A 71,607-nucleotide genomic window follows, 5' to 3' on the forward strand; every position below is an offset into this window, starting at 1 on the left:
CTCCAGACCTTTCCTGACCCATCCTCCACCCCTGTAGGGATTCTCTGGCTTCCCAAGGTACTCACCCCACAGGAATGCATTCAAGACAACTGTCCTTCTTCCCTAAGCAGGGCTTTCTGGAGACATGTCACTATGACAAAGATGAGAATTTCAGTGGTGAATTTAGTAGGGCCTGTATCATCTTCTCCAAAGCCGACTTAAACCTTCTGATTAGAGCTCCTTCCTCCAGGACTCCTAATGCTCCTGTGCTGGTCTCCCTGTCCTCTTGCCATCTCTCCTCCTGGAGCCGTGTAAGCTCAGGAGGCTGCCTCAGCCACAGCTTAAGGGCTCAGCACTCTGCTCCCTGCCAGGCGGAGGGGAGCAGCCTGTGTGAGCAGATTGCACCTTGGGATCAGCTCCTGCTGCTTCATGCATCAGGCCTCTAGGGACTACAGGACAGAGCTTAAGCTCTTCATTCTTCAAAACTGGGAGATTTCTGGCAACCTCGGGGAAGGATTTTATATTTTGTCTCCTGTTTTTCTTGAATAGCCAAGGGATGGAAAATGCAGAAAACCCTGTGCTCAGCAAAAACCTCCTTCTATAAGGAAATAGCAGGAAACTGCGTTCCAGGATGAACACGAGGCCAGCTTAGGTGTTTCTTGGAGCCTCTGGCTTGGTTCCATAATGCCTGATGGCCCAGCCCAGGCGAGCCGGCACCCCTGGAGCTTGGCAAGCCCACTTTGCTTTGTGAGCCCCCTGCCCTGGGCTGGTCAGGCCCTGGGGAAGGCACAGGCTTTCTCTGTGTTTAACAGTTTTCTATTTAATACTGACTCCTCTTGTGCCCCTTCTTCCCTGCCCCCTGGCTCATGTTTCATGGAAAAAACAACAGTTTCCATGATGAGCTCAGTGTACAGGCAGGAACTAAACCTGTCTGGGACTTTTTCTTCCCCATTGGAGGGGTGCGGATTAAGTGACCTGTGGTTTTTGCTTGGAGCCAACATTCCATGATTCTATGGTTTTTCTCGCGGAGGAAAGCTTCTCTCTGTTCTTGAGTCTGCAGACTGTGACTGAGGGGGAAGACTTCCAGGCAGAGCCATCAAGTTCCCTCCTAGTTCAGTGTGACTAATCCTGTCCTCTCCCCCACCTAGCAACGACACACACATACACACAGTGTATTAAGCAAGCATGCCTCTCATGGGTTGTTCTTTCTTTCATTCATCCACCCATCCATTCATCCATCCATCCATCCATCCATCCATCCATCCATTTATTCGCTTATTCATTCATTTGTTCCATGACTGTTGCTTAAGTGCCCACTGTGTCCTGAAGACACAGAGGTGGTTGGATTCCCTCCCTGCCTTTGAACTCACAGACTGGTTGGGGAAGGGCACCATGTAGATCAGACAGGCAATGCTGAGTGAAAGATCTAGTGCAGCAGTCTGGCAAGGGGTTGTGAGGAGAAGAAGTGGCCACAGCATACTGGTCATTACCACCTCCTCAATTTATGCTTGCTCACACTGGACCCAGAGTGTAGGCATATGCCTGTGAGGTGCCCTAAATGCTTTGGGGACCCAACCAACCCAGGAGGGTTGGCCAAGGTTCAGGAAGGGCATGCAAGTGGGGAAGTTGGGACCAAACCCAGGACCCCTGAATGTTGTCAAGTTGGTGATTCTTATCTTGATGACAGCTAGCAAGACTCAGGACTCTGAAATAAGACAGGGTGAAAAAAAAGCACTCAGGCTACATTGTAGAATTCCAGAGCCAGCATTGTCATCTACTTCCACTTCCTCTTGGCAGGCAAGGAAACTGAGGCATAGCTTGGACAAGTCATGTGCCTAATGTCTCCAGCTAGGCAGGGGCTGAGCTGGGAGAATGCCCAGGTCTCCTGACTCCAGGCTGTTCTCCAACAGACTCTGGTTCAGCCACACTGCTGTAATTGCTTACACCCCACTTCCTAGAACTTTCCCTGGGAGGTCCCGAATCAGACTGGCGGGCCACAGCAAATGTTGCTGTGCTAGCAGAAGGGGTGAGCTCATCCCGTGGGGTGACGTGGCAGGATCGTGGGCTTCTGCTGCCATCTGAAATCATGGATGAAAATAGCTTGCCTGCGGTCTATTGATACCCAATACTCTATCATCAGATTGGGGAAGTCAATTAAAAGTGTCTGGTTTCCCCCCGGGGGCCTGGGAATTGCACGGAAGCCAGAGACCAGTGGCCAAAAGGAACAGGGCCATAACTCCCCTTTTACAACACCAAAGTCAGAGGCTGCAGGCTGCACCTAGCTGGTCTGCAGGAAGCAACAGGCAGCTTCCAGGGACTGGCAAAACCAGCTCTCCAGTCTGAAGAAAGGCTCAGACTCAGGTTGCAGGAACATCTGGCCCTCCTGGAATATGCACAGGAAATAGCTCAGGATGGGAGGACCCTGGGATTGCCCTGGAACTTCCTGTGGCCACTGGAGCAGAGGCCAGGAGACCAGGCTGGTATGACTTGGGAGCCACTGTGGCTGGTTCCAAATGGGACCTCAGGGATACTGGTTCATGTTCAGACCAGGGCCGAGCTATGAGTGCCCAGGGGAATGCAAACTCCTCTCCTGTCACTTGTGAAACACAAGAATGTGGACCTCCTTCTCCTCTCCAGCTCGATGGTGACCTGGGCCAGCCAACAGGAGGCAGAACCAGGCTCTGCAAGCCCTACTCTGGCTGAAGTCAAACCGTGCCTCTTCCCCAAGACAGCCTGACTCTCTGTGGGCTGTAGGTCTGATGTAGCTCCACCTCATTACTCAGCCAGCTCCCCTTCCACCTTTTCCCCCATTGTCCTTCCTCTTGTCAGGCCCCCAGGTTCCAACTTGCCTTGGCCGGATGGTAAAAACTGTGAGAACACAGGGGTAACATGCTGGGCCAGCGGTTTTCCGACTTGAGAATCCAACATCCGAATCATCTTTGAGGGCTTGTTAAAACAGAATGCTGGGTCCCATCCCAGAGTTTCTTGGGTCCTAAGAACATGCATTTTGAGCAAATTCCCGAGTGATGCTGTTGCTGTGGTTCCAGGGACCACACTTTAAGAAACCCTGTGCTGGACAATGACCAGATGAGGAAGGGAGCAGCCTTAGCTGACATAACCAGGGAAGGCCTCCCTGAGGAGGTGACATTGAGCTGGAACTTGAAGGGCAAGGAAGAGCCAGACTTGCAAAGGTCTAGGGGTTCCTAAACTCTTCTGTGCCACAGGCACTGGGACAGTCTGGTGAAGCCTATGGACCCCTTCCCCAAATGATGTTTTTAAACACATAAAATGTATTACACAGAGTTACATAGGAAAACAATTAAATTAAAATCCACCTCAATCCATGGACCACCCCCCCACCCCCCCCGGTTAAGAACCCCGAGAGAAGGAGTGCTTGGCGGGGAGGGAAGAGCAAGTGCAAAGACCCTGGGGTGGAAATAACTCAGCAGGTTGGAGCTCAGGTCAGGTGGCTGAGCATAATAGGTGGAGGGGAGTAAAAGCAGGGGCCTGGGGCTGTGGCGTTGGCTTTTGCCTGTATTCCCAGTGTACTGGGAGACATTGGAGCTTTCAAACAGGGGAGAGTGGTGATCAGATTCCTGTTCTAAAAGGTCACTTTGGCTGCTGGACAGAGAATGGGATGTTAGGGGGACAAGAGGGAAGGCAGGAGACCCATGCGGGGTGTTGCCAGCCCCTAGGTGATACACAGGACCTGGCTTTGACTCAGAGGACGAAGAGAGAGAGGAGCCTGGGGAATCAGGAGGGATCTGGGAGGCATACCTGAGTGAAATGCCTGTGTGTTGGCCACAGGGCAGAGGCAAGGGAGGACAGGGAATGGGGGTTAGAGCCTAGTGCTGACTGTTCCTAATTCACCAAGCGACCTTGGACCAATTGCTTCGCCTCCCCGGTCCTCAGGCCCTAGTGGGTAAAGGGAGGGGTGGACTAAACTCTAATTGCGAGTCTATAAGGGTTCAGTGCGGGATTGGCGAACTCTCTGGCTAAGAAATTCTGTTTGCCCCCGGGGAGGGTGATGCCCGCGGTGGCGGCGCCCCTGTGGCTGCCCAGGCTGGCCTGCGGGCGGCTCTGCAGGCGGAGGGGGCGGCGGCCGCCGCGGCAGCCAGGTGGCGAAGCGACGAGTTGGCGACGCGGCGAGGCGCCTCGGTCCGGCTGCCAGCGGCGGCTCGGCGTGGTTCAGCAGCGCCAGCCCAGGACAGTGATAACCCGAGGGAGCTCGGGCGGCCGCGCGGGGGCCAGGCTAGCGGCCTCCTCCTCCGCCTTTGCCGCCGCCGCCTCTTTCCTCCTTCTACTCTTCCTCTGGGCAGAGGCTTTGGAAAAAAGGGAGCGGCAGAGGGGCAGAAGGCAGCTGGCCCGCTCCGCGCCGCGCACCCGGGCCGCGAGTGCTCAAGAGGAAAAACTGCCACCTCTCAGCCCCGGCTCCCACCTGCCCCCATCCCTCCTCGCTAAGTCCACTGGGCCCGACCCCTGGAGGAGGGGGCTCTCCCCACCCACTGGATGCCTGAAAGGGAAATGCTTCTTCCAACTTCACTGCCACAGGCCCCTCGTTCCTTCCCTCAGATCCTTGAATTGCAGTCTGGAGATTGTTTCTGGGAGGCTCGCTCACTTAATCTACAAACTTTATTGAAAAGCCGCTCCTTGCTGGCCCGGAGCTGGAGCCCTGGTTGCTACACAAATTAACATCCAGTCCCTGCCCTGGAAGAACACCCGTTGAACGGTGGAGACAGAAATGTGTAGTAAGATGAATTGAGCACCCATTGTTTGCCAGGTTTTGAAGGTAGGTGGTATTATCCCCATTTACAGATGAGGAGACAAATACCATACATGGTGGACTAAGATAACAGATGGGTGAAATTACATTTTCAAGACAGTATATAAAACCCGAAAGAAGTGAATCTCTTAAGATATATAGATCTCTCTTACAAAACCCACCAGAATGGCTACAATTAAAAAGACTGAAAGTATCAAGTATTGTCAGGGATGAGGAGCCACTGGAATTTTCAAACACCACTGGTAGGAGTGTAAATTGGTACAAACATTTTGGAAAATGTTTGGCAGTTGTCCATTATAGCTAAACCTGCAAAAATCCCAATGATGCAACAATTCCACTCCCAACTGCACTGAGTGCTTATATCCATCAAAAGGCACGTTCAAGAACTTTTATAGATGCTTTATTCATGTGTAATAGCCCCAAACTGGAAACAACCCAAATGTCCAGCAACAAGAAAAAGGGTGAATAAATTGTGGTATAGGCACATGGTGGAATATTATGCAGCAATGAAAAAGAATGACCTAATGCTGCAGACAACAACACAGATGGGTCTCACGGATAACATTCAGTGCAAAAATTATGTACCGTTTAATTCCATTTTCATGAAGTTTCGGGACAGGAAAACTAATCTAAGGTGATAGAGGTCAGAATAGTGACTACCTTAAGAGGTTACTGACTTAGGGGGACACAGGAGATCTTTGTGAGGGCTGGAAATGTTCCAAATCTTGATCTGGGAAATGGTTACACCAGTGTAAACATGTGTAAAAACGAATCAAGTTCCACACTAAAGATCTGTGCAGTTTACTTTTTGAAAGTTACATCTCAATTCAAACAAAGCAAAACAAAGAGCTCCTGCCTATCAATAAGGAAAAGCTAGGAAACACAAAGTTTGACAGGCAAAGAATACAAATTGGTAATTCACAGAAAGAGAAGTCCTAAGAGCTAACAAGTATTTCAAAAGATGCTCAATCTCATTAGTAATAAGATGAATATGCACTGAAACATGATATCACTCGACACCCATCAGAAGGGAAAAGATTAGCAAAGTGGACGGGTACTCAGCGTTGCCAGGATGTGGGGAGGGCGGGGCTGGAGCACTGCTGGAGGGCAGGCAGGTAACTAGTTGGCTCAGGCAGTGTGGAAGCAGTGAAGCCAGCAGCCCTGGGTGATAAGAAGTAAGTGCATACCTTGGGACCCAGAGATCCAACTCAGTGCTTGTGCAGATTGGCAAGGAGACTGGAAGGATGACATGTTCACCGTGACATTATTTATGGGAGTGCTGCGTTGGGCGCAACCTTGGTGTTCATCAAAGGGAGGGATAAGTAAGGTGGTGAGGACACACTATGAATGCTGCGCAGTAGTTAGAAGCAACAAGCTTCTAACTGCAGAGTAGGCATAATGGAGCTCAAATATTAAGATCAAGTGAAACAAGTAAGAAAGAACTAGATTTACAGTATAGTACTATGTACATACGTTAACTCCCCCCGACCGCACACATGACAGCTCTGAGCATTTTATGAGGATATGTTCATAGTTAAAGGAATACGTTGAATATCAGAGTGGGTGCTTAAGGGAGAGTGAGAGGAAAGATTGGGAATGAAGGAGAAAAATAAAATAAAATATGACCCAGCCATTCTACTTCGAGAGAGAAATGAAAGTATATGTCCACACAAAGTTTTCTATATACATGTTCACAGAAGCTTTATTTGTAATAGCCAAAAACTGGGAACAACTCCAATGTCCATCAACAGATAAATGGATGAACAAATTGTACTATAACCATACAGTAGAATGCTACTCAACAATTAAAGAGGAAAAACCATTGATACACACCACAATATGGATGGCGTGCAAAATAATTATGCTGAATGACAAAATCCAGACAGTATGATTCCATTTATATACATTTCTAGAAAGCACAAGCTAATCTATAATGACAGAAAGCAGATGAGTGGTTGCCCCCAGAGTTGGGGATAGGAGGAGGGGAGAGGAGGGAGGGAGAGATTACCAAAGGGCACAAAGAAACTTGTGGCTTGTGGGGGTGATGAATTTGTTCATTACCTGGATCACGGTGATAGTTCTTCGGGTGCATGAACATGCCAAAACTCATCAAACTGCACACTTTGAATATTATTCTATGTCAATTAAAGCTATAAAAAAGAAATAAAATAAGAAGGGGCTTTGCATTAACTAATGGTGATCATATACCTTGAGCTAAAGGATAGAATTAACCCAACTCTCTGTGCTTGAAATTAAAAACTAAAAACAACAAAAACAACAACAACAAATACAAATAAAGCAAAAAATAGAGCTTAGATGGTTAAATTATTTGCCCAGGTCTCACAGCTGGAAAGCTGACTCCTAGACTATAACCATTATACTCTGTGGCTCAGGGCTTGTACTAGTATGAGGTGCTGTACTGGCACCACACTCACCCAACCTTTATGGGTCACCTCTGGGAAAGGAACCGGGCACTCAGAGATGGGGTGCAAAGCCCTGACATCTAGGCCCTCCCCATCCAGTTGGGGAGAGAGACTCTTAGACAGATGGTCACAATGCTGGGTAAAGTCAGGGAAGGCTTCCTGTAGGAGGTGATGCTTGAGTTCCAATAAGTGCTTGGCCCAGAGTAAACACTCACTGAATGTTATCTATTTAATTTTAGTATTCCCCATGATTTTAGAGAGAGGAGAGTGGAAAGGAAGATGGCATTCCAGACAGAGGGGAGTGCACCATCCAAGGCAGGTGAGCATGTTGGAGAGTCACAGATGATTTGGTTTAGCTGTGACTGGGGAGTGGGGCAAAGTACCAGAGAAGTCTTTTCAGGGCTGGCTGACATCCCCCTGAAAGTGAGCCTCCCATAGGACATGCGGGCATGGGATAGTTCAGGGCCAGGTGTGATGGAGGGGTCAGAGAACACTGGGTGGCTCCCCCAACTATGTAGTTTGGCCTGGAGCTTTGCATGGTTGACCAGGAATCTCAAGAGTAACCTTTGTAGCTGTCCCCCTCCTCAGCCCTGTGCAATCTAATCTGCGGGCGGCTTTAATCCATCAAGAAGGGGTGTCCTCACTGAGTCTCTTGCCTGCCTGACACATAGTAAGAAATCAACAAATGTTAGGTCCCACTCCTGCCTCCTTCCTTTCCCTGGATGCTTGCAGACTGTGCCCAATACCTACCCTTGGGGCCACTGTCCATACAAGGCCTTGACAGAAAGTGGGCAGGCAGGCCTGGGCTGGGCCAGGTGAACCCTGAGTCTAGAAAGGGTCAGGCAAAGGCTATAGGGACCAGTAGGCTGTCGGCCGGGTGGAGAGAGGGGGCTGTTCCTGATTCTCTGCCATGAAAAAGCCCCATTGTGGGGTCTTTGGGGGAGAATATATTTATTTTGTTTCCTGAGCTGTGTGAACAGTGCACTGTGCTGCCTGGGTTGAGAGGGCTCTGTGTGGCTAGGGAGGGATTACATCCCCCTCCTGGGTGGTGTGTTATGAAAAGACCTCATTCAGCCAGGCCCGGCTGCCCACCGGCAGCCCAGGCTCCTGTGCTGCCCCTGGGGGCAGGCTGGTGTCCCTCCCTCTCTCCCTGAGGTGCAGGCTTGGGGCTGCGTGTGGATGTGAGTGTGACAGGCAGCCAGTATAGGCTCAGTCCCTGAGGGGCTGCGGCTCACCTTCAGGTAGAGTCTGTCAACTGCACACCTCAGGGTGGAGCTGGTTGAGGGACTGGGGCTCAGACACAAGAGCCGTTTGGTCCCTGTCTCGACCTGAGATGTTACTTACCTTTGAGGGAGGTTTCACATCCAGTTAGAGATTTTCTGAAGGAGACCTTCACCATACAACTTTAAATCCATGTTCATTGCTGGGCCATGTTACCAAGGGGGCCTCTGAATGTTTGTATAATTTCTATGATTATTTTGTGAATAGCACGATTATGTTGCATTATGTTTGGGGTGTGTGTGTGTGTGTAAAGAGTGTTAATTTGTTCACAGGAAATGTTTTTAACACAACTCAATTTTTGTAACCCTGTTTGGCATTTCTTTATTTTTCAATACCCTGGGAGCCTCAGTCCCTGGAAGTGGATGTGGATAGTCTGGACCTCTGAGGGCCCTTGGCAAAGACAGCTTGCATCCTGAGCACGTCTGGACATGAGGGGTGAGGTGAGCAGGCAGGGTGCCTGAGTCCCCGGCAGCCATGGGAGCCGTGGGTGGAAGGGCTGCCTCTTGGCCAGCCAGCCCCGCGAGTAGGCAGAGAGGGCAGGAAGGGAGTCCTTCTGTGAAATTGGCTGGCTCTCCAGGTGATCAGGCCCCTGGTGGGGAACATGAAGTTCAAGTCCTTGTGGGGCCATTCCCTGCCTATCCTGCTGTGCTGGGCTCCCAGGCCGAGCATGGGTCACCCCTCACTGGACGTGCTCCCCAGCCCGCTCAGACCCCCACCCCACTTCTCTACTGCCTTTCTGGGCTCACACCATCCACCTGGCTCCACTAACAAACAGAACCTTTCTTACTCAAAGTTTAAGGGGCAGAACTCAGAACCCCCAGCTGCCGTGGGGTCTTATCTCAGTGACAGAGTAGCTCGCTGTTACTATACTGCCTATTGGACTGGCCCTCTGCCTTCTGGCTCCAGCTCAGTCTGTGCCTCACTGAGTGACCTTGGAAAGTCACTGAGCCTTGGTCTTCCCATCTGCACAAGGGGGAATTGCATTGGTTGGTCTCTGAGGGCCCTTGAAGCTCCAGTTTCCTGTGAGTCTAGAAATCTGGGTGCAGGTATCTGTGGTCAGACTGAAAATATCTTTACATGGGTACCTGGGATGTCATGCCTGGATCCTAGCCACTCTGTGTGCCCCAACACTGCCCCAAAGTGGGTTTCTCCTGGACATTTGCATCTATGCTCTTGGGGAGGTTAAAGATGTTTGACTAAATACAGCCCCTTTCATCCCTCCCCCTCTTTGCAAACAATCATAGAGAAGGGCTTGATACTGGCATTTGGAGCAGAAGTGGGTGGTGGGGAAATGAGGCTAAGGAGGGAAGGAGTTGGGAGTGGGCTGCACTAGAGGGGTCACTGCTCAACTCTGGGGAGCCCTGAGCTCCCAGCTGCCTATTCTAAAATAAGGTCTGATTTCAGGTTATGGCCCACTGTGCCACTGGAGAGGCTCCCCTCCCAGAGGAGTAAGAGGGCCATTTGCTCTCCAGCAAGACTTCCTGATGGAGAGGCATCTCTGTGTGCCAGGGTGGCCCTGCACGTGCTCTTGGCCTTGGTCTTGGACTCAAGGGTGAAAAGAAGGTGAGTGGAGCATCTGGCTGGGCATAGCTTAAACGCCTGGGGGATGCATATACCAGCAACTCTGGCTGAGATGTGACATTACCCCGAGCTTGTAGGACAGGGATCTGGCTTCCCTGAAACATGACCTAGTCATCCCAGAGTAAGCTGGGATATTCTCAAAAGATGAAGGATGGCTTCATGGATAGATGAATGGATAAAATTAAACTGATTTGAGAGAAGAATATCTAATGACTTTCTGTAGATGATTCTCTTATTTAACAGGAGAGGAAAACTAAATTTTATCTCAATGTTTTGAGCCTGATGAGCTAAGAGAATGAGTCTGGAAGGGAGGGCTGCTGGTTAGGGTGGTGGAAAGGAGATGGATGTTTGGCATGGAGTATAGTGGGGATCAGGCAAGGATGGCTTGATTTGAGACCTGTTGAGTTTGAAGCAACAGAAGGAGAGCCAAGTGGAACAAGGGATACTTGTCAAGGTGGGGATGTGGATTTGGAAGCTTCATACATAGAGATGATAGCAGAGGTTCTATGAATGAGTCAGTCCTCAAAGGAGAGACATTACAGCAAAATATGAAGAATGAGAAAACTTAGGAAGCTTGAATTAATATTGCTTGGTTTATAAATGGGCAAACTAGGCTCCAGAATTTGTCATTCATTCACCTGGCCATCCATCCATCCATCCCACTCAACAAATGTATTTATTCAGAAGCTATAATGTACAAGGTAATATTCCTGAAAATGTTCATGGGTAAGGGACTGACAAGGGATAGTCAGCAAGGCGAGAGTGGAGAGAGAAGCATCTGGCAACCAAGGGAGGAGGATCTTTCAGGAAAGCCAATAACATCCAATCTTGTGGAGCTCAAAGAGCAGGAAAGCTAAGGAAAACAATTTGGATTTGCTCTCTGGTGGATCCTGGGAGAGAATTTTGGTAAACTGTTGGCAAGGGGGAGTCAGGAATGAAGGGGCTAAGGAGGGATTGTCTATGCTTCTGGAAGGTGGACAGAAATAGTTTTTGTCTCTAGCTTCTGCATCGTGCTTTTCAGTGGTGAAGCATTCTGTGCAACCAGCACATTCACCAATTACAGACATATTTCCTGAAATGTCTAAATAGGATTCCATCAGGACGGAGTCCCCTGAACTAGAGCAGATGCTCTATCACCTACCATCTAGTCATTTACTAGTGATAGCATGTGCTTTGGGAAAAGCCCTGTGCCAGATGTCAGAAGACCTGGTTTCTATTCCTGGCTCTGACGCCAACCAACTGGATTACCTTGGCCAGATCATTCAATAAGAGCTCTTTATCCATACACCAATGAGGTTACTTCCCCCTCCTTATCTGGTATTGTTGTTCACTTTGGACTCCCCCCCAAATATATTACCTTGCAAATTGTGGCGGCTAAATAAATACATTTGTTGTGTGGATGGATGGAAGGATAGATGGGTAGGTGGATGAGCTACAAATTCTGGAGCTCAGTTTGCACATCTATAAACCAAGGGACATCAATTCAAGCTTCCTGAGATTCCTTCCATCTTTAATCATCTATGACTATGCTTTTTTTTTTAATCACAAGCAGAATTCTTTCAAAGTTGCTTAGAGCTAGCACACCTGGGCCAATTAAGCTTTGGTAGACCATTCCATTTAATCCCCTTGAGGTTAGAGACTGGGCCATCTATTGTCACAGCTCCAAAGCCTTTCTTCTATGATCAGAGATAGGATCCTAGAAGATTGATACTAAGCGTTCATTGGAGGAAAAATAAATCACTTCCAACTATACTCTGATTCTCTAGAGACACATTTAAAGATATGTAGCATGTGGTTCTCATGGTAGAAAACATGCTATAGTGTTTGCCAGCTACTCGAAGATTGTTCTTGATGACAGGACGTGTCCCTGTAGCCAGTTTCTGGTGAGACATCTGCACGCGGCTTTGCAGTTTCAGGATGTCCCTACATCCGTCAGCCCATCAACAGAGAATCGGGGAACATCAGCACAGAGTCCCAGTTACAGTGTAAAAGGTAAGCTGACAGCTTGGAAAGCATCCAGAGGCGAGTGGCCAGGAGGGTGAAGGGTCTGGAAATGACTGAAAATGAGGAGTGGTGAAAAGAACTAGGGCTATTATCCAGAAGAGAAGATGACATGGTAGCTGCTGCGAATGGTGTAGTCCAAGCTAACTTGGACTAAAGTTGATACTTTCTTCTCTGCACGGGCCTCCTGGGAACAAACCTGTGACTGGTGGATGGAAGTTACGGGGAGGCTGATTTCAGCTCATTCTAAGAACTTCAGAAGATTTTTTTCCAACCGAGTTATAAGAATATAGAGCTGACTGCCCTGGGAAACAGACAGTGGGTGACAATTGCCAAGGATGGAGGAAAGACCAGGTGACTTCACAGGTCTCTTTCAGTGTGGAGATTCCAGGATTCTAAAGAATTTAGAACTGGAGTAAAGAGAAAGCTCTTTGCTTTGTCAGTTTAGAAACCATCTGCTGCTCTTCACTGTGTCATTCCCAGCTGATCTCCAAACACAGTTCTCTCTTCAGCAGTTCTGGTCTCCCATCTGAAGTGATTATAAAACTCTCTACTCTCCCTTTAAAAAAAAAGGATCTTTTTCTTTTCCAAATAAAGAGCTTAGGAGGTCTCAGCAAGACTGTACCTACATGGAGAAATCCCATAAGAAATAATTAAATAATTAAGTAAACAAACAAACAATAAACCTCCAGGCCAAAATTATATAGCAGTGAAGGCCACACCCCCCAAATTCAGGTTGTCCGGCTGTCCAGAACACAGAGCTTTTGTCTGTCTTCAGTATCTCTTCAGGGATGAGGGATTTGCCTGACCCAAGTTTGGACCTCTTAAATTCAGTTCTGGGCATGGGTAGGTGGGAAACCCTCTGAAGTTCACACCCCCTGAAGGTGGATAGAGAGGGAGAAACTCTGTCTCCATGGCAACTAGGGGTCCCAAGCATAAACAATTTTTTTTTTTCACCTGGAGCCAAGTCTTCGAAAAGTGACTCAGCCTGAGGTTTGCACACCGGGGCCCTCCTATCTGGTGGTGTTGATGTCAGTGGAGCCTCTGATGGAGAGATTTTCTTGGAATTATTCAGAGTATGGCCCACAAAATAGAAATTAATCTACCAACTGCGAGGCCTAAAATAAAAACTGATTCAAAACCACTTTATTTGTGACAACACCACTGGCAACTAGAAGTAGCCCTTGGCTCCCCGACCCAGGGTTCAGTTGGAATTTTTTTCACAGTAGCATAAACGTCCAAGCCAGAATGGCTCTTCGGGATGATTCAACCCCCTCATTTTACAGATGAGGTTTTGTTTGAAACTTAGTTCCAAGCAGGATTGGTATCCAACAGGAAAGCATTAACATTTTCCAGAAGCAGCCCTTGCCTCCCAGCTGAAGGCTACTTTAACACGAAAGTCCAAGTCTTGTTTCAATTAGCTCGGGTGCTCTGGGCACAATTACTAGAAAATGGGTGAGTGAGGGGGAGACCCCAGGTAAAAAAGCCTGGTGACGTGTCCACGGTCACCAACTGAGCCCTCACTTGTGTGGTTGGTGATGGAGGGAGCAGCTCGTTCTAGGTGGCAGCTACCAGTCATCGGGGGCCACTATGGGAGAGGCACCTGAGGGACAGGGCGCAGGTAGAGGTGGCAGCTTCTGTCTCCACCAAGCTGGGTACCAGATGCAAGGGCGCCGCCTACTGGCCGAGGAGATCAAGGGCCTCTGCATCCACTGTGGACAAAGAAACTGTACTGAGCTATAAATGTGCTGGGCTGCTTCTCCAGGGCTCTGACCTGTTTGGAGAGGAGCCTTTTCTCCAGCTGCATCCCCAGCACCCTCCCCCTCCACCAACCTTGGCTCCTGCACCTGCTGCATCTGACAGGCGAACTAGGTTCCACCACACTGGCCAGGTGTCACAGAGGAGGGGCTCCAATTCCCTGGGTCATGGGCTCTCTACGAACTCACAGAAGACCCTGCCTGCATGGGTTTCTCTTCCGCCTGTGTGTGTGGGGTGGCGGGGGGAAGGGAAGGCGGAGTGAGGGACTTTGTGTTGTGCTGACAATGCAGGTCTGTTTTGAAGCCCAGAGGAAAAAATTAGTACAAAGTAAAAGAAAGAAAATTTTGGCGTTTCCAAGAATACTTAAATAATTGCTGCTATTCTGGCCCTCAGATTGGTGGTGTGTCTGAGTAATAGTTCTGGCCTGAGTCCTTTGTACCACACTGTGTCCCGGAGGGCAGGCTGGCTCTGTCATGTCTGTAAGGATTTCCCCAGGGTGTGTGGTGCTCTGGGGGACTCCACGGCGACACAAAGGAGCCAGACACTGGGCTATAAGGACAGATGGTGAAGATGGCACTTCGCTGTTGAGGGACAGTCCTCGGAGCTCACAATTCATAGCATTTCAGACATGTAGAGGCTTCTATGAGGCCTCCTCAGTTCCACTCCAGGCCCCTCCTCCATGGGGAAGGTTGGCTCCATGCCTGCATCCCTTCTGGGTCAGAAGACACTTACTGGGCTGCCTTGGGGCCACTCAGACCCCGGAATTCCCCCCAAGTCATCCCCGCTCTGCCACCCCGGCCCCTGCCCCAGTCCCGGGTGCATCCTCAGGGCTGTCACCTGCCAGAGGGCCAGCAGGTGCCTCCTCTTTCAGCTCCTGCCCCTAAGAGGGGGCTTATAATCTGTTCATCCTCCACCCCCTCCCTGGGATGCCCTGAAAGCCTCCACATCAGCATCCAGACACGACATCCCTGTTCATTTCCAATCCCTTCTTCTCGGCTTGGACACTAAGCACCAATCTCCCAGGCCAGAAAAATCTTTGCTCAGGTAGTACTACTCCTCGATCTTTCCAGACTCACACCTGGATGGAAGCTTTGGAGTTTAAGAGCCAAACATTATGTTAATTTATTCTGTGGTTCCCCAGGATGTTTCACCTTGGAGTAATGCTGGGTTGGTGTCTCCCTATCCAAGAGGGGAAGAGTCACATTTTAAGGCAAAACTGGGGGGAGGGGATTCAAAACAGTTCCTACTACATGTCATCTTGTCCCCACTGCCTTGCTCTCACCCCATGGCTTATCCCTCTTCTGGGTGGGGCTGTGTCACCTCAGATGACAGCTCCTTCTAGTGATGGCTGCATGGAGGAAAGGCCGGGATACGTGTCTCTTCGGGTTGCTGTGGAAGGAGCCCATGGCCCTGAAGGTGTGTCCTGGGTTCCCAGAACCTGAGCTTTGGTCCTGGGCTCCCACTCACGGACCCTGCTGAAATTCTGGGCTGCAGAGTAAAGGGTTCAAACCCATGGCTTTGGCGTTTGTATCTGGGGTTCCCACCCCCTAGCCATGCCACCTCAGGGAAGGACTTAATTCCCCCAACCTTAGTATTCTCATCTGTAAAATGGGGTTAGCAGTACAATCCACAGTCCCTTTTCTGAAATCCTTGGGGCCAGATATGCTCCAGAATTCAGAATTTTTCACCTTCAATCATGTAACTTGGTGTACCTACTCTATAGGACATAACACCCACTGGGGTCTGAAAGCACCTTGTAATCAAACACATTAGTGTTTCTGACACTGAACTTTTGAGCAGTCACGCTACATAAAATAAAGACCATAAATTGTCTTGTGTCCGTTCAGTTCAAATTTTGTTACCAAACAATTTTAAAAAAAATTTGTGTTCAGGGGCTTCCCTGGTGGCGCAGTGGTTGAGAGTCCGCCTGCCGATGCAGGGGACACGGGTTTGTGCCCCGGTCTGGGAAGATCCCACATGCCGTGGAGCGGCTGGGCCCGTGAGCCATGGCCGCTGAGCCTGCGCGTCCAGAGCCTGTGCTCTGCAACGGGAGAGGCCACAGCAGTGAGAGGCCCGCGTACTGCAAAAAAAAAAAAAAAAAAAAAAAAAAAAATTTGTTCAATTTTCAGAGCCTTGAAGGGTTGTGGTGACAGATAAGGGTCAGGCTACCCTGTGTCTCTGTAGATAATGGCATGCAGCACAAAGACGTAAAAAAATGTTCATGGTTTGATGCCAGACCAAACACAGCTGTGAACCTTGGGATAAGACAAGTCTCCTGAGAAGGCCAAGGGTGATGGGTGGGGAGAATCATTCTGGAGCAGCAGTGCCGTTACCCAAGTGTGTGGACAATTGGTTCGAACTCCAGAGATCTTGAGCCTCAGCCATCACAGACCCCTGAGCCTTTCCAGGTGTCTGATCAATCCTCCTCCAGAGCTGAATCTTCCTCTGGTGGGTCCTTGATGAAGACCACTACCGTGTTGGTGGCAGTGACCAGTAGGACCAGAACGACCACCACATAATCGTCCTCAGGCCTGGGCTCCCCAACCATTATGGGTTGCTGCCTCCGACGGCTGCAGCTGCTCTCCACCTGCGTGGCCTTCTCCCTGGGGGCCAGCGTGGGCACCTGGAAGGGGGCCATAGGTAACTGGTCCATGTTCGTCTGGTGCTTCTGCTTCGTCGTGACCCTCATCACCCTCATAGTCGAGTTATGTGAGCTCGAGGATCACTTCCCCTTCTCCTGGGACAACTTTCTCATCACCTGCAACTGCTACTCTGCCCTCCTCTGCCTCTCAGCCTCCATCATCTACCCCACCACCTACATTCAGTTCTTGCCCGACAGCCGCTACCGGGACCGCACTATCACCTCCACTGCATTCTCCTGCCTCGCTTTTGTGGCTTATGCCATGGAAGTGGCCTGGACTAGGGCCCAGCCCAACATGATCACAGGCTATATGGCCACCGTGCCAGGCCTGCTCAAGGGGCTGGAGACCATTGTGGCCTGTGTCATCTTCGTCTTCATCAGCAGCCCCTACCTGTACCTGCACCAGCCGGCCCTGGTGTGGTGCGTGGCCGTGTACTCCATCTGCTTTCTCCTGTCATCTGTGGTCCTCCTGCTGAACCTGGGCAAGTGTGACAACAGGCTGCCCGTCCCCTTCCCCATTTTCCAGGTTGTGCTCACCCTGCTCTCCGTCCTCCTCTACGCCACCGCTCTGGTCCTCTGGCCGCTCTACCAGTTCAACCAGAAGTTTGGCGGCCAGCCCCAGCGGTCCAGCGATGTGAGCTGCAGCGATAGACTCACCTCCTTGGTGTGTACCTGGAATCAACGACTGGCTGTGGCCAGTCTGACAGCCATCAACCTGCTGATTTATGTGACTGACCTGGTGTTCTCGGTCCACCTGGATTTTGTCAAGGGCTGAGGCTTTGCCCAGGGGCTGCCGATTCCTCCTCTCACCTGAGGTTCGTTTCCAAGCCCCGACGTCCTCTGATGTGCTCTTCCTGGCTCCCCTCTCTCCCTGCTCACATCCTTCCCCAACCATCTCGCTCTCTTTTCTGTTTCCTTCCCTCCTTCTGCTCTGTCTCCTTCCTGTTTTGTTTGGTTGCCCACATTCTGTTTTGCCTCTTTCTCTTTTCACTCTCTTATTTTCTACATTTTCTGCTTTTTGGCCCTTTTCTGGTCATCTTTGTTTTCTCGTCTCCTGTGTCCTGACCGCCTCTTCCCCTTTTCCTTCTTCTGATCCATCAGGACCCTGAGCTTTTTCCTTCTCTGCCCACCGCCCCCCTCCCACCTCCTAAGGTGCTGACTCCACATCACACAGCCCTCTGTGCAGTTGTTCACACCCTGGGCCTCCAGAGGGGCCTCACAGCCAAAGCATGCCTGTGCCCCTGGCGGCGCCTTCGTTGGTGTGTGTATATGGGTTTGGGGTGTGCCCGTGAGTAGGTAGGGATTAGGCCTCACTTCCTCCCAGTGGAAGGGGGTGTACAGTGCACCTTCCCTTTATTTAAAAAAAAAAAATCTCTGGAGGGCAATAATTTCCGGTGGTCAGGAGGCTTAAAGCAGAGACCCTGGGTCCCTAGGCCCCAGCTGGTGCTCAGTCCTGCCTGACACTGGCTCCAGAAATTTTCCCGGCTTACTAAAACCCACCTCCTAGAGGTCATCTTAAAGGATGCAAGGGCTGAATGCCTTCCATCTGAACTACTCTCTGGGGGATCAAAATAGGAGCTGGCAAAAAACTGCACTGTCTTGAAGACAACTGCCTGAAGTATTTGTGAGGGGCAGCGATGTGGCGCTCCTGCCTCAGAGTTTCAAACATCATGTCCTGCCTCTGCCGGGAGAAGAAAATGGCCACTGCCAGCCTTAAAGCTGATGTCAGACTGGAATTTTTTCTTTTTTTTTTTTTCTGGTCAGGAGGGCAAAAATTGCTGGATGGCCCTGTTCTTTTTTTTTTGTTTCTAACAAAGATAAGATTGAGTTTAATCGTTTGTCTTTGGATTTTTTTTTCTTTTTTTAAAAATTATCTTTATTGAAGTCTAAGCTTTACAATCTTGTGTTAGTTTCTGCTGTACAACAAACAAAGTGAATCAGCTATATGTGTACGTATATCCCCATATCCCCTCCCTCTTGCGTCTCCCTCCCACCCTCCCTATCCCACCCCTCTAGGTCATCACAAAGTATCAAGCTGGTCTCCCTGTGCTATGCGGCTGCTTCCCACTAGACGGCCCGTTCTTAAAGGCAGAGTTTCTTTTCTATTTTGTGGGGGAAGGTGGGTTGAATGGGTGGGGTTTCAGCTGCTGCAGTCAAAGGAATTGCAGTGCTTGAGTATGTGGTGCACACACGTGTTTCTGTATGTCAGTGGCTTTTTGTTTCTCCTTCCTGCTTCTCTGGGACTCATGCATAAATTGACCTATACAAATGTAGAAATATATATATATATATATGTATTTTTTTTCTTTTTCTTTTAATTACCTGGAGCTTCTGGTCCCCGTCAGCCCCTGCTGTCAATCATAGAGAGAAATCTTCTCCTTTCTGCCACATCCATAATGTTCTTTTTTTAAAACCTCAATACAAAGATAAAAGAAAAAAAGAAAACAAAAATGAAACCAACAAAATCCACAGATCCTAATTGCCCCAAATTTGACTAGAAATGAGAAGCAGCCTAGCTTTTAAAGGGGCCTTGCCAGCTCCTGGATGCCTCTCTTTAAAGGTGTGTGCTTTGTGCATACTGAGTGTGTAGTTGTGTGTGTGTCTCAGTGGGCATGCATGCATTAAGACCAGCAGCCCTTTATATAACTGTTGGCAGGGAAGTCACCCCAAGCCTTCTTCCTCTCCTGTTTTCAGCCACAAAGGCTCAGAGTACAGCATCCTAGTGTCACCAGGGCCAGAGAAGCCAGGCAAGTAGAGTTGTGGGGAAGAGGCAGGGGAAGGACCTCCACTGCTGCCACTCACTCCTGTACTGGGATGAAGCAAGAAGCAGGCAAATCTTAAGAAGGAATGAAATAAAACTCATATTTTAAGACGAGACAAGAAAAATTTATTTGGCCAAATTCACTTAAAGCTGGGTTAAAAAGTTAAACAGATTTCTTTATTGCAGGACTTCTTAAGACCTTGTATAGATTAGTATGCATTACAAAATTACCAAAAGAGGTATATAGCAGTAAGTGATTCCCAAACTTATGTGATCAGGGAACTCTTTTCTTTCGTGGAACATCATGGACTAGTGTTCCATGGGATACTCTTTGGGAACCATCCGTCACATCTCCCCCCACCCCTCCGCACTACCCCCAGACTGGTTCAACAGCTTGGCTTGAAAGGCTCTCACAAAATCACCTCCCACAGTGGTCCATCTCCTCTGGGGCAGCTTTTATTCCATAGTGGGTGCAAAGCCCACTTGCCCTGCTCTCTGGATTTGCACAGAGAATTTCAATCCCTGTTCAGCTGGAGAGCTCTCTGAAAAGTTCTCAAGTGTCCTTGTGTTTCCTGTCCTTACGTGCTCTAGACTGAATGTCTCTGCATTAAGTCAGGTGGTCCTTCAGGGCAGGAACTGGGCTTTGCTGTGGGATCTGCAGTGCCCAACACACAGTAAACACATGGTAAATAGTTGTTTAGGACAGAGATGAATAGAGCCTCCACAGTTCTCTCACGCACACCTCAACTGTGCCCCCATCTCCAGACCTTCCACGGTCCTGGTTGCCTGTGTTGATGGGCTGTGGAGCCACACATGGTGGCTCACATGTTTCCTGTGACACTCAGTCTCCAATGCTCATTGCTCCTTGGATACTTGACTCTCCAGATCCCACAACTCTCTTACACATAATCTCACGATGGCATCTTGATCCCTCCTCAATGCCTTTGCACAAGCTGTTCCTTTGCCTGGGACATGGCCACCTCTTTATCAGTCTTCAGATCTTTGCTGAAACATCACCTGTGTAGAAGGATCTTCCAAAAGTACATCTGCCCATCATGCTACATCCTAAGACCCTGTTTGTTCTCTTCATTGTGCTGGTCACTACCTGAAGTTTTCTTGTAAGAGTATTTAACAAGTTTATGGGTTTGTCACCTGATGCCTCCACCAGAGGTTCCACGCGGACAGATGTCTAGTCTCTGCTGTCACCTCTGTGTCTCTGGGCCAAGTCAGTCCTGGGCATGGTGTGGACACAGTACATTTTGGACAAATGAACAACTGAAATCAGTAATCACTGGGGGAAGGGGGTGTTCTTATCACCTGCACACAAAATGATAATTATTACAATAAAGGGGGTGGGAGGAAACTTTGGAGGCGATGAATATGTTTATGGCCTTGATAGTGGTGATGGTTTCATGGGTATATATTTATCCCCAAACTCATAGAGCTGTATACATTAAATATTTACATATGTTTACATGTCAATTATATCTCAATAAAATTGCTTTTCAAAAAATAAAGTGTAGTTAAAAGTGCTACACAGTAACATGGGAAAGTGAGTAGAATATTTAAAAGACAAATCACATGTAGTACAATTATAATAATATAAAAATAAGTTTTTATGTTGAGATAAATTACAAAGAAATACATGTTTCTATTACTTAAAAAAAAAAAATCAATCATGGAGGTCTTGTCATCCAAGACGACTCAGACTCTCTTTCCACATTTCATCATAAACGCTCCTGTCACTGTTCAGTCAGACTCCCAGGGGCAGAGTGAGGCTTTGAGTCGCTGACGTTCTAACAGAGACTGATTCATGAGCAGCTGCCTCTGGCTGCCTGGCCAGCTCCGTGCAGTAGAGCCTGTGAAAGACCCTTGTCATGTTTCACTGTGTGGTCCTTCACTAGGATTGGCTAGGCTGACCGAGAATTTTAATTTTTTGAAAAAATTCAAACCATCTTGAAACACACAAGCCAAGCGTCCAGGTGCAGGTGGGAAGGATGAGCACGTTTATTGGGAGGCTCCTCAAGGAGATGCAGAGGCAGGAACCCAGGCTGCCTCCCTGATCCTCCGGCTGGTGTACCCCTTTCCTAGACTCCCTTCCCAAAGCACTCCGTACCCGGGTGCCCAGAGGGAGGGGCGGGGGACCTGGGAGCACCTGGCATGGGGTCTGAGACAGTTAAGGGAGCAGGAGGGAGATGTGAGGCTACAGCTGCCCTGGGGGGCATCAAATGTCTGGCACTCTTGGTCCCTCCTCATCATCAAGACCAGGTGAATGCTTGTTCCCTGAATATTTCATAAGTCTGCCCCCATTTTCCACCTCTGAAAGTGTCTTTGCTCAAGGCCCATCATTATACACCTCGACTGTAGGATTAGCCCGGAAACTGGCCATCCAGCTTCTTGTCCGGCCTCCATTCTGTTTTCCTCCTAACGGCCAGAGTGACAGTTCCAAGGTGGGAATGTGATTATCAGCCCCTCCTTACAGAATGTCAGTGAGGCATCATCACTTGCAGCTAAAATCCAACTTATTTCTCAGGTGTTCAGGCCCATCCACTTTGGACCCTGTCTGCTGCACCTGCAATACCTCCCTTACTCCCTGCCTCACTTGTCGTGCTCAGATAAGACCCAGGAGCTTGTGGTGACCTGCCCACACCAGGCTCCTTCACAGAAGTGTCAGTCTGGGAGCAATGGGAGATGGAGTTGGTGGAATCCAGTTAGGCTTCCTGGAGGAGGTGATTAAGGGTCAAGTCTTAAAAGACAAATAAAGGTTAACAAGGCAAAGAAGAGAGGAAGAGTTTGGGGTTTTATGATTTGCTCAAGGATCTCATGAATCTTCAGTGGTGGAGTTGATGTGACTGCGGCTTGTGTGTGGGAGGGGGAGGGAGAAGGGAGAATTGAGCGTGGCCAATTGGAGGCCGGTCTATATGCCCACTTGGGTCAGGAATGAGGCTGTGGGGTGGCACAAGGTAAGGAGTTGGAGCTGAGACACTTTGGAAAAGCCAGGACCATGTGGCCTGCAGCCTCAGAGCAAGAGTAGACAAGGAAAACCGTGTCCTTCAGCAAGAGGAAATGTCAAGGCTGATATCCGCCTCCACAGGAGGTTTGGATTTTTTTTTTTAAGTCTCTACAGAAGAAATCAAAATCTCAGGGCTTCAGTCCTTATGAAGTGGGCCCAAATGTGCATGATCTCTGAGGTCCAACAACTCTAACCTGGGAAATTAACTCAATCAGTGCCCAACAGATGACTGGCCTGGAGGGTCCTGAGCAGAAGCAAGTGCAGTTATTCTGGGTGAAGCTCCTAACCCAGGCAGCAGGATCCTCCCAGGAAAAAGGGGTCCTGTAAAAGGGGGCTCTGAGTTTAATGACAAAGTACACAGGGAACAATCCACTGTGAGTCACAAGAACTCCAGTGAACAGACACCAATCTGAAAGAGAAAACAAACAAATACACTCAATACAATTAAGCACACTAGAAAAAGACACCATGAAGAGAGGACAGGAAGATATGAGAGAGAACCCTAATGGGTTGAAGAATGTCCTCCAAAAATTCATGTCTACTCAGAACTTCAGAATGTGGCCTTATTTAGAAATAGGGTCTCTGTAGAAACGATTATTTAAGAATCTTGAGATGGAAATCATCCTGGATGGAGGGCGGGCCCACAATCCAGTGACTGGAGTCTTTATAAGAGAAAGGACAGAGAGCTTTGCACACACAGAGTTGAGAGAAGATGAGCACATGAAGGTGGAGGCAGAGAGGCAGTTAAGCGGCCACAAGCTAAGGGGCCTCCAGAAGCTAAAAGAGCAAAGGAATGACCCTCCCCTGGATTATCAGAAGCAGCATGGCCCTCCTGACCCCTTGATTTCGCACTTCTGGCCTCCAGGACTGTGAGAGAATACATTTCTGTTGTCTTAAACCACCAAGCTTGTGGTAACTTGTTGCAGTAGCCCTAAGAAGCAAAGATGAATTAAAAAAATGGAAAATAGAGTCTTTGTCATATTTTTATAAATTTCCAGAAAAGCTTGCCCACCTCTGGTTCCAGAGCATGGTGGTCACATGGATCCAAGGACCCCTTGTCCTAATCCTGTGGTGCCCCAGTGTGTGAGACTCACAGGGTAGGATCCACTGATCTAGAGAAGGGTGGTCGGTCTAAAGGCCCACAGGAGCCAGGGGGAAGGAGGTAAGTAAAGGAGATGGAGACAACTAAGGCCCACTGGAGAGGACCACCTGCATCTGTCGGGGGATAGTAGAAAAGCAAGCTGCACTGTGCATGACACGGTCTCATGTTTATAAAATGGGCAAAAAATGTACAGATACCTCTTGCAAACATGTGTGCATAAATGTACACACATGTCTAAATACGATTTCAGAGCATGTGAAATGTGTTGAAGGCTGTATATGAGGTTGAGGACATGGATGCTCCTTGGATGGAGGGGTGGATGCTCCTAGTAGCAGGGAGGAAGGCTGGCCACGCCAAAGAGAGGAAACTGGGCACATGTGATGTGATCATAGTCCTGCTTTATGTCAATTATACATGAGAATAAGAAAATATAGAAAATACTAAACAGAGATGAAGAATGAAAAGCAATATAAAGTAAAGGGGGTAGCAGCTGCTCAGCTCCAGCCACCAGCCCCCCACCCCCAAGGGAACATAGCCCAGTGCCACAGGATCATGTCAACGTGCCTGGCTGCTGGGCAGGCAGGGCTCAGCCACATCTAGGATGTGGTCTGACGGGGGCACCATTTCCACTCTCACAGATTACAATGGTGGAGGTGCTGGTGGGAAACTCAGGCAAACCTGTTGCTTTACAGGTGGAAGTATTGCGGCCCAGAGAGGGCACATGCCTTACCCAGGGTCACATAGCTGGAACCCCCGTGCCTCTCCTTCTCCAAGTTCTGCTTCTGTGGCATTAAATTGATCCAAAGTTGTCATTTAGCCCTAAGCCCTCACTTTGTGGAGGTAAGTTGGGAACAACTTCGGGGACAGACAGCATGACATCCCCAGCTTCCCTCAGAGCCAGTGCCCCTCCTCCCACCCCTGGCAGTGCCCACGGGAAGGCCAGCAGGCTCCAGGGCTCCACTGGCAACTGGGGCTGAAGGAGCCTTGTGAGTCCAGGTAGGTTCTCGGGGTTTGCTCTGTGTTTCTCTTTCTAGCCACAGCTTTTCCCAGGGTTTATTATCAGCAAAGGTGACAAGGCCCCTGAAGGCAGGAAGCTGGCTGCGGGATCAGGGTGCTGACCCTTAAGCCCTGGGGGCACCTCTCGGCCAATAGTCCCTTTGAAACAGGGCAGCTGTCCCTGAGGAGGGAGCGGGCCGGGGAGGAGCTCTCAGCCCCCCATACATACCCTGGGACCCTTGCAGGAGGCCCTGTGTGAGGCAGGACTGCAGCCCTGCAGGCGGGACTGTCTTGGGGAGGTGACCTGGGCGATTCCCTGGTCTCCATGGTCCTTGCCACGCTCGCCACGTGTCCCCTGTCCCAACCCTGAAACCCCTTTAGGCCCCCATTCTCCCTCTTTCAGTTCCACTCCAGGACCCTCCTCCATGGGGAAGGTTGGCTCCATGCCTGCATCCCTTCTGGGTCAGAAGACACCTACTGGGCTGCCTCGGAGCCACTCAGACCCCGGAAACCTCCCCAGCTCATCTCTACTCTGCCGCCCCCGCCCCAGTCCCAAGTGCATCCTCAGGGCTGTCACCTGCTAGAGGGCCAGCAGGTGCCTCCTCTTTCAGCTCCTACCCCTAAGAGGGGGCTTATAATCTGTTCATCCTCCACCCCCTCCCTGGGATGCCCTGAAAGGCTCCACATCAGCATCCAGACGCAACATCCTTGTCCATTTCCACTCCCTTCTTTCCAGCTTGGAAGCTGCTAACCACTCCCCCAGGCCAGAAAAATCCTCGCTCAGGTAGGACTATTGCTAGATCATTCCAGACTCGCACCTGGATGGCAGCTTTAGAGTTTAAAAGCCAAACATATGTTAATTTATTCTGTGGTTCCCCCAGGATGCTCCACCTTGGAGTAATGCTGGGTTGGTGTCTTTTTTCCCAAATGGAGAAGAGTCACATGTTAAGGCAAAATTGGGGGGTGGGGAGTGGGATTCAAACAGTCCCTACTTCCCATATCATCTTGTCCCCTCTGCCTTGCTCTTACGCCATGGCTTATCTCTGTTCACCCCTGAAGCTGCTGGGTCACCGGGTGGGGCTGGGTCGCCTCAGATGGCAGCTGCTTCTAGTGACGGCTGCAGGGAGGAAAGGCCGGGACACATGTCTCTTCAGGTTGCTGTGGAAGGAGGCCATGGCCCTGAAGGTGTGTCCTGGGTCCCAGAGCCTGAGTTTTGGTCCTGGGCTCCCACCCACATGCCCTGCTGAAATGCTGGGCTGTAGAGCAAAAGGCTCAAACTCACAGCTATGGCACTTTTATCTGGGGTTCCCACTTTCTAGCCATGCAATCTTAGGGAAGTACTGAAGTCCCTGAGCCTTAGTTTTCTCATCTGTAAAACGCGGTTAGCAGTATAATCCACGATCCTTTTTCTGAAACACTTCAGGTCAGATATGATCCAGAATTCAGAATTTTTCAGCTTCAATCATGCAACATGGTGTATCTACTCTATAGGACATAACACCCCACTGGAGTCTGAAAGCACCTTGTAATCAAACACATTACTGTTTCTGCCACCGAGCTTTTGAGCATTCACACTAAGTGAAATAAATAAAAAACATAACTTATCTCACATCTGTGCAGGTCAAATTTTGTTACCAAATGAATTTTTTAAAAATTCTTTTTCCATTTTCAGAGCCTTGAAGGGTTGGGATTGTAGATAAGGACCATCCTAAGCATCCTGTCTGCGTAGATAATGGCACACAGCTCAAAGAGATTAAACAAATGTTCATGGTTTGAGGCCAGACCAAACATAGCTGTGAGCTTTGGGATAAGACAAGTCTCCTGAGCAGGCCAAGGGTGATGGGTGGGGAGAATCATTCTGGAGTAGCTGTGCTGTTACCCAAGTGTCTGGGTCATTGGTTCAAACTCCACTGATCCTGAGCCTCAGCCGTCACAGGCCCCTGAGCCTTTTCCAGGATTCTGACTCCAGAGCTGGATTTTTCACTGGCGGGTCCTCAGCTAAGACCATTGCCGTATCGAGAACATAGACCTGCACGACCATCACGACCTCCACATGATTGTCCTCAGCTCTTTGACCATCATGGGCTACTTCCTCAGCCTGCTGCAGCTGCTCTCCACCTGTGTGGCCGTCTTCCTGGTGGCCAGTGTGGGCACCTGGAGGGGGGCCATGGGTAACTGGTCCATGTTTGGTGCTTCTGCTTCGTTGTGACCTTAACATCTTCATAGTTTGGTTACGTGGGCTCCAGCCCCGCCTCCACCTCTTCTGGGACAGCCTTCTTCTTACCTGTGCCTGCCATGCCACCCTCTTATGCCTCTCGGCCTCCATCGTCTTTGCCATCACCTACATCCAGTTCTTGCCTCACAGCCCCTTTCAGGACCACACCATCGCTGCCACTGCATTCTCCTGGATGGTTTCTGTGGCTTATGCCACCCAAGTGGCCTGGACCTGTGCCCTGACTGGTGAGTTCTCCTGCTATATGCTCACCTTGCCTGGCCTGCTCAACAGGCTGGAGATCTTCATGGCCTGTGTCATCTTCGCTTTCATCAGCAGCCCCTACCTGTATCAGCAGCAACCGGCCCTGGTGTGATGCGTGGCCGTGTACCCCATCTGCTTCCTCCTGGCAACCACGGCCATCTTGCTGAACTGGTGCAACTGGAACAACAGGCTTCCTATCCCCTCCCCCATTTTCCATTTGGGGCTCACCCTGCTCCCCGTCTTCCTCTACACCTCCGCTGTGGTCCTCTGGCCGCTCTACCAGTTCGTGGAGAAGTTCGGCGGGCAGCCCCAGCGGTCCAGTGATGGGAGTTGCCGTGATAGACTCACCTCCTGTGTGTGCGTCTGGGAACCGTGACTGCCTATGGCCATCTTGACAGCCATCAACCTGCTGATTTATGTGGCTGACCTGGTGTATTTGGCCTGCCAGTTTTCTTTATCAGGTTCTGAGGCTCTGCACAGGGCTTCCCGATTCCCTCTTGTCAATGGAGGTTTCTACACAGAGCCCTGACGTCCTCTGATGTCCTCTTCCTGACTCCCCTCTCTCCCTGCTCACATCCTTCCCCAACCATCTCGCTCTCTTTTCTGTTTCCTTCCCTCCTCCTGCTCTGTCTCCTTCCTGTTCTGTGTGGTTGCCCAGATCCTGTTTTGCCTCTTTCTCTCGCTGCTCTCATCTTTTCTACGTTTTCTACTTTGGGGCCCATTTTTGGTCATCTTTGTTTTCTCGTCTCCTGTGTTCGGACCACCTCTTCCCCTTTCACTTCTTCTGATCCATTCGGACCCTGAGCTTCTTCCTTCTCTGCCCACTGCCCCCCTCCCACCTCCTAAGGTGCTGACTCCACATCACACAGCCCTCTGTGCAGCTGTTCACACCCTGGGCTTCCGGAGGGGTCTCACAGCCAAAGCATGCCTGTGCTTCTGGCTGTGCCTTCGCTGGGGTGTGTGTGTGCGGGTTTGGGGTGTGGGGTGGGTAGCTAGGCACTGGGCCTCCTTTCTTCCAGTGGAGGAGGGTGTACAGTGCACCTCCCCTTTAAGTTAAAAAATAAAAAACCTCTAGAGGTCAATAATTCCCAGTGGGTGGGAGACTTAAAGCAGAGACTTGGACCACTAGGCCCCACCTCGTGCTCAGCACCACCTGAGGTTGGCTCCAGAATTTTTGCAGGCTTACTAAAACCCACTGCCTAGAGGCCATTTAGAGGAAGCAAAGGGTGGATGCCTTTCATTCCAGCTACTCTCAGAGGAATCAAAAAAGGAGCTGGTGAAGAACCACAGGGTCTTGAAGACAACTGTCTGAAGTATTTGTGAGGGCCAGTGTTCAAAACACTGCTCTCATGCCTCAGTGTTCAAAACAGCATGTCTGGGGCTTCCCTGGTGGAGCAGTGGTTGAGAGTCCGCCTGCCGATGCAGGGGACACGGGTTCGTGCCCCGGTCCGGGAAGATCCCACATGCCGCGGAGCGGCTGGGCCCGTGAGCCATGGCCGCTGCGCCTGCGCGTCCGGAGCCCGTGCTCCGCAGCGGGAGAGGCAGCGACAGTGGGAGGGCCGCGCACCGCGATGAAGAGTAGTCCCCGCTCACCGCAACTAGGGAAAGCCCTCGCATGGAAACGAAGACCCAACACAGACAAAATAAATAAATAAATAAATAAATAAATAAATAAATAAATAAATAGCGTTCCCTTTAAAAAAAAAAAAAAGAATCCGTCTGCCAATGCAAGGAACACTGGTTCGAGCCCTGGTCTGGGAAGATCCTACATGCCATGGAGCAACTAAGCCCATGTGCCACAACTACTGAGCCCGCGTGCCACAACTACTGAAGCCCGTGAGCCTAGAGCCCGTGCTCCGCAACAAGAGAAGCCACTGCAATGAGAAGCCCGCACACCACAATGAAGAGAAGTCCCCACTCGCCACAACTAGTGAAAGCCCATGCGCAGCAACGAAGACCCAACACAGACAAAAATAAAAACAAATAAATAAATAAATTTATAAAAAAAAAACAGACAGCATGTCCTGCCTCTGCAGGGTGAAGAAAATGGCCACTGCCAGCCTTAAAGGTGATGTTAGGTTGGTTTTTTGTTGTTGTTTTCTTTTTCTTTTTCTGGTCAGGAGGGCAAAAATTTGTGAATAGCCCTATTCCTAAAGTGGAAGTTTCTTTTCATTTTTTGTTTTTTCAGAGGGGTGGCTTTGGAAGGTGGGGATCACTTCTACCATAGTGAAAGGAATTGCATGGCTTGACTGGATGGAGCACACAGAGGTGTGTTTCTGTGTGCCAGTTGCTTTCTCTGCTGCTTTGTGCTTCTCTGGGACTCATGAATAAGGTGATCTATATGAATGTATAAATGTATGTATATATATATCTTATTTCCAGGAGCTTCTGGTTTGCATCAGCCCCTGCTGTCAATCATAGAGAAAAGCCTTGTCCCTTCTCACATACGTAGTTCTTTTTAACCTCAATATAAAGATAAACAAAACAAAACAAAAAACCAACCCCCCCCCCAAATCAACAGATTCTAATTGACCCAAATTTGCCTAGATCTCACAAGAGGCCTAGCAGATTTCCCTCCTCACCCAAACCACCTTCTATGGGAGCCCCTTCCACTGTCTCCACACCCACACCTGAGCCAGAGCTTAGGGAGTGGCCCATCCCTGGGAAACTAGAGGTTGGGCCCCATGCCAATGCCCAACATCCTGTTCCCTAACTCTTAAAAGGCCTCTGCCAGCCCCTGGATGCCTCTCTTTAAAGGTGTGTGCCTGTCTGCCTGCTCAGTGTGCGTGTTTGCCTGTGTATGTGCATGTATGTCCGTGTGCACGCCGGCATTGGCACCATCAGCCCTTTACAGTGACTGGTGGTTGTGAAGACACCAAAGCCTTCTTCCTCTCCTGCTCTCAGTCACAAAGCCTCAGCATCTTTTGAGTCACCAGGCCCAGAGGGGCCAGGCAAGCAGAGCTGTTGGGGGAGGGGCAGAGGAAGGACCCCCACTGCTGCCATTCACTCCTGTACTGGGATGAAGCATGTGATCTTCACCTAGTGGCAGGTTAGGTGGAGGGGGAGAGCTCCCAGGAGGGGGTCCCCATGACAGGCAAATCTTAAGAAGCAATGCAATAAAATTCATATTTTAAGGCAAGACAAGAAAAATTTCAACATAAAAATTTTCTCTGCCCATTTGGGCCTCCTCCCTCCCCTCTGGTGTGCATTGTGTATCTGCATTATGTGTTAACCAGACCTCCCTAAGGGCAGAAATACCTGCTCCACCATAAAGAGCAATTTTCTTCTTCTGGCCTCAGCCATGTAACTCCTTAGAAGATAACACTACTTACTTATGACCTCATTAATGTCACTAGCTATATTATTTGCAATCTGCCTTTTTTACAAGATAATTGTTTCTTGCATTAACAAATGTGTGATTGAGCCTCTGATAAAAATAATGATGACCAGGTGACTTAAAATGATCGAACCTATGTATAGTCTATAAGATCCATGATTATAATAGTGACACTCTAGATTTGGAAAGAAGCAACAGGAGGGAACCATTTCCTGGAGCTGACAGACTAGTAAGACGGCTGGTCCAGAGGATTTTGGCTACTGTTACCAGGACTAGGTGAGTAACAGCACCTTGAGTGCCCTGAAATGGGCATTCCTAGCACCTTGGGACAAATTTGCGATGAAATGCCTCCCAAACCCTGGTCAAAATTAAGGCCGAAAGGGAGAGGATTGTGAAATAAAAAATGTTGCCCACCACCCAGTTCTGCAAGAATGAAGTCATTAGCCACTGCAGTCGCTGACCTACATCCACCCTGAAGGGAATTTATGTCGAACATCAGAATGAGACACAGTGATCTGGGAACACTGGCAGAACTGGCCGTCAGATAGCCAGAGTTTTTCAGGAGATATTTTTGTGAACCCAGTTTCTTGCATCTTCCCATACTTAGAAAAGCACTAAAACCATTAATTATGGTCTCTGGTCCTTTCGAAGAGCAATAACTTTGCCAAGATATGTGACTGGTTGCATGTACTCCTTCCCCCAAATCACATACATACTGGGCTCCTGCCTGACCTGTTCAGAACAGTTCTCAGAGCCCTCTGAAAGACTGTCTCTTGGGTCATATTCCTCAGGTTGGCTCAAATAAAATTGTCCATTTCTTTCTTAGATTGACTATTGATTAATTTTTCATCAACAAAAGCTAGTATGCATTGACCTCCCCCCAGTCTGTGTGCAGGAATGTCATATTCTTCTATTTTCCAGAATCAAATTGAACATAGCCCTGGGACCTCACTGCCCAGGAGGATGGAAATGCCTCTGTGGTTTAGTAAAAGAATTGCCAAGGATGTGCTCACCTGAGGCGCCCATTGTCCAAGCCTCATGGTTCATGAGGGCAGCAACTCCATCCCTCTTATTTGGTGGGGGTTAAGGGTCATTTGTCACAATTCCAAAGCAAGGTCCAGTCCTCTCACTATGGACCTCAAAAGAAAATTTAAAGGTCCTCTGCTTAGTTCAACCCTCTTGTCACAGAGAGGGTGCAGCTGGACCCCAGAGAGGGGGCAGGATTTGTCCAGAGTCACCCCGTGTATGGCAGAGTCAAAGACAGGACCCAGGTTTCCTGGTTCCCAGGCCGGCTGCCTTTCCACTGCCCCATGTTGCTTGTTACAAGTGTGGCAGCAGCTTCCTCCAGGCTGGGCTTATGCCCCATCCACCCTAGTTCTGCCACAAACCTGCCACGTCACCCTGAGGAGGTCACTCACTGCTGGGTGAGTCAGTTTCCTCATCTACAAGATGGGGGGCGGTGCCAGAGACCCCTGGTCCCCTCCCAACCCTGCCTCTTCCCGGTGCCCCTGGACTGTGCCAGTCTGGGAGACTCAGACGTGGAGGTGGAAGCCAGCTCCCTCCCCTCTGTCCATCATCTGCTTGTTTCCCTCTTGGCTGCTGCGTCCTGCTTATTGGTTACGTCCTTCCTGATTAGACACACCCTCCTTCACCACCTCCTGCTTGGCAGTAAACATACTTCTCTTTCACAACATGAGTTTCCTCAGTCACTTGCCGGTGGTCAGACTGTCCAGTGATTCTTTTCAAAATCACAAACTGCTTCCAGGTACCTCCCCAGTCTGAGGTCCCCCAGACGCCCTTGTTCCTGCACATTCTTGACTTCCCACTTCTTCAGAGTCCAGCTCAGCAGCCCCAGTGCTCTCGCCCTGTTTGGGGACCTCGTGTTCCTTTAGGGAAAGCAAAGTCCTTTCCGCTGGGATACAGAGGGGCTGATCCCAAGCAGAGCAAGAGGAAATGGAAGTCCAGAGTAAGAGAGAGGCAGATCCAGGGTCCTCGGCTGGGTCCACAGTCGCACGTGGTCCTGCCTCTGGTGAAGTGGCCCCACTGCCCTGGTCTGGTCCCCCTGGGGATGAACTATGAGTAGTCTGGAAGGCAGAGCCCAAGAGATCTGGTTTCTGGTTCCAATTCTGCCTCAGGGTAACTCATGACCACAGGTGAGTCTAGTCCCTGCTCTGAGCCTCAGTTTCCCACTCCTAAGGTGAGCAGATTGGGCTAAAATCATGGTCTGGAGCGCTAGGGTTCTGGTGAGGCAGTGGGGTAGCAAGTAGGGTGTTGGCCTCACCCAGCACCTTCTCTACCCCGAGCAGCCTGGCACGAATCAAGCTCCGCCCAAGATCTCATTTGAAAATAAGATTGGACACAACCATTGCTCATCTTTAGGATGCTGGTTCATAAGCCAAGGTACAGACAGAAGAGGGAGTACTATACAGCTGGGAAAAATGAGGATGCTCTCAAAATAATGATAAGGAAATATCTCCAGGATATATTTACTCAAAACAGTAAGATACAAAACGATGTCTAGCATGCTATTTGTATGTAACAAAATGGGGAGAAAAAAAATTAACTGGTATAAACTTGATCTGCATCAAGAAGCACGGGAAGGACTCCCGTGAGTGCTGTGGAGCAGTTACCTGGTACTGATGGGAGAGGGGAGATGAGGGGAGAGTGGATGGAGCCCCAGGTAGAAGCAAGGTTTCTCACTGTATGGTTTTTTAGAGCATTTTGATTTTGAAACATGTAAGGAAATTACTTTTTTTTTTTTTTTTTGCGGTACGCGGGCCTCTCACTGCTGTGGCCTCTCCCGTTGCGGAGCACAGGCTCCGGATGCGCAGGCTCAGCGGCCATGGCTCACAGGCCCAGCCGCTCCGCGGCATGTGGGATCCTCCCGGACCGGGGCACAAACCCGTGTCCCCTGCATCGGCAGGCGGACTATCAACCACTGCGCCACCAGGGAAGCCCAGGAAATTACTTTTTAAGACAACAAAATTTAAGTTTGAAAAATATACCATGTGGAGAAGAAGGGTCAGGGAAAGGATAGTTGGCCAGATGGTCTCCATATTCCCTGTAGCCTTGATGGACAGGCTGGGGGAGGAGCTGAAAGATGCCCACACATGCCTGTCTGCAAAGGCAGAGGGATGGGAGGCCCCTTAGGTCCCGGGGTCTGGGGCAGGGGATCTGTGGCACCCAAGCCCACCTGCTGGGTGGTCAGGGCCTCCCCCAGCCCTTTAGCACACACAGCTGATGGACAAGCCCCCCGGTTCCAAGGCTCAGGCCCTTTCCTAGCTCTCTGCCTAGCCTGGGCTCCCTGTCTAGCCTGGGCTTCCTGTCTGCGAGGCAGCGGCCAGAGCCGCCCCACCCAGTGGGTGGAGCCTCCTCCACACAGCGATGACTCCAGCTGACGCCAGCCCCAGACTGTGGCCTGAGCCGCGTCCAAAACAGAGTCCAGGGCACAGATGTTCCCATTTTCTGGCTCTGGACCAGCTTCTTGGAAAAATCACGGAGCCGGCCTTCCTCAATTTACCTTTGAGTGGAGAGAAGAGGGACCCTTTTCTCTTGCGGCCTCGGGCACCTGGCTCTCTGCCCTGGTTGGGGCAGCAGTGCTGGCTGCCAATCCATGCAGCCCTTGTCTGTGTGGCTGGCTCCTGTCTGAAGGTCCCTGTGCAGAAGCGGATGAGTGGAAAGAGGATGGTGAGGTTCCAATCAGCCCCTGCCGAAAATCTCCACACTCCTTCTGGCATTTTCTGGCTGGCTTGCCAATGGGAAGTGGTCTGGCTGACATGGGAGCGCTGCTGCAGGACCTCTGGGTGGGGCACTGCAGTCACAGCAGGACACACAGGAGCAAGGAGATGACTCCTGGGACCAAGAGAAGAGGGAAAGGGCTCAGCATTTACCAAGGTTCTATTACCTGCTGAGCTTTGCAAGGAGACAGACCTGTATTCAAACCCAGGCTCTGTCAGGGAGTAGCTGTGTGACCTTGTTTAAATTACATAATGTACTCTGAGCCTCAGTTTCATCATCTATAAAATGGGGATGACTATAATAGTATCCCTGAAGATGAAATGAAATAGAGGTAATAAGTCACCTAATCAGACATTTTGTACAAAAAAGTATTGGCTACTCTCTCCCTTTGGGTATAAATTTCAAGGTCAATGCCAAGCAAAGTTTAAGATCCAAACCCACATGACTGGGTTCAAATCCCAGCTCTGCCATTTACTACCTGTATGCTCTTGGGCCAGCTAACCTCTCTGTGCCTGTGAAAATGGGGACAGTGAGTACATAATTCATAGGGCTGCTGGGAAGAACAAATGAATCCAGAGCAATGCTTGACCTGCAGTGAGCACGACATGTGTGACCTCTTATAATTGTTGTGTCAACAACAGCCCAGCTGCAGCCCAAGTCCTCATGGACCCTTTCTTAGCTGACAAAACATGTGAGCTGTAATCTGAGGTCTCTTCCAGAGACAGCTGGACTGGTGAGGGTTTGTCCTAGTTGGCCTTTTCTGGGTCTGCTTCTGACCAGGGGTGGGGAGATGGGGAGTGGACGCTCAGGCCAAGCCCATCCCCTCACCTCCACTCCAACCAGCATCTGTTTCCCATAAAATGGTCTAGTGCTTTGCCTGGAAGGAGAGTGAGCTTCCTCAGGAAACAAAGTTCTCCAAAACCACCCATCTGGGCAACCAGGCTGCTCATGGGATGGGAGTGTGGGTCCCTCTGGGCCTCCTTCCCTCTTTACATTGGCCCTGACAAGCCTCAGGGCCAATGACACCCTCTTAATACTACCGCCAAGGGAAGTCACTCCCCTTGTCCCAGCTGCAGCCGGCCTACCCCTCAGGCTCCCTGCTGCCCACTGCTGCCAGCAGCACAACATCCCTCAGGCCACCTGGTGACCACAGTGGTCCAAGTCCATGCTGAGCTGGGGCCAGCTGCCCATCAGCCCAGACCACTGCCCCCAGTAACACTCTTGCTGCTAGTCTGGGACCACTCCTTATGCAAAAAGAAAGAGCTTGTGGTTCTTTCTGTCGCTTTGGGCAGAAGGAGGCACTTCCAGAATATTCTGTGTCTGGACCCTGGCAGAGGCTGGCAGGGCCCCAGATTCCTCCAACATTTCTTTCACCCTCTGCCCCCTACCACAGCACACTGGCACCCCAGCTTTCTTCTTCCCCCCCAAACTCAGTTTAAGCTTTGTTCCTGTTGTCAATTGGAACTTGCTCAAATATAGGCACATAAAGACAACATTTTCTATATCTTCAAGTAAATAGGGCAGGTCAGCCAGCAGCCCATTAGTAGGAAGCCATAACTTTTGTCTTGAAGTAAGCCTGATATGAGTATATTATTATGGCCCTCATAAAATAGAACGCAAAACTCTACATTAACTTTCAAGTAAAACAGGAGACTTCAAAGATAAACACTAGAATATAGATCCACCAAGTAAGGGTATTGTCTCTGTTGTTCATTAATATATTCTCAGTGCTGAGAAGAGGGCCTGGAACATGGCAGATGCTTGCTGACTGTATATAGCACAAGAGTACAGCCTGAGGATCCAGGCTGGACCTCCTGACCTATACATTCTAGCCCTTCTGCCTTTAGGGAAAATGTTTGAGAATCAGTGATTCGTGTGTTATTTCATTTCATCCTCCTAACAACTCCAAGGTATTGTGTGATGCACACCTCCCTGCATGGATCCATTGAGAACCTGAATTCCCCACCGTATTTGAGGATGCCTCCCTCTTTTGAGTCTTCGTGAGAGACTGGGCCTCACCCTAATAAGAAACTTAAAAGGCCAAACAAATATATGACCCGACGCACAAGTGGGGCCTGGACACACACATAAGGAACAGGTGACACACAGACATCAGGTCACATCAGAATTCCTTCTGCTGGGGCTTGAAGTAGCTAGCATCCAGTGTGTGCTTCCAATGGCCAAGGTGCCTGGACCAGCCTGCCCAGCACCACTCCTTCCTGGTCTGAGACTGTTCTCAGGTTGGTCCCTCCCTAATAGTTCTCCAAGCTACCCAGCATCCTTCTAGTATAGTTGTTCTCTGCTTAAGTTGCCAGAGAGGTTTTCTGCAGGGAATAATCAAGAATCTTCATGTCTAAAAGCAAGTGCTATTATTTCCATTTTCTGGATGAGGAAACTGAGGCTTACAGTAGCATTGCTTGAGCACAGTACTAATTGTGCCAGGCTGTCCTCTGGTCTCAGTTCAGGGATGGGGGGCAGGTTAGGCACGTAAGGGGAAAGGCCCTGAGATGACAAAGAGGAATTGGAAGAGTTCTCAGTGCCTGGAGAGAGGGAAGTGATTAGGCTGTAGAAGTAGAAAGGGCTCAGAGCATACCGGGCTTTGGAGGTGACGCTTTGGAGTTTGTGTTTCATCTTAAGAGAAGCCGTCAAAGGTATCTTAGTTTTTCAGTCCAAAGAGAAATTGAGGGAAAGGATGGAAATAAAGGCATCAGCTGGAAGCTTATGGCAGGTGTCCAGGTGAGAGGGATGAATGTATCACAAGTACACCTTTGTTCAAGGCTGCCTTTCACTGGGCAAGCCTCTGTGACCACCCCTCCACTTCATTGTCTCTGACCCTCACACTAACACTGGGAGGGTTATTATTACCCCCAATCTACAGATCAGGAACAAGAACCTCAGCAGGACTAGCACTCGGGACCTCCCAGCCCGGAAACCACTGAGCGGGGCCTGGCTTCCAGCCCTCTGCCCACCAGGTCCCGCCCTTCCCTCGGCTGCACCTCGGGCCAGGCTCCTGGGGCTTCCAGATGGCAGGGGAGCTTCAGCCGTGGTCGCTGTCTTCCAGCCTTTTCCTTCCCTTAGAGGAAAGATGCTAGCTCACATAGAAAGAATTTTTATTAAAAGTCTGCCCCTCCTTTCCGTAGACTCCAGTGAGTCCCGGGTGCAGTTAACTCTGAACCTCCAGGCCCGGCCAGCTCCCCCTTAGCCTGAGCTCTTCCTGCAGACGGAGGGTCTTGGGTGGGGGTCCGTCAAGCAGAACTGCTCCCGCCTCCACTGGAGGACACCTCGGGAGCAGAGCTGGGACTGGCTGGCAGGGCGGAGTCTGTATACCTCTGCCTCTGTCTGAGACCTAAACACTGGGGGGGATGGGCAGGGCAATGAAGAGGTGAGGATGTCCAGTCTTGAGCGAGGGACCAGCTTAGTGCCCTAAACTCAGGTCCCCAACAGCATCCCCTGGGCTCCCCAGCACCTGGGAACAGAGGCCAGAGGTTCTGCCAGGAAACAGCACATCGCTTGAACTCAGGGTGCTGGGCCCACGCCAGCGTTTGCCTTTTCTTCCACGTCTCAGCAAAGCTACTCAAACCCTCTCAACCCCCAGCAGGAAAAGCATATGTTCTTTACATATAGAGGAGAAATTGTTCCACGAGTGAGTAAGGTTCTTGGGCATGGAGCCAGGCTCATCCCTCAGCACTCTGGGCAGGAAGCAGGCAGCATTCGTACCACTCCTGGAACCAGACGGGGCTGCATCCTCACCTTCCAAGATCTTTGGATGGGGCCGGGCTCTGGGGAGCAGGGCTGGGACGTGTACCTGAAGACAGTTAGCAGGTCAGGGTAGAGAATCCTTTCCCTGCATAGAAGCTCTTTTCTCCATTCGGGCTGGGCTGTGGGCGGAGGAGGGAGGGAAGGAGGGAAGGCTATGGGGTTTGAGAGGGGCGGGCGCCCTTTCCAATCCCTTCCTCATTCCAGCAGCAAACAGGTCTGAGTCACAGGTGACCCAGGTGAGCTCAGAGAGGCAGGGCCACTTTAGACTGTCCTTTCCAAACACCCCAGATTCCCCTTGATGCCTTCAGGGTGAGGGGGCAGGAGGTGATCGCGTCCCTGTGTCATAGTTCATTCTGCCAGAGCCCCGTGAATGTACAGGTCTTTCCAAAGCCAGCCCTGGCCTGGAGGACCCTGCTGGTTCTCTGGGCTCAACTGAGTCCTGGTGTCTATTTGACTCATCTGTTAAGCGTCCACTGAGAATGGGGCTGGGGAATTGGGCAGAGAAGGGACGGGGAGGCCAGTGTTGGGGTGGGTGGAGGGGCAGAGGGGAAATTAGTCAGGCTCCACATAAGGGAAAACACTGAAGAAATTGGGGATGTTTAACTTGGAAAGTCAGAGACTCAGGGTTGAGATGGGAGACATGAAGATGATGTGAAGATGGGTGACAGGTCACCATGTAGAGGTGACACTGGATTTATCCTGGTTGGAAGCTTCAGTGGGGAAGCCCTGTGTGTATAGATCAGGGACCTCAACCCTCCCTCTGAGCAGTGCTTAGGAGATAGTGAATCATCTGTCCTTGGACATATCCAGGCCAAGGGTCCATGGCCCCCAGAAAAGGAGTCAGGTGGCAGGTGGGAGGTGGAGTAGGGCACAGGCCTCAACCTGGTGGCCTGTGGTGCAGAGACAGCCCTGAAGATGTTCCCATGGGCCAGGGTTTCTGCACAGCCAGGGTGAGCTGGGCCGAGTGGCAACCACCCAGTGCAGCCGGGCCTGCGTTCCTAGTTCTGATAAATATCAGGCCTGGGTCATTCACTTGTTCCCAGACGGGCCCCTTAGGCATTTGGGTTGTGAGCCCTGACCACACTCATCACCCTCCGCCTCTCTAGGTTCACCCGCAGGCCCACCTGGGGCAGGAGGGGAGGCGGCAGGACCTTCCCACGGACTCAGGTGGGAGCACATGGCACGAGTGCCCAGCCATGACTGTGATGCCAGATGGACCCCACCTGGCTCGAGACCCCCCCACTGCCCGCTCCTCCTCCCCGTCCACACACTGCCACGTTGCCAGGGTCTATCATGGTCTCAGGGATGGGTTGTTTCCACCCAGGGCAGCAGAGTCACACATGGGGCCTCCTGCCCTGGAGCAGAGACAGTCCCCAGGGCAGGTGCTCTGTGAGCTGAGATGAGGGACGACATAAGGACGTGTGCCCTCCCCCTGGCCCAAGAGGATGGGCCAGGGCAGGATGCCGGCAGCAGTTGGGGAGATGGAAGGTGACCGGTGGACTGGGGGGCAAAGGGGACTGGACACTAACCTGGGGAAGCACAGTGGGGCAGCTAAAGGGATTGGGAAGAAGATACTGGAAGGCAAGGTGGTGCTGAGAAGCCCAGCTCTCCCTTCTCCCTCTTGCCTGGGATGGACCCTGACCTATGCTTTTCAGATCTGAGGGCAGAAGACCAGGAGGGAGTGGTCTTCATGGGGAGGAGATTCCAGCTGATGCCTGACCAGACTGGGGCAGATTTCACCATGGCCCCATTTGTTTCCATGATGGCTACAGGAGTTGGGACTAATATCCCCATTTTACAGAGGAGGAGACTGAGGTGAGACTTGCCCAGGGATGAGTAGAGACACTAGGTAACAGCAGGGCTCCTGGGTGTGTCCCAGGTCTTCTCTCTGAGGATTTGCTCTGGGACACTGGGAGTGGGTCTGCTGAGCTCACAGAGGGAGACACTCAAGCTAGGTCAGCTGACTGAAGCTGGGGTCCCTCTGGAGCATCAACCCATGTGCTTCCCACGTGACTGTGCTTCCCTCCACTGAGAAGCTGGCTGTGCAGGAGGCAGGGAGCCCATGCTTTGAGAAGCACTGCCCAAGCAACAGCTGACTATAATGTGCAGCCACGGATGAGCCACCGGCCTAAGGACTGAGCACCACCAGGCGGACACCTATCACCGGTCCAGCCTTGCCCCTTGGGAAGTGGAGTAGGGCCATCTCCCTTGGCTGCCTATTCATACAGAGAGAGGCCACAGCCTTGCAGGATGTGTCCTAAATAGCCCACTGCATGGAAGGGAGCTCCAGGTGAGATTAAGAACCCAAGGGATTCAAATCCAGGCCCATCTGACCCCAAACTCCAGTACTTTTCAGTCAGACATCTTTACAATGGCAGCCTCCCATTTGTAGCACTGACCTCTGGGGACCTGGTCTGGGAGGGCGGGGAGGTGCAGCCTGACCTCTCCAGTCTCTCTCCTGCCCTGGGTCTAGGGTTTAGGGTTTTGACTTCTGCTCTTATTATTTTTATGAACCTTGGAAGCAGGCAGGGGTTGGGGGGTGGGGGCTGGCTGCCTGTCTGGCTGTGCGTGGCCACTAGGTGGAACCCTTGGGCCGTCTCTCCCCCAGGCTGCTTTGCAGGCAGAACCAGCGGGAGGGACACTGGCAGGAGGTGTGAGGGGCTGGGTCTTTAACATGGTTAGGCGGCTGCTCCAGGGACCCTCTAGATGCCCTCGCTCAGCCACTGAGCTGCTCAGAGGGGGCTAGTGCAGTGGCCCTGAGAGGCCTAGTGATGAGAAGGTAAATACACCTTGAGTTGCCAACATGGTGCTCACTGGTGACCTGGTGAGAACGGTTTCCATGGAGAGGTGGGAACAGAAGTCAGAGCTGGAGTTAGAGCAAATGGGAGGAGGGAAAATGGAGAGGGGGTGTGTAGATGGTGTTCAGGATGCTTGTGGAGAAAGGGTGTAAAGGACAATAGCTGGGCAGGTGTAGAATGAAGGGTTTTCTTTTGTTGAAGGGTTTTCTTCCAGCCTGGCCTGGAAGGTGAGCCCAGGCTCCCTGACTCCCAGCCCAAGGTTCCTTCCAGGGCTTCAGGCTTCCTTGAAAGGAGAGGAACAAGGATTCCCAGAGGAAAAGCTTTCCCAAAGGAAATCTCTAACCAGACCTCCTGCTTCTGGCTCTGGGGTTTGGATGCCCCCAGGGGAGAGAAAAGCTGGGGAGACCCCCCCACCTCCCAGGTGGGCCCCGAGGTGAGGGTCAGGCCCCAGAGGGCAGCGTGTGCTGTGGCCCTGGCCCCTCTCCCGGGCTGCCTGCCTCCTGCTCAGCCAGCTTCTCAGTGGAGGGAAGCACAGTCACATGGGAAGCACATGGGTTAATGTTCTAGAGAGACTCCAGTTTGAGTCAGCAGACCTGGCTTGAGTGTCTCCCTCTGTGAGCTCAGGGTCCCCGGCCATAAAAGGGGCTGAGAAGGGGACTGAGATCCCATAGGCTGGGTGTCCAGCTCCGGGCTGGGGGTGGTGGGGACCCATAAACAGCAGCATCACCACTGATCCTAATAAAAGGAAGAGCTGATCCTGCTGCCCCTCCTGACCTCCCTGGGTCCCCACACACCTGGTGTCGTGCTGGCTGGTTTCCTTCTCTCTTCCTCACTCTCCTGTGAGATCCTTGAGGTCAGGGTTGCTCCAGCGCTCATCTCATTATTCCCAGAACTTGCCACAGGCCCTGGTGCTCTGCCAGGGAGTGAGGAGATGGATGGAGTGATGAAAGGGAGGACGGAGGGATGAATCCGTTCTCACCCGGCACTGGAGTAAGAGGTCTCGTGTCTGACCTAAACATCCTTTCCTCCTTAAGCTCCCCCACCTGACAGAGCTCCTTTCCTTCCCTCAGCGATCACACGTCACACAGTCCAGCACAGCAGGAGGACCAAGTAACACAGTGGCCGACATTTATCAGGGGCTCGCTGGGCACCAGGCACAGTTCTAGGTGTTTCACATGTGTAATCTCATGTATAGAAGATGCTATTATTCTGCTCATTTTATGATGAGGAAGCTGAGGTACAGGGAGGTTGAGTAACTTGACCAAAGTCATACAGAGATTAAGTGTTAAGTCTGGGAGTGGAACCACATTAGGGGAAAAGATGCTTGGGAATTCCTCACCGTGTAAGGGAACTGACAAATCAAATCTCCTTCTGTAACAACACAAGTCCCATCCCTGGCTTGGAGAGGAAAGCATCCCAGGACAATGGGTGAGTGAGGGTCAGCACTCAGGGGTCCTGATTTCAGCACCAGGCACTGGAAAAGGGAATTCAACCAATATTTATTGGCATCTGCTATGTGCAATGCATGTTGTAGCTCCTCCTAGTTTAAAACAAAACAAAAGCAAACACTCGATTCTACATCCTTCCAGCTATTGTCCTTTGCACCCTTTCTCCACAAGCATCCTGAACATGATCTACACCCGACCCCTCCATTTTCCCTCCTCTCATTTGCTCTAACCCTGGCTCTGACTTCTGTTCCCACCTCTCCATGGAAACCGTTCTCACCAGGTCACCAGTGAGCACCATGTTGGCAACTCAAGACGTATTTACCTTCTCATCACTAGACCTCTCAGCATAATTCACCTGAGTCAGGAAACCCTTCTCTGGAGTGACTTTCCTCCTGCTGCTCAGCCCCTCCTCCCTCTTTCTCTCCCTCTTCCTCCTCTCCTATCATCTGAGTTTCGGGTCCTCAGGACTTGGGCCTAGCAAACACCTGCCATGTGCCACGCCCTTTTCTCAGCACTGGGAATACATTAATGAACAAAGGAGAGGTTACCTCTACTTGATGGATCTATATTCTGGTGTTTATCTTTGAAGCCTCATGTTTTGCTTGAAAGTGAATGCAGCGTTTTGCATTCTATTTTGTAACAGGGCCGTAGTAATATACCCATAACATATCAGGGTTTGTTTTCATACAAAAGCAGTGGCTTCCTGCTCTTGGGCTCTTGGCTGCCCTGACTATTTGCTCAAAGATACAGAAAACTGACTTTCTCTGCCTATGTTTGACACAAAGAACAAAGCTTTCCTGGGTTTGTGGGAGGGGAGAAGAGAAAGCTGGGGTGCCAAGGCCCTTGGGAGGGGTGGGTCAGAGGGTGAGAGAGATGATGGAGGGATCTGGGGCCCTGCCAGCCTCTGCCAGGGTCCAGGAACAGAATATTCTGGAAATGCCTCCTTTTCCCTAAAAAACCAGAAAAAGCCACAGGCTTATCATTAAAAAGTTTACAAATAACAAATTCTGGAGAGGGTGTGGAGAAAAGGGAACCCTCTTACCCTGTTCGTGGGAATGTAAGTTGGTGCAGCCATTGTGGAAAACAGTATGGAGGTTCCTCACTAAACTAAAAATAGAGTTGCCATATGGTCCAGCAATCCCACTCCTGGGCATATACCTATACAAAGCTATAATTCAAAAAGATACATGCACCCCAAAATTCATAGCAGCACTGTTTACAATAGCCAAGACATGGAAGCAATCTAAATGTCCATCGTCATATGAATGGATAAAGAAGATGTGGTATATATATATATATACAATGGAATATTACTCAGCCTTTAAAAAGAATGAAATAGTGCAGCAACTTGGATGGACCTAGAGATTATCATACTAAGTGAAGTAAGTCAGAAAGAGAAAGACATACTTCACTCTGTATGACAGACTCTAGGTCTATCCACCTCATTAAAAATAGCTCAGTTTCGTTTCTTTTTATGGCTGAGTAATATTCCATTGTATATATGTGCCACATCTTCTTTATCCATTCATCCGATGATGGACATTTAGGTTGTTTCCAGCTCCGGGCTATTGTGAATAGAGCTGCAATGAACATTTTGGTACATGTCTCTTTTGGAATTATGGTTTTCTCAGGGTATATGCCTAGTAGTGGGATTGCTGGGTCATATGGTAGTTCTATTTTTAGTTTTTTAAGGAACCTCCATACTGTTCTCCATAGTGGCTGTACCAATTCACATTCCCACCAGCAGTGCAAGAGTGTTCCCTTTTCTCCACACCCTCTCCAGCATTTATTGTTTCTAGATTTCTTGATGATGGCCATTCTGACTGGTGTGAGATGATATCTCATTGTAGTTTTGATTTGCATTTCTCTAATGATTAATGATGTTGAGCATTCTTTCATGTGTTTCAGAAAGAGAAAGACAAATACCGTATGCTAACACATATATATGGAATTTTAAAAAATGTCATGAAGAACCTAGGGGTAAAACGGGAATAAAGACACAGACCTACTTGAGAATGGACTTGAGGATATGGGGAGGGGGAAGTGTAAGCTGTGACAAAGCGAAAGAGAGGCATGGACATGTATACACTACCAAACGTGAGGTAGATAGATAGTGGGAAGCAGCCGCAGAGCATGGGGAGATCAGCTCGGTGCTTTGTGACTGCCTGGAGGGGTGGGATGGGGAGGGTGGGAGGGAGGGAGATGCATGAGGGAAGGGATGTGGGAACGGATGTATATGTATGACTGATTCACTTTGTTATAAAGCAGAAACTAATAAAAAAAAATTTTTTTTTAATAAATAAAATAAAATAAAATAAAACTAAAGCCAACCCCATCAAAAAAAAAAAAGAAAGAGAAAGACAAATACCATATGATATCATTTATACCTGAATCTAAAATACGACAAATCAACATATCTACGGAAAAAAAAAACATACTCAGATATAGAGAACAGACTTGTGGTTACCAAGAGGGATGGGGAGTGGTGAGGGATGGATTGGGAGTTTGGGATTAACAGAGGCAAACTATGATACACAGAATGGATAAACAACAAGGTCCTACTGTGTAGCACAGGGAACTACATTCAATAGTGATAAACCAAAATGGAAAAGAATATGAAAAGGAATATATACACATGTAACTGAGTCACTTTGCTGTACGGAAAAAATTAACACAACATTGTAAATCAACTATACTTTAAATAAAATTTAAAAGCCACAGTCTTTCTTTTATGGGATTTGCGTAAGGAGTGGTCCGAGACTAGCAACAAGAGTGTTAAGGGGGGCAGTGATCTGGGCTGATGGGCAGCTGGCCCCGGCTCAGCATGGACTTGGACCACTAGGGTCACCAGGTGGCCTGAGGGATGCTGTGCTGCTGGCAGCAGTGGGCAGCCAGGAGCCCGAGGGGCAGGCGGGCTGCATCTAGGACCAGGGGAGTGACTTCCCTTGGTGGTAGTGCCAGGAGAGTGTCATTGGCCCTAAGGTTAGTCAGGGACAATGTAAGGAGGGAAGGAGGCCCAGAGGGACACTCCCACCCCATGAGTAGCCTGGTTGCCCAAATGGGTGGTTTTGGAGAACTTTGTTTCCTGAGGAAGCTCACTCTCCTTCCAGGCAAAGCGCTGGAAGGATTTATGGAAAACAGATGCTGGTTGGAGTGGAGGTGAGGGGATGGGTTTGATCTGAGCATCCACCCCCCATGTCGCCATCCCTGGTCAGAAGCAGATCCAGAAAAAACCAACTAGGACAAACCCTCACCAGCCCAGCCTGGCTCCAGAAGGGACCTCAGATTACAGCTTGCACATTTGGTCAGCTAAGAAAGGGGATCCATGAGAACTTGGGCTGCAGCTGGGCTGTCATTGACACAACAATTATAAGAGGTCACACATGTCGTGCACACTGCAGGTCAAGCACTGCTCTGGATTCATTTGTTCTTCCCAGCAGCCCTATGAACTATGTACTCACTGTCCCCATTTTCACAGGCACAGAGAAGTTAGCTGGCCCAAGATCATACAGGTAGTAAGTGGCAGAGCTGGGCTTTGAACCTGGGCACTTGGATTTAGGATATTAAACTCTGCTTAGCATTAACATTGCACCTTATACCTAAGAAAGACAGAGTAGCCAATATTTTTTCAGCACCATCTGTCTGACTTATTACATCTATTTTATTTCATCTTCAGGGATATTATTATTGTCATCTCCAATTTGTATATGATGAAACTGAGGCTCAAAGAGTATGTTATGTAACTTGTTCAAGGTCACACAGTTACTCCCTGACAGAGCCTGGGTTTGAATACAAATCTGTCTCACTGCAGAGCTCAGCACATAATAGAACCTCAGTAAATGCTGAGTCCCTTCCCTCTTCTCTTGGGTCCAGGAATCATCTCCTGGGTCCTGTGTATTCTCTTTGGGCTGCAGTGCCCCACCCAGAAGTCCTACATCAGTACTCCCATCTCAGCCAGACCACTTCCTATTGGCAAACCAGCCAAAAAGAAGGATTGAGAGCATGGAGACCTTAGACAGTGGCTGACTGGAGCCTCTTCACCTGTCATCAGCCCACTTACATCCCTAGAGGGACCAGCCACACAGACAAGGGCCACATGGATTGGCTGCCTACACAGGCCCCTGAGGCAGGCAGCCAGGTACCCGAGACCACAGGAGAGAAGGGTCCCTCTTCCCTCCACTCAAAGGTGGATTGAGCATGGCTGGCTCCGTGATTTTCCCAAGAAGCTCATCCAGAGCCAGAGAATGGGAACATCTGTGCCCTGGGCTCTGTTCTGTGCTCAGGCCACACTCTGGGGTTGGTGTCACCTGGAGCCACCCCTTCGTGGAGGAGGCTCTGGTTGGCCAGCTGATGAGGGCGGCCTCTGGCCACTGCCCCAGGAGACAGCAAGCCCAGGCCAGGCAGGGAGCAAGGGAAGGGCCTGAGGCTTGGGCATCAGAGGGCTTCTCCATTAACTGTGTGTTGTAAAGGGCTGGGGGAGGCCCTGGTCACTCAGCAGGTGGGCTTGGGGGCCACAGAACCTCCTCCCCAGACCCCTGGACCCAAGGTGGCTCCCATCTCTCTGCCTTTGGAGACAGGCATGTTTGGGCATCTCTTAGCTCCTCCCCCAGCCTGTCCATCAAGGCTGCAGGGAATATGGAGACCATCTGGCCAACTATCCTTCCCCTGACCCTTCTTCTCCTATTGGTATATTTTTCAAACTTAAATTTAATTTTCTTAAAAAGGTAATATATTTATGTTTCAAAATTAAAATGTCCTAAAAAGCCATACATTGAGAGACCTGGCTTCTACCTGTGGCTCCATCCACTCTCCCCTCAGGTCCCCTCCCCCACCAGGACCAGGTAACTGTTCCAGTGGACTCATGGGAATCGTTCCTGGTCTTCTTGGTGTAACTGAAATATATACAGGGTATGTCAATTTTTATTTCTCCCCAATTTATTACACAATAAATGGTATGTAGTGATTACATACTACACATTGATCTATAGCTTACTGTTTTTACTAAATATCCTGCACACATTTCCTTATCATTATTTTGAAAACATCTTCATTTTTTCCAGCTGTACAATATTCCTTCTTGTGGCTACACCATGGTTTATTAACCTGCATCCTAAAGATGAACACATGGGTTGTTTCCAAACTTTCTAATCTTATTCTTAAATGAGGTAATGAGTGGGAGCTTGATTCGCGCCAGGCTGCTTGGGTTAGAGAAGGTGGTTGGTGACACCAACACCCTACTTAAATCTGCTCCCACCACACCAGAACCCTAGGGCTTCAGAGAGCACAGCTCAATAAACCACGATTTTAGCCTGATCTCCTCCTTTTGTAAATGGAAAACAAGCTCAGATCTGGGACAAGACCCATCTGTGGTCATGAGTTACCCTGGGGCAGAATTGGAACCAGAAACCAGATCTCTTGGGCTCTGCCCTCCAGACTACTCACAGTTCATCCCCAGGGGGACCAGACCAGGGCAGTGGGACCAGTTGGCTGGAGGCAGGACCACGTGTGACTGTGGACCCCGGATATGCTTCCCTCTCACTCTCGGCTTCTGTTTCCTGTTCCCCGGCTTGGGATCAGCCCCTCTGTATCCCAGCAGAAAGGACTTTGCTTTCCCTAAAGGAACACCAGGTCCCCAAACAGGGCGAGGGCACTGGGGCTGCTGAGCTGGACTCTGAAGAAGTGGGAAGTCAAGAATGGGCAGGAACAAGGGCGTCTGGGGGACCTCAGACTGGGGAGGTACCTGGAAGCAGTTTGTGTTTTTGAAAAGAATCACTGGACAGTCTGACCACCGGTAAGTGACTGAGGAAACTCATGTTGTGAAAGAGAAGTATGTTTACTGCCAAGCAGGAGGTGGTGAAGGAGGGTGTGTCTAATCAGGAAGGACGTAACCAATAAACAGGACACAGCAGCCAAGAGGGAAACAAGCAGATGGTGGACAGAGGGGAGGGAGCTGGCTTCCACCTCCACGTCTGAGTCTCCCAGACTGGCACAGTCCAGGGGCACCGGGAAGAGGCAGGGTTGGGAGGGGACCAGGGGTCTCTGGCACCCCCCCCCCCACATCTTGTAGATGAGGAAACTGACTCACCCAGCAGTGAGTGACCTCCTCAGGGTGACGTGGCAGGTTTGTGGCAGAACTAGGGTGGATGGGGCATAAGCCCAGCCTGGAGGAAGCTGCTGCCACACTTGTAACAAGCAACATGGGGCAGTGGAAAGGCAGCCGGCCTGGGAACCAGGAAACCTGGGTCCTGTCTTTGACTCTGCCATACACGGGGTGACTCTGGACAAATCCTGCCCCCTCCCTGGGGTCCAGCTGCACTTCCTCTATGACAACAGGGTTGGACTAAGCAGAGGACATTTACTCTTTCTTTTGAGGTCCATAGTGAGAGGACTGGACCTTGCCTTGGAATTGTGACAAATTAAATTTTAACCTTTAATCCCAATTAAATAAGAGGGATGGAGCAGCTGACTTCATGAACCGTGAGATTTGGACAATGAGCGCTTCAGTTGAGCCCATTCTGGGCAATTCTTACTAAACCACAGAGGCATTTCCATCCTCCTGGGAAGTGAAGTCTCAGGGTTGTATTCAGTTTGATTTGGGAAATATAAGAATACGAAATTAGTTGCACCAGGACTTGTGGATCAACGTATACTTGCTTTCCCAATGAAAAAAATTAATCAATAGTCAATCTAAGAAAGAAATGGAAATTTTATTCCCACCAACCTGAGGATTATAACCTGGGACACAGTCATTCAGAAAGCTCTACGAACTGTTCCGAAGAGGTAAGGGGTGGGTAGCCAGTATGTATGTGATTTCGGTGAGGCGTGCGTGCAATCAAGCACACATTTTGTTAGAAGGTTACTGTTATTTGCTAGGAACAGATACTTTAGTTAATGGCGTTCCTGTTTTTCTAAGTATGAGAAGATGCAAGAAATTGGGTTCATAAAAAATTTATCCTGCGAATATCTAACTGAGGGACAGTTCTGCCAATTTTCCCAGAGCATAGAGTGCCTCATCCCGATCTTAGCCCTGAATTCCTTTCAGGGTGGATTGCAGGTCAGCGACTGCAGTGGCTAATGACTTGATTCTTGTACAACTGGGTGGTGGGCAGCATTCCCTCCCTTTCAGTCTTAGTTTGGGAGACATCTTTGACCAATTTGTCTCAAGGGTTAGGAATGCTCACTCCCAGGTCAGATGAGGATTTCACTGATAGACCACTCAAGTGCTGTTTCTCATCTAGTCCTGGTAACAGTATCCTTAATCCTCTGGACCGGCTGTCTCACTAGCCTGTCAACTCCGGGAAATGGTTCCCTCCTGTTGCTTCTTCCCATATCTAGAGTCACACTACTACAATCATGGATCTTATAGACTATATACATCAGGTCAATCGTTTCAACTCACTTGGTCATTATTATTTTTCTCATAGGCTCAGTTACACATTTGGTAATGCAAGAAATAATAATCTTGTAAAATAGGCAGAATACAAGTAATACAGCCAGTGATATTAGTAAAGTCATAAGTAAGCATTGTTATCTTCTAAGGAGTTCATGGCTGGCACCAGAAGAAGAAAAATTCATCTTTATGGTGGAGCAGGTATTTCTTCCCTTGGGGAGGTTGGTTAACACATAATGCAGATGCACAATGCACACTAGAGGGGAGGGAGGAGGCCAAATGGGCAGAGGAAATTTTTATGTTTAAATTTTCCAGGTCTTGCCTTAAAATATTAATTTTTATGAAAATTGCTATTTTATTGCTATTTTATCCTCTGGGTTTCCCATGCATGTTTTAGCTATAGGAAGATTCCCTTGAACCTAGAGATTTGGGACCACTGGAATGGGTATCATGCAGTATTACTTTAAAGGGTCTGCATTTGCTCACCCAACCTCACCAATCCTCTCGGCCCCAAGAGTGTTCAGCCTTATGTCTCATCCAGCTGTGGGTCTAGATGTTGTCAATCCAGGTTGCATCACAGCCCCTGAACGAATTTTGTAAGAATTTCTCTCTCTTTCACTATCTTTTTTTTGTAATTTATTTTTATAATGGGGTTTAGCTGATTTTCACTGTTGTGTTTATGTTGCTTTACATCCACTTGATTCACTTACAGAGACATATCAATACATACTCTTTAAGATTCTTACTATGCAGATATATTCTTCTCCAGTGAATAGGGTGTGTTGAGTCCAGTTTATTGAGCAATGAGTAGGTATCTGTGCTAATTTCAAACTCTTGTTTTATGCACCACCCCACCTCACCTTTCCCCTTAAGCAGCCATAAATATGTTTTCTAAATGTGTGACTCTGTTCTGTTTTGTAATTCAGTTCATGTGTAGCGATTTTTATGTTCCCTCTATAAGTGATATCTTATGATAAGTTTCTTTTTCTGTGTGACTTATTTCACTTAGAATCATCGTACCTAAATCCACTCATTGTGTTGCCACTAGCCTTATGACATTGATTTCATGGCTGAGTGATATTCCATTGTGCGTAATACCACAACTTGCTTATCCATTTTTCTCTTTTGTGGGATATTTTAGGTGTACCCGAGTCGAGGTTCTTGTAAACAGAGCATCCCTAGACTTTGGGGTGCCTGTGCCCTGTCGATTTTTGGTTTTCCGAATATATACGCCCATGAGTGGAAGTGCTGTATGCTGTGCAGCTTTGTTTTTTTAGATGTTTTAGTAAACACTACTATATATATATATATATATATATATATATATATATATATATATATATATATTTTGCGGTACGCGGGCCTCTCACTGCTGTGGCCTCTCCCGTTGTGAAGCAAGGCTCCAGATGCGCAGGCTCAGCAGCCATGGCTCACGGGCCTAGCCGCTCCGCAGCATGTGGGATCTTCCCAGACTCGGACATGAACCCGTGTCCCCTGCATCGGGAGGCAGACTCTCAACCACTGCGCCACCAGGGAAGCCCCCGAAACTTTATATTTTGATCAGAGAATGGAGAGGTGAGAACCCGCGCTCCTATGTGGGCTGTGGGCGGGGCTGCTGTGTAGGGATCCCGTCAGCGTCCGCGGGAGGGAGGGAGCGGAGCTCTCGAGGGCCGGGTTGGCTGGAGTTCAGGCTGTATGTCACGGAGTCTGCAGGGGGCCTTACGAGCTGAGGTGTCGGCCCAACCATTTTGCACTAGGAAATCGGGTCTGAAGTGCCAGGTGTGGGACCTCTGCATGTGGAAACCTAGGAGCAAGTGAAATTAGGAAAAGCACAAAGGAACAAAAGGTTAGACTTTATTTTATTGCCCAGATTCTATTTTTATCTCCCAGGAATTTTTCATGGGCTTTGCCGGTGACAAACCCCTCCTCCGCCTTTTGTCCCGTTCCTCATTCTTGGGGTGCTGACCCTTCTTTTATAACCGCTTCGTGCTGAGTTGGGAGTCCTCATACCCGGGGGGGAGGGGCAGAACTTCTCCCCAGCATCCTCCAGGTGAGGTTGATTGTCCCCAGGCCTCCTGCCTCACTGCTCGTCCACCTGAGCACCAGCATTGGAAGTGTTATACATTCTAATGACCTTTAAGGGTCCAGGAAACAGATAAGCAGAGATGCTGGGGGCGCCGGTTTTACCCCACCCCACATTTGTTCGGCCACCTTAGGCTGACAGTTTCTGCCAGCCTAGATGCTCTGACCAGTAGTCTGCGCTTTCTTCAATTAGGCCCTTGAATTAACGTACAAACAGCACCAGGTGTCAGAGCCCTGCCTTCTCAACTCCCGGACAGTCCAAGGCTGGTGGTGATCCAGGACCATGACGGCCACTGAGTCAACGGCCTTTTGAAGGAGCCAGGAGTCCAGCAGGTCTCATTGGCCGCCCTCACTGCTGTGTCTGTAGGCTTTTCTATGGTGACAGCATTATCTGCGGTTCCCTCGCCAAGCATATTAGCTTCCCTCTGGGTTCAGTAAGTCCTGCAAGCAGTAGTCTGCTCTTTTGGGGCACACTCTTGTTGTTTTCTGAGAGAAGCTCCAGGTCAAGTGATGGTCACACGAGTCGTCATGGGAGCCCACTGCCCCTGGTTGTCTCTTTGGAGGTTGGAGTTGGAGGGCCTCCTCTCCTGAGGTCTGTGTGCCCACGGAGCGACCCCTGCAACTTCAGGGCATGGTGGGTGGTTAGGATCACCACGTGGGGTCCTTTTCCCTTAGGAGGGAGCTGGCCTTGCGGGCTGCTGATTTCCAGGTTTTTAGATACCCCAGTATCCTGGCCGGATGGGGCGGCAGGCCAAGCCCTTGGTGACTGTAGCTTCTCCTACCTGGGCGGCATACTTGAGTTGTTCCAGTTCAAGTGGTCCCAGTTTTTGCACTAATACTCCAAGGGCGATTCACCTTCTACTGGGAATGTAAAGGTCAAAGGGTTTAGCTAAATTAGGGAGGTCCATAGCAAGGGTCTGAATTACCCACTCTTTCCATTCTTGAAAGACCACTTCTGGATTCTATTCGAAAGGATCATCATCTTTTCCTTTCAGTGTTTCATATAGAGGCCCAGCTATTAGACTGTAGTTAGGGATACAGATGCAGCAAACCCCGACCTCCCCAGGAACCCATAAGCTGTCTTCTAGTTTTAGAAGGGGTAAGGCTACAAATGGCTTCTTCCCTTTCCTGGGATGGGCTTCTCTGACCTTCTGTGAGAATGAAGTCCGGGCAGGCCACCTTAGTCTGTGATATTTGAGCCTTTTTCTTGGACACCTTCTATCCTTTATTGGCTAGGTAGCTCAGAGGCCCCCTTGGTAGGGCGGGCAATCAGAATGTTGTCTGCATATTGAAGGAGGGTTCCCTTCTCCAGAGGTAGATCTTTTAGGTTTTAGTTAAGTTTCCCCAAAGGTGGTGTGGAATTTTTGAACCGTTGGGGCAGGACAGCCCCAGCAGTATTGTCTTCATTGTATGTTGAGTCCTGCCAATCACAAGCCAAAATATCTTGTGACTCTGGGACTAATGGAATACAGAAGAAGGCATCATTGAAGTCTAATACAGAATACCATGTCCTGGTGGATGGTAGAATGACCAGCAGGGTGTAGGAATTAGGAACTACTGAATGTATATCCTCGGTGGCTTCACTGACTGTCCTGACGTCCTTTACCAGGTACCCAGTAGCCCACGGGGCTCTCGTGGTCAGGCCCCTCCCCGGGTATGGAGCTCACCTGGGCAGGTACCCAGCAGCCCACGGGGCTCTCGTGGTCAGGCCCCTCCCCGGGTATGGAGCTCACCTGGGTAGGCACCCAGCAAGCCTGGGCACACAGGAACCGTGCACATAGCCCTCATTGCAGAGCACCCCCAGCCCACCTGGCGGTCAGAGCTGACACAGAGCACCTCAGAGCAGGACTTTAACTAACAAACAGCAGCTCCGACAGGTCTGTGACCCTGGGTGTCACTTTGTGCGGCCTCCCTACGCCTGGTCTTCCAGAGACTTCCACTGCAGCCGGGGCACCAGGCCTCTGTCTCCACCCACCACCCCTCCTCTTCCTGACTCCTGGGCTCCTCTCATTAGGAGAGGGTCTTATTGAAGTTGTCTCCCACTCATGGGCCAGATAAAATGATTAGAAAACAAGCTGATTAGAAAACAAGCCGGAGCTGCAGCCCCTTGTCTATCCTGACTCTCAGGAGCCCACACCTGTTCCTTGGACCTGGTCGGTTCAGCAAGGTCCATTTTCTGCAAGTGTGAGCCCCTGACGGGCGAGGATTGGCTGACCTTGGCAGTCTGACCCAGCCGGCCAGCCCTCCCCAGGTGTGCCTGGGTTGAGGTCAATATAAACACCGCCCAGGCAGCAAAAGCCCCTGCAGCTGTGTCTGACGCCATATTCTCTGCCCCGTCAGCAGTCTCGGGGCTGTGCTGGTGGGAGGGAGTGAGGGGCCACGGCTCTGTGGGTGGCCCGGTGTGAGTGGGGCTCTGCTGGGCTTTCTGCAGGAGTTGCCGGGCTGCCACCTGCTAAACAAGAGGATGTGTCACCCATACCTGCCGCTGGAATTTCTCCCCGGGCAGAGGTGAGGAAGGAAAAAAGCAGTGGGGGCCGGGACTGGAAGGGTACCTCAGGCAGGGGAATGGAAAGCTTCCAGAAGAGCACCCGGGGACAGGACCATCCTGGCTGGCCTGCAGGCACCAAGTCGGCCTGCGTGCTGTCGCTGGTGTGGCTCCACGGCCCTTCCTCTAGGCTTTCAAGTCCTTGTACACATTCAGGTGTTTTACCTGGGAAGGGTGGGAACAGTTCAGCAGCAGCTAGCCTGGGGCTCAGCTCACATTTACTCACAGATGCCTCTGCACGGTCCCCCAGCTTTGCAATGAGGACGCTCCTTGCGGCGGGGGCTGCTGGCTGCATGGGAGACGATTCCCCACCTCTGACCAACTTCAGAATTGTTTACCCCTGGAGCAAGTGCTCTGATAGGGTTTTCCTCTGTATAACTGGTGGGTTCTGTTTTTTTTCTTTTTTTGGTTCAAGGTACGTTTTATTCCTCTTTTGTGTATTTATAGATATAAGCATGGAAATAATTAATTCATATAAATACATCTATGGGAAGGGAAGAACATTTTTTCTGTTTTATTTTTTTAATTTTATTTATTTAAAAAATTTAAATTTAATTTTATTTATTTTTTATACAGCAGGTTCTTATTGGTTATCTATTTTATACATATAAGTGTATACATGTCAATCCCAATCTCCCAATTCATCCCACCACCCCCCCACGGCTTCCCCCCCTTGGTGTCCATATGTTTGTTCTCTACATCTGCGTCTCTATTTCTGCCCTGCAAACTGGTTCTTCTGTACCATTTTTCTTGGTTCCACATATATGCATTAATATACAATATTTGTTTTTCTCTTTCTGACTTACTTCACTCTGTATGACAGTCTCTAGATCCATCAACATCTCTACAAATGACCCAATTTCATTCCTTTTTATGGCTGAGTAATATTCCGTTTTATATATGTATCACATCTTTATCCATTCATCTGTCTGTGGGCATTTAGGTTGCTTCCATTACCTGGCTATTGTAAATAGTGCTGCAATGAACATTGTGGTGAATGTGTCTTTTTGAATTATGGTTTTCTCTCGGTATATGCCCAGTAGTGGGATTGCTGGGTCATATGGTAATTGTATTTTTAATTTTTTAAGGAACCTCCATATTGTTCTCCATAGTGACTGTATCAATGTACATTCCCACCAACAGTGGAAGAGGGTTCCTTTTCTCCACACCCTCCCCAGCATTTGTTGTTTGTAGATTTTCTGATGATGTCCATTCTAACAGGTGTGAGGTGATACCTCATTGTAGTTTTGATTTGCATTTCTCTAATAATTAGTGATGTTGAGCAGCTTTTCATGTGCCCCTTGACGATCTCTATGTCTTCTTGGAAGAAATGTATATTTGGATATTCTGCCCATTTTTTTATTGGGTTGTTTGTTTTTTTTTAATATTGAGCTGCATGAGCTGTTTATATATATTGGAGATTAATCCTTCGTCTGTTGATTCATTTGTAAATATTTTCTCCCATTCTGGGGGTTGTCTTTTCATCTTGTTTGTAGTTTCCTTTGCTTTTCAAAAGCTTTTACGTTTCATTAGGTCCCACTTGTTTATTTTTCTTTTTTATTGCATTACTCTAGGAGGTGGATCAAAAAAGATCTTGCTGTGATTTATGTCAGAGTATTCTTCCTAAGTTTTCCTCGAAGAGTTTTATACTGTCTGGTCTTACATTAAGGTCTCTAATCCATTTTGAATTTACTTTTGTGTATGGTGTTAGGGAGTGTTCTAATTTCATTCTTTTACATGTAGCTGTCCATTTTTCCCAGCACCACTGATTGAAGAGACTGTCTTTTCTCCATTGTATAGTCTTGCCTCCTTTGTCATAGATTAGTTGACCATAGGTGTGTAGGTTTATCTCTGGGCTTTTTTTTCCTTTTACACCTTTATTGGAGTATAATTGCTTTACAATGGTGTGTTAGTTTCTGCTGTATAACAAAGTGAACCAGCTACACATATACATATATCACCATATCTCCTCCCTCTTGCATCTCCCTCCCACCCTCCGTATCCCACCCCTTTAGGTGGTCACAAAGCACTGAGCTGATCTCCCTGTGCTATGTGGCTTCTTCCCAGTAGCTATCGATGTTACATTTGGTAATGTATATATGTCCATGCCAGTCTCTCACTTTGTCTCAGCTTACCCTTCCCCCTCCCCATGTCCTCAAGTCCTTTCTCTACATCTGTGTCCTTAATCCTGTCCTGCCCCAAGGTTCTTCATAAACTTTTTTTCTTTAGATTCCATATATCTGTGTTTGTTTTTCTCTTTCTGACTTACTTCACAGTGTAGGATAGAATCTAAGTCCATCCACCTCACTACAAATAACTAACTCAGTTTTGTTTCTTTTTATGGCTGAGTAATATTCCACTGTATATATGTGCCAGATCTTCTTTATCGATTCATCTGTCAATGGACACTTAGGTTGCTTCCATGTCCTGGCTATTGTAATTAGAGCTGCAATGAACATTCTTGTACATAACTAATTTTGAATTATGGTTTTCTCAGGGTAAATGCCCAGTAGTTGGATTGCTGGGTCGTATGGTATTTCTATTTTTAGTTTTTTAAGGAACCTCCATACTGTCCTCCCTAGTGGCTATATCAATTTACATTCCCACCAACAGTGCAAGAGGGTTCTCTTTTCTCCAATAAATGCCTCTCCAGCATTTATTGTTTGTAGATTTTTTGATGTTTGCCATTCTGACTGCTGTGAGGTGATATCTCACTGTAGTTTTGATTTGCATTTCTCTAATGATTAGTGATGTTCAGCATCCTTTCATGTGTTTGTTGGCAACCTGTATATCTTCTTTGGAGAAATGTCTATTTAGGTCTTCTGCCCATTTTTTGTATTGGGTTGTTTGTTTTTGTGATATTGAGCTACATGTGCTGCTTGTAAATTTTGGAGATTAATGCTTTGTCATTTGCTTCATTTGAAAATATTTTCTCCCATTCTGTGGGTTGTCTTTTTGTCTTGTTTATGTTTTCATTTGCTGTGCAAAAGCTTTTAAGTTTCATTAGATCCCATTTGTTTATTTTTGTTTTTATTTCCATTTCTCTAGGAGGTGGGTCAAAAAGGATCTTGCTGGGATTTATGTCATAGAGTGTTCTGCCTTTGTTTTCCTCTAAGAGTTTTACAGTGTCTGGTCTTACATTTAGGTCTCTAATCCATTTTGAGTTTATTTTTGTGTATGGTGTTATGGAGTGTTCTAATTTCATTCTTTTATGTGTAGCTGTCCAGTTTTCCCAGCACCACTTACTGAAGAGACTGTCTTTTCTCCATTGTATATCCTTGCCTCCTTCGTCATAGGTGAGTTAGCCATAGGTACGTAGGTTTATCTCTGGGCTTTCTATCCTCTTCCATTGATCTATATTTCTGTTTTTGTGCCAGTACCATATAGTCTTGATTACTGTAGATTTGTAGTATAGTCTGAAGTCAGGAAGTCTGATTCCTCCAGCTCTTTTAATTTCCCTCAAGACTGCTTTGGCTATTTGGGGTCTTTTGTGTCTCCATACAAAGTTTAAGATTTTTTTGGTTCTAGTTCTGTAGAAAATGACACTGGTAATTTGATAGGGATTGCATTGAATCTGTAGATTGCTTTGGGTAGTATAGTCATTTTCACAATATTGATTCTTCTACCCCAAGAACATGGTTTATACCTCCATCTGTTTATATCATCTTTGATTTCTTTCAGCAGTGTCTTATAGTTTTCCGAGTACAGGTATTTTACCTCCTTAGGTAGGTTCATTCCTACGTATTTTATTCTTTTTGTTGCAATGGTGAATGGGATTGTTTCCTTAATTTCTCTTTCTGATCTTTCATTGTTAGTGTATAGGAATGCAAGAGATTTCTGTGCATTAATTTTGTATCCTGGAACTTAACCAAATTCATTGATTAACTCTAGTAGCTTTCTGGTGTCATCTTTAGGATTCACAATGTATAGTATCATGTCATTTGCAAACAGTGACAATTTTACTTCTTCTTTTCCAATTTGTATTCCTTTTCTTTTTCTTCTCTGATTGCTGTGTCTAGGACTTCCAAAACTATGTTGAATAATAGTAGTGAGAGTGGACATCCTTGTCTTGTTCCTGATCTTAGAGGAAATGCTTTTAGTTTTTCACCATTGAGAATGATGTTTGCTGTGGGTTTGTCATATATGGCCTTTATTATGTTGAGGTAGATTCCTTCTATGCCCACTTTCTGGAGACTTTTTATCATAAATCGGTGTTGAATTTTGTCAAAAGCTTTTCCTGCATCTATTGAGATGATATTTTTATTCTACAACTTGTTAATATGGTGTATCACATTGATTGATTTGTATATATTGAAGAATCCTTGCATCCCTGGGATAAACCCCACCTGACCATGGTGTATTATCCTTTTAATGTTCAATTCTGTTTGCTAGTATTTTGTTGAGGATTTTTACATCTATATTCATCAGTGATATTGGTCTATAATTTTCTTTTTTTTTGTAGTATCATTGCCTGGTTTTGGTATCAGGGTGATGGTGGTCTCATAGAATGAGTTTGTGAGTGTTCCTCCCCCTGCAAATTTCTGAAGAGTTTGAGCTGGTTTGGTGTTAGCTCTTGTCTAAATGTTTGATAGAATTCACCTCTGATGCCATCTGGTTCTGGACTTTGGTTTGTTGGAAGATTTTTAAGCACAGTTTCAATTTCATTACTTGTGATTGGTCTGTTCATATTTTCTATTTCTTCCTGGTTCAGTCTTGGAAGGTTATACCTTTCTAAGAATTTGTCCATTTCTTCCAGGTTGTCCATTTTATTGGCATAGAGTTGCTTGTAGTAGTCTCTTAGGATGCTTTGTATTTCTGTGGTGTCTGTTACAACTTCTCCTTTTTCATTTCTAATTTTATGGATTTGAGTCCTCTCCCTCGTTTTCTTGAGTCTGGCTAAAGGTTTATCATTTTTATTTATCTTCTCAAAGAACCAGCTTTTAGTTTTATTGATATTTGCTATTGTTTTCTTTGTTTCTATTTCATTTATTTCTGCTCTGATCTTTATGATTTCTTTCCTTCTACTAACTTTGGGTTTTGTTCTTCTTTCTCTAGTTCCTTTAGGTGTAAGATTAGATTGTTTAATTGAGATTTTTCTTGTTTCTTGAGGTAGGCTTGTATTGCTATAAACTTCCCTCTTAGAACTGCTTTTGCAGCATCCCATAGGTTTTGGATCATCATGTTTTTGTTGTCATTGTCTCTAGGTAGTTTTTTATTTCCTCTTTTATTTCTTCAGTAATCTCTTGATTATTTAGTGATGTATTGTTAAGCCTCCATGTGTTTTTGTTTATTACGTTTTTTTCACTGTAATTGATTTCTAATCTCATAGGCTTGTGGTCGGAACAGCTGCTTGATATGATTTCAGTTTTCTTAAATTTACTGAGGCTTTATTTGTGACCCAAGATGTGATCTATCCTGGAGAATGTTCTGTGTGTAGTTGAGAAGAATGTGTAATCTGCTGTTTTCGGGTGGAATGTCCTATAAATATCAATTAAATCTATTTGGTCTATTGTGTCATTTAAAGCTTGTGTTTCCTTATTAATTTTTTGTCTGAATGATCTCCATTTGTGTAAGTCAAGTGTTAAAGTCCCCTGCTGTTATTGTGTTACTGTCGATTTCCTCTTTTACAGCTGTTAGCAGTTGCCTTATGTAGTGAGGTGTTCCTATGTTGGGTACATATATATTTATAATTGTTATATCTTCTTCTTGGATTGATCCCTTGATCATTATGTAGTGTCCTTCCTTGTCTCTTGTAACATTCTTTATTTTAAAGTCTATTTTATCTGATATGAGTATTGCTACTCCAGCTTTCTTTTGATTTTCATTTGCATGGAATATCTTTTTCCATCCCCTCACTTTCAGTCTGCATGTGTCCCTAGGTCTGAAATCGGTCTCTTATAGACAGCATATATATGGATCTTATTTTTGTATCCATTCAGCAAGCCTGTGTCTTTTTGTTGGAGCATTTAATCCATTCACATTTAAGGTAAATATTGATATGTATGTTCCTATTACTATTTTCTTAATTGTTATGGGTTTATTTTTGTAGATCCTTTTCTTCTCTTGTGTTTCTCACTTAGAGAGGTTCCTTTAGCATTTGTTGTAGAGCTGGTTTGGTGGTGCTGAGTTCTCTTAGCTTTTGCTTGTCTGTAAAGCTTTTGATTTCTCCATCAAATCTGAATGAGATCCTTGCTGGGTAGAGTTCTCTTGGTTGTAAGTTCTTCCCTTTTATCACTTTAACTATATCATGCCACTCCCTTCTGGTTTGTAGAGTTTCTGCTGGGAAATCAGCTATTAACCTTATGGGAGTTCCCTTGTATGTTATTTGTCATTTTTCCCTTGTTGCTTTTTATTATTTTTTCTTTGTGTTTAATTTTTCTCAATTTGATTACTATGTGTCTTGGCAATTTTCTCCTTGGGTTTATCCTGCCTGGGACTCTCTGCCCTCCCTGGACTTGGGTGGCTATTTCCTTTCCCATACTAGGGAAGTTTTCAACTATAATTTCTTCAAATATTTTCTCGGGTCCTTTCTCTCTCTCTTCTCCTTCTGGGACCCCTATAATGTGGATGTTTTTGCATTTAATATTATCCCAGAGGTCTCTTAGGCTGTCTTCATTTCTTTTCATTCTTTTTTCTTTATTCTGTTCGGCAGCAGTGAATTCCACCTTTCTGTCTTCCAGGTCACTTATCCATTCTTCTGCCTCAGTTATTCTGTTATTGATTCCTTCTAGTGTATTTTTCATTTCAGTTATTGTGTTGTTCATCTCTGTTTGTTTGTTCTTTAATTCTTCTAGGTCTTTGTTAAGCATTTCTTGCATCTTCTTGATCTTTGCCTCTATTCTTTTTCCAAGGCTTGGATCATCTTCACTATCATTATTCTGAATTCTTTTTCTGGAAGGTTGCCTATCTGCACCTCATTTAGTTGTTTTTCTAGGGTTTTATCATGTTCCTTCATCTGGTACAAATTCCTCTGCCTTTTCATTTTGTCTGTCTTTCTGAATGTGGTTTTCCTTCCATAGGCTGCACAATTGTAGTTCTCCTTGCTTCTTCTGTCTGCCCTCTGATGGATGAGTCTATCTTAGAGGCTTGTGCAACCTTCCTGAGGTGAGGGACTGGTGGTGGGTAGAGCTGGTTGTTGCTTTGGTGGGCAGAGCTCATTAAAACTTTAATCCGCTTGTCTGCTGATGCATGGGGCTGAGTTCCCTCTCTGTTGGTTGTTTGGCCTGAGGTGACCCAGCACTGGAGCCGACATGGCTCTTTGGTAGGGCTAATGACAGACTCTGGGAGGGCTCATGCCAAGGAGGACTTCCCAGAACTTCTGCTGCCAGTGTCCTTGTCCCCACGGTGAGCCACAATCACCCCCCACCTCTGCAGGAGACCCTCTAAAACTAGCAGGTAGGTATGCTCAGTCTCCTATGGGGTCACTGCTCCTTCCCTTGGGTCCTGATATGCACACTACTGTTGTGTGCCCTCCAAGAGTGGAGCCTCTGTTGTGACTCTATGTCTCTGAATGGAGTTGAGACTCTGAGACTCTGAGTGGAGTCTCACAGACTCTGGGTCCTGTGAAGCTTCAATGCTTTGTGGTTCTGGAAATCCTATAGGAGACGGTCCACAACAGGTGAAGCTAATGCTGTCAGTGGAGGTGGTGAAGCCAAAGATCTGCAGTTCCGACGAGAGGTGCCGATGTACATACAGGACAAAACCATCTCATGTGAATGTAGTTCAGGCACGTTTAACATAAATACAGTCAGGTTAATGCCTAACATCTTCTATCTTGTGCCTCCCCTCAGGGAGCCCCTCCTCAGATCCTGAGGCTCCTGTAACTCATGTACAGGGGAATGGGGAGTGGGTTCTGTCCAGTCTGAACCCTGAGTTACCCTGTGTGTATCTTAGGATACTTTGTATTTCCGTGGTGTCTGTTGTAACATCATCGCTTTCATTTCTGATTTATTTGGGCCCCTCTTTTTAAAAAAATATACTACTGTTGTCTTTTATTCTTTACAGAAGCTTAATAAATGTTTGATCTACTACCCTTACTCTATGTATACTTTTTGCAGTGAGATTTTTACTTTTGTTTGTTTTCTTGTTACTATCAGTAATTAGTGAGACTTCTTTTAAGCTTAAGTAAATTCCTTCAACATTGCATATAAGGCTGGTTTATTAGTGATGAACTCTTAGCTTTTGCTAGTCTGGGAAACTCTTGATCTCTCCTTCGATTCTTTTTTTTCCTCATAAATTTATTCATTTTTGGCTGCGTTAGGTCTTCATTGCAGTGCGTGCGCTTTTCTCTAGTTGTGGCAAGTTGAGGCTACTCTTCGTTGTGGTGCACGGGCTTCTCATTGCGGTGGCTCTTCTTGTTGCGGAACATGGGTTCTAGGTGCTCAAGCTTCAGTAGTTGTGGCTCGCAGGCTCAGTAGTTGTGGCTCATGGGCTCTAGTGCACAGACTCAGTAGTTGTGGCACACAGGCTTAGTTGCTCTGTGGCATGTGGGATCTTCCTGGATCAGGGCTCGAACCCGTGTCCCCTGCATTGGCAGGCAGATTCTCAACCACTGTGCCATCAGGGAAGCCCTCTCCTTCAATTCTGAATCATAATCTTGCTGGTAGAGTATTCCTGTTGTAGACTTTTTTCTTTTTAGCCCATTGAATATATCCTATCATTCCTTCCTAGTCTGCAAATTCTGCTGAGAAGTCATCTGACAGTCTTATGGGAATGCTTTGAACATAACTAGACCCTTTTATTTCACTGCTTCTGTGAACTCTCTTTAATTTTTTAAAGTTTTAAATTCTTGGTGCTTTATAATATGTCTTGGTGTGGATCTGTTTGTCTTCATCTTGTTTGGGACTCTGTGTTTCCTGGACCTGGATGTGTGTTTCCTTCCCCAGGTTAGGAAAGTTATCAGTTAGTATATCCTCTAATAATTTCTCTGCCCGTTTCTTTCTTCTCCTTGTTCTGGGGCCCCTGTAATGCTCATGTTAATATTCTTGATGTTGTCTCAGAGGTCCCTTTACCTATAGTCTTAATTGTTTTTTCTTTGTGCTATTCAGTTTGGGTGATTTTCACTACTCTGTTTTCCATTTCACTCATCTGTTCTTCTGTATCATATAATATAATGTGGCTTCTGTCATGTGTGTGTGTGTGTGTGTTTGTGTGTGTGTGTTTTAAGCTCTTTTATTGTATTGTTCACTGTTTGGTTCTTTTTGACATGTTATTACTCTTTGTTGAAATTCTCACTATGTCCATCTATTCTTCTCCTGACTTGGGTGAGCATCTTTATAATCATTACTGTGAACACTTTTTTTATTGGGTAGAATGCTTATCCCTGTTTTATTCACTTCTTTTTCTGATGTCGTGTCTTGTTACTTCATTTGTAACATATTCCTCTATTTCCTTATGTTTCCTAATTCTCTGTGCATTTCTATTCATTAGGTTTAGGTTGTTACATTCCCCGGTCTCAGAGAAGTGACCTTATATTGGAGGTGACTGATAAGGCCCAGCAGCACATTGTCCTCTGGTCAGCAGAGCCACATGCTCCAGGGGTGTCCCCTGTGTGGGCTGCACACACCTCTCTCTTATGGCAGGGCCAACTGCTGTAGACAAGCTGTTAGGTGATGTTGGACCCTGGCCTAAATGGCTGTGAGCCCCTGCAGTATGTGATTGCCGTGGGTGTGCTGATAGCCAAGGCAGCCCTCCGTTATGGGTGGCTGTGTGGTGCTCCAGGTGCACAGGCAGACAGGGTAGGCCCCCAGTGTGTCTGGTTGTGAGGCCTTCTGGTGCAGGAGTGCTATGGGCCTCGTGGTAGATGGGGCAGGCCCCTGATTCTAATCAGTTCCAGGGAAGACTTTAAAATGTTGCTTGCCAATGTCTCAGTTCCTGGTGGGAGTCCCAGCTGCCTCTTGCCTTTCCAAGAAGCTCTCCGAGATTAACAAGTGGGTCTGAAACACGTGTCTTTCACACTATTGGCTCTGCACAGGGACTGAGAACATGTGAGATTTGTGTGTGCCCTATGAGAGCAATGTCTCAGTTTTCTTTAGCCTCCAGCTTTCCTGAACATAAGCCCTGCAGGTTTTCAAAGCCAGACCTGCTGTGTTCTTTTCTTCCAGTGCAGGAACCCTGGGTTGAGCAGCCTGATGCCAGGCTCAGACCCTTCCCTCCACGTGGAGGACCTATGCAATTGTGATATCTTCCAGCTGTGGGTCACTGTGCTCCACGTGTGGGTTCCAATTAGACTGTGTTTCCAGTCCTCCTACCTGCCTTGTGGTTTCTCCTTCCTTATATGTTTAGTTGTGGAAAACGTTCCCTGCTAGTCTTCAGAGGTAATTTCTGTGTAAGTTGTAATTTGGGTGTGTCCGTGGCAGGAGAGGAGCTCAGTATCTTCCCACTCTAGCATTGTGATCCCCTCTCAAGAATTCTTTGAAAATATATGCATTTATTACTGTAAACATAACTCTTTGAATTGCAGTCTTGTTCCTGTATTCCATAATTTTAGGTACTTTGTGTTTCCAATTTTGTTTGCTTTAAGATTGCTTTTAAATTTGCCTTTTGATTTATTCCTGTATGCATTGGCTCTTCAGGAGCTTATTGTTCAATTTCTAAGTGTTCTTGAATTTTCAATTATTCTTTTTAATATTGAATTTCAGTTTCATACCATTGTGGTTGGAAATGATCCTTGATATGATTTCAATATTCTTGGATTTTTGAAGACTTGTTTTGTGGCTTAACATAGGATCTACCCTAGGCAATGTTCTATGTGTACTTAAGAACAATGGAAAGTTTGCTGCTGTTGAGTGGAATATACTGTAGATGTATGTTAGGTTCATTTGATATCAAGTGTGTGTTCAAGTTCAGTGTTTCCTGATTGATATTCTGTCCAGATGATCTATACAGTGTTGAAAATTGGGTATTGGTGTCTCTTACCATTATTTTATTTCTGCACATTTTCCCCTTCACGTGGGTTAATATATCCTTTATATATTGAGAGGCTCCAAAGCTGGATACATACGTATTTATAACTGTCATGATTTCTTGATGAATTAATCCATTTATCATTATATGATAACCTTCTTTCCTTTGAGAGGTTTGACTTCAACTCTTTTTTACCTCAAAATAGACTAGTCAGGCAAGTATCATTTTCATGGAGTATTTTTTTTCCAATCATTCAATTTTATGCTATATATGGATTAGAAGTTAACATGAATCTCTTGTACACAGTATAATTGAACTTTCTTTAATCCATTCAGCCACCCTATGGATTATTTAAATTGAAGTATAGTTGATTTACAATATTACATTAGTCTCAGGGGTACAACATATGGATTGAATATTTTTATAGATCATGTTCCACTAAAGTGATTACAAAATAATGGCTATATTTCCCTGTGTTGTGCTATATATCCTTGTTTGTTTACTTCATACATAGGGGTACTGGATTTAGAGAAACAAACTACTGTCTTTCCCTCCCCCCTTCACTTGCCCCACCAGTAACCACTAAGTTGTTCTCTGTGGGTGTATTTTTGTTTTGTTATATACATTCCTTTCTTGCATTTTTAGATTCTACAGAGAAGTGAGAACATAGAGTATTTGTCTTTCTCTAACTTATTTAAGTAGGTATAAATATTCTAGGCCTATCCACGTTGTTGCAAATGACAGAATTTGACCCTTTTTAATGGCTGAGTAATAGTCTATTGTGTATACATACCACATCTTCTTTATCCACTCATCTATTTATGGACATTTAGTTTGCTTCCATATGTTGGCAATTGTAAATAATGCTGCTATGAAGATTGGGATGCATGTATCTTGTCAAATTGGTGTCTTCATTTTTTTGGACCTATACCAAGCAGTGGAATTGTTGGCTAATACGATAGTTCTACTTGTAGCTTTTCTCAGGACCTCCATATTATTTTCATACTGGGTGTACCAATTTACAGTCCCACCAACAGTGTACTAGGATTCCCTTCTCCATGTCATGAACAACATTTCATATTTGTAGACTTTGGAATAATAGCCACGTTGAGAGGTGTGACCTGACGTCTCATTATGGGTTTTCTTGTGGATCATTCATTCAATTTAATTTACAAAAGAAGGTGATAGGCCTGATGTGATCTCCAGGTTTAGTTTGCTAATGCCTGGTATAGGTTAATTTGGGGAGAATTAATACCTTTACAATGTTATTTATTGCTTACATTTTTCAGGTTGACATTTAATGATTGGTAACAGATTAAAAAATTTTTCTCCCTGGAGGATATATGAAGTCTGTTGGTTTGTTTCTGTTTTATAAATTTGTTCATTTCTATTGTTTTTTAGACTCCACTATAAGTGATATCATATGATATTTGTCTTTTTCTATCTGACCTACTTCACTTAGAATGAACCAATGCCATTTGCAGCAACAGGAATGGACCTAGAGATGATCATGCTTTTTTATTTCTGAGTAATATTTGATTGTGTACATGTACCACTTCTTCATTATCCATTCATCTGTTGATGGACATTTTGGTTGCCTCCATGTCTTGGCTATTGTAAATAGTGTTGCAGTGCATGTTTGGGTGCGTTTGTCTTTTTGAATTCTGGCTTTCTGCAGATGTACGCCCAGAAGTAGGATTGCTGGATGATATGGTAGCTCTATTTTTACTTTTAAAAGGCATCTCCATACTGTGCTTTACAGTGGCTGTTACCAGCTTACATCTCACCAACAGCATAGGAGGGTTCCCTTTTCTCCATGTCTTCTCCAGCATTTATGGTTTGTAAACTGTTTGATGATGGCCATTCTGACTGTGCGAGGTGGTACCTTGTTGTAGTTTTGATTTGCATGTGTCTAATAATTCGAGATTTTGAGCATCTTTGCATGTGTTTTTTTTAAACACAGTGAGAAAAAGTTACAGTTGACATTGGCTTTTTGAAAGTCTGACTATTTTGAATTTTTGTTCGATAACTACCACAGGACATTTGTTAAGGGCAGGTGTCATTTACACCCTGGCAATCCTTGTGAATATTAAGTGCCCATAAGCGCATGTTTTAAAGTTGCTGTTGTGGAAATGGGCACAGATGGTAGGATTTCCTTCATGCCCCTCTCTGGTAACTTGGGTAACCAGACCCACTGTGGAAGCCGGGCTCCTGGATTGTAAATTAGTGTGGGCTGTGGCAGAAAAAACACCCAAAATCTTCTGTTTTGTTACTTCTTGTTTTTGTTTTAATTTAATTTTTCTTTTTTATTGGAGTAAAGTTGATTTAAAATATTCTGTTTGTGGTAGGCATACAGAATCTTGTTCAGTTATGTATATTCATATGTCTATTCATCTTCAGATTCTTTTCCCGTATAGGTTATTAGAGAGTGTTGAGTAGACTTCCCTTTGTTTTACAGTAGGTCCTTGTTGATAATCTATTTTATATGTATTAGTGTGTAAATATTTTTCCCAGCCTCCTGATTTATTCCTTCTGCCCACCTTTCTCATTGGGTAACCATAAGTTTGTTTTCTAAGTCTGTAGTCTGTTTTTTCTCTTTTATTTTATTTGTTTGGCTGTACTGCGAGGTATGCGTGATATTAGTTCTCCCAACACCAGGGATCGAACCCATGCCCCCTGAAGTGGAAGCTCGGATTCTTAACCATTGGACCACCTGAAAAGTCCCTGTTTCTCTCTTGTAAATTAGTTCATTGGTATCAATTTTTAAATTTCAGCTATAAGTAGTATCATATGATATTTGACTTTCTCTTTCTGACTTACTTCACTTAGTATGATTATCTCTAATTCTATCCATGATGCTTCAAATGGAATTCCTTCATTCTTTTTCATTTCTGAGTAATATTTCACTGTGAACATGTACCACTTCTTTATCCATCTGTCTGCTGATGGATATTTTGGTTGCTTCCATGTCTTAGACATTGTAAATTGTGCTGTGGTACACATATGGGTGCGTGTGTGTTTTACAATTCTGGTTTTCTCCTGTTATACGCCTGGGAGTGGGACTGCTGGATCATATGGTACCTCTAACTTTACCCTGTAAAAGTACCTCCATACTGTTACTTATAGTGGCTGTTACCACGTTAGATCCCAACAGCAGCACTGCAGGGTTCCCTTTTTTCTACAACCTCTCAAGCATTTATTGTTTGTAGACTTTTCGATGATGGCTATTCTTACTCATGTGAAGTGATCCCTCATTGTAGTTTTGATTTCCATGACGCTAATAATACAGGAATTAGAGCATCTTTTCAAGTGCTTTTCTTTTAAACAGTGTAAAATTTACCTATTGAAATAGGACGTTGAAAGTCTGTTCCTTTGGAATTTATTTTGCTTACCTACCCCTGGACATTTCCTGATTGTGGGTGTCATTTACAGCCCAACAGTCCTTGTGAATATTAAGTACCTGTAAGCATTGTTTTTAAAGTTGCAGTTGCAGTAAAGGGCAACAAGGCAGTGGAATTTATTCATACTCAACTTGATTGCTAGAGAAAACAGAGGCTTAGTGGAATTCCTCTTCCTAGGTTGTAAATTGGAGTGTAAAGTGCCAGGACAAATACCCAAAATCTTGTGTCACATTACTTCTTGTTTAATTTAATTTTTATTCCTTATCAGAGTAAATTTGATTACAATGTTGTGTTTGTTCTAGGTGTACAGAATCTGGTTCATTCATACGTATACATATATCTAATCAGGTTTAGATTCTTTTCCATATTGGTCATTAGAGAGTTGAGTAGACCTCCCTTGGCATCCAGTAGGTTCTTCTTGATTATATATTTTATATGAATTATTAAATGCATGTTAACCCCAACTTCCTAATTTTTTCCATTCCTTTCACCTTTTTCAATGTCTGTATGGGTCTTTCTCAGTGGAAATATGTTCATGGGTATCAATTTTTAGATAACACTAGTAAATGATATCACTGGATATTTGTCTTTCTTTTTGTGACTTACTTTACATAGTATGATTACCCCCTAGGTTCATCAGTGGTGCTGCAAAAGGCATTGTTTCATCTTTTCCATGGCTAATATTCGATTGTGTACATGTACCACTTCTTTGTCCATTTATCTGTACTTGGACATTTTGCTTGCATCCATGTCTGTAAGTATCGCTGAAGAGCACTTTTGGGTACCTGTCTTTCTGAATTCTGGTGTTCTCAGATTACAGGCCCATTAGTGGTTCGGCAGGATCACATAGTAGCTCAATTGTTACCTTTTAAAGGCACCTTCATTCTGTTCTGATTAGTGGCTGTTACCAGTTTACAACGTAGCAACAGCATAAGAGTGTATCTATTCTTGGAAACCCATTCAGCATTTATTGTTTGCAGACATTTTTCTCTAATGGCCATTCAGACTATTGTGAGGTGATACCTTTTTGTAGTTTAAATTTGCATGTCCCTAATAATTCTTGATGTTGAACATTTTTTCATGTCCTTAAAAAAACACTGTGAGGAAATTTACCTCTTGAAGTTGTCTTCTCTGGATTTTCTACTGTTTTGCATATTAATGTCCATTCCTGACTGCAGGATATTTTTTGAGGGCAGGTGTCATTTAAAGCCCTGTAGTCCTTGTGAATATTAAGTGACCAATAGCACTGGGATTAAAGCTGCTGCTGTGGGAATTGGCCACAAGGCAGCAGATTTCTATGTTCCCAGCTTTGGTTACAAGGGCAGGAGAGCCTTCCTGGAAGTGGTGTTCCTAGGTTGCAAATTGTAGTGGAATGTTCCAGGACAAACTCCCAAAAGCTTATGTATCCTACTTATGTTTGTTTTTTAAATTTATGTTTTTAATCAAAGTAAATTTCTTTTAAACTATATCCTTACTCTATCTACAATTTCCCCTTTCTTATTTGCCTTCAATATTTATTTATTTAGTTATTTTTGGCTGTGTTGGGTCTTCATTTCTATGTGAGGGCTTTCTCTAGTTGCGGCAAGCGGGGGCCACTCTTCATCGCAGTGCGTGGGCCTCTCACTGTCGTGGCCTCTCTTGTTGTGGAGCACAGGCTTCAGATGCGCAGGCTCAGTAGTTGTGGCTCACGGGCTTAGTTGCTCCATGGCATGTGGGATCCTCCCAAACCAGGGCTCGAACCCGTGTCCCCTGCATTGGCAGGCAGATTCTCAACCACTGCACCACCAGTGAAGACCCGATTGGAGTAAATTTTTTTTTTTTTTTTTTGCTATACGCGGGTCTCTCACTGTTGTGGCCTCTCGTGTTGCAGAGCACAGGCTCCGGACGCACAGGCTCAGCATTCATAGCTCACGGGCCTAGCCGCTCTGCGGCATGTGGGATCTTCCCGGACTGGGGCACGAACCTGTGTCCCCTGCATTGGCAGGCAGACTCTCAACGACTGCACCACCAGGGAAGCCCTATTGGAGTAAATTTTATTAGAGTGTTGTGATTCTCTGGATGTAACGATTCTGATCAATTTTTCATACCTATATCTGTTCATCTATGGATCCTGTTACCATGTAGGTTATTACAGAGTGTCGAGTAGACCTTCCTTGGTATTTTGTAGGTGTTTGGTGATTATATAATTTATATGTATTAGTGATTATATAATTTATATATTTTATATATTATAAGTTTATATACATGTAACATACATTAGTGTATGTATGTTAACCCCATAATCCTAATTTATCCATCCTCCCATCTTTCATTTTGGTTAACCATTAGTTTGTTTTATACGTCTCTGAGTGTCTTTTCCTGTGGAAATATGTTCATTGGTAGGAATCTTAAGATAACATCTATAAATTATATCATAGGATATATATCACACACTTTTGACTTAACGTAATATTATTATTTCTAGACTCACCTGTAGTCATGAAAACGGCATTGTTCATTTTTTCCTAAAGCTAATCATCCATTAGCTACATGTACCACTTTTTCTTTGTCCATTCATCTGTTGATTGACATTTTGGCTGCTTCCATGTCTTGGCTATTTTGAATACTGCTTCAGTACGGCTTTGTCAGCCTGTGTCTTCTCGAGTCGGCTCTTAGGTGATAGGCCCAGTGGTGGGCGTGCTGGATTGAATGACATCTCAATTTTTACTTTTAAACACCTCTCCTTTCTGTCCTCATTACTGTATCTTACCACTTTACATCTCACCAGCAGCTAGAGGGTACACAGTTCTCTAAAACCCCTTCAGCATTTATTGTTTGTAGACATTTTGCTGATGGTCATTCGACTGATGTGAGTTGAAAACTTTGTGTAGATTAGATTTGCATGAGTCTAATAATTCCTGATGTTGAGCTATAATCCATTTTCCTTTTTTTAAAAAAAGAGTGTGTAAAACTTACCTCTTCATACTATCTTTTTGAAAAATTTGCCAGTTGTGAATTTTTTTGGCCATTCCCTACCTCAGGACAATTTTTGAGGGCAGGTGTCCTTTACAGCCCTGAGTCCTTGAGAATGTTAAGCGACCGTTACCTGTGGGTTTAAAGCCGCTCTTGAGGGAAACGGCCACAAGGCGGCAGCATTTCTACATATCCAACTCTGGGTTTTTGGGCAACAGAGCCTTCCTGGAAATCGTGTTAGTAAGCTGCAAATTAGAGTGGAATGTGCCAGCGCAAACCCCCAAGAGCTTATATCTCCTTACTTCTTGTTTGTTTTTAAAATTTAATTTTTATGTATTATCAGAGCAAATTTGATAAAAATATTGTTTATTTCAGGTGTACAGAATCTGATTCATTATATCTATGTATCTAACTATTCATCTTTGGATCCTTTCCGGTGTAGGCTATTACAGAGTGT

At 47.2% G+C, this 71,607-nt stretch overlaps 1 protein-coding gene and 1 pseudogene across 2 annotated transcripts; both read left to right on the plus strand.

The window, feature by feature from the left end:
- The first annotated feature begins 15,583 nt into the window (after window positions 1-15,583).
- Window positions 15,584-18,918, plus strand: LOC308614915 (myeloid-associated differentiation marker-like). Its single transcript, XM_081229814.1, has one exon. The coding sequence runs from the start codon at window positions 16,356-16,358 to the stop codon at window positions 17,220-17,222; it is 867 nt and encodes a 288-aa protein (XP_081085940.1). The 5' UTR covers window positions 15,584-16,355; the 3' UTR covers window positions 17,223-18,918.
- Window positions 18,919-25,351: 6,433 nt separating this feature from the next.
- LOC308614009 (myeloid-associated differentiation marker-like) lies at window positions 25,352-27,418 on the plus strand (annotated as a pseudogene). Its single transcript has 3 exons — window positions 25,352-25,504; window positions 26,340-26,490; window positions 26,546-27,418. The product of its transcript is annotated as a myeloid-associated differentiation marker-like (transcript).
- Window positions 27,419-71,607: the final 44,189 nt, after the last annotated feature.

The sequence above is a fragment of the Mesoplodon bidens genome (assembly GCF_964165515.1).
Source record: "Mesoplodon bidens genome assembly, chromosome: 3".
In the NCBI taxonomy this organism is placed as follows: Eukaryota; Metazoa; Chordata; class Mammalia; order Artiodactyla; family Ziphiidae; genus Mesoplodon; species Mesoplodon bidens.

Excerpts from the sequence above, each read along its gene's own strand:
- LOC308614915 (XM_081229814.1), top strand. The coding sequence starts at position 16,356 with ATGGGTTGCTGCCTCCGACGGCTGCAGCTGCTCTCCACCTGCGTGGCC.